Source organism: Silurus meridionalis, chromosome 5 (genome assembly GCF_014805685.1).
Source record: "Silurus meridionalis isolate SWU-2019-XX chromosome 5, ASM1480568v1, whole genome shotgun sequence".
Classification (NCBI taxonomy): Eukaryota; Metazoa; Chordata; class Actinopteri; order Siluriformes; family Siluridae; genus Silurus; species Silurus meridionalis.
The window spans coordinates 1,740,490-1,812,578 of NC_060888.1; the positions used below are offsets into that span (position 1 = coordinate 1,740,490).

The 72,089-nt window shown below is 39.9% G+C and overlaps 4 protein-coding genes and 1 long non-coding RNA gene across 7 annotated transcripts; 4 read left to right on the forward strand and 1 right to left on the reverse strand.

Annotated features, from left to right (window-relative positions):
• Positions 1-4,920: 4,920 nt before the first annotated feature.
• gar1 (GAR1 homolog, ribonucleoprotein) lies at positions 4,921-8,108 on the forward strand. The gene is made up of 7 exons (XM_046849449.1): positions 4,921-5,069; positions 5,412-5,643; positions 5,812-5,966; positions 6,053-6,112; positions 7,117-7,222; positions 7,366-7,503; positions 7,757-8,108. Exons 2-7 carry the CDS (start codon positions 5,427-5,429, stop codon positions 7,765-7,767), a joined length of 687 nt encoding a protein of 228 aa, XP_046705405.1. The 5' UTR covers positions 4,921-5,069; positions 5,412-5,426; the 3' UTR covers positions 7,768-8,108.
• Positions 8,109-10,617: 2,509 nt separating this feature from the next.
• adh5 (alcohol dehydrogenase 5) lies at positions 10,618-14,779 on the forward strand. 2 transcript variants are annotated; one of them, XM_046849445.1, is made up of 9 exons: positions 10,618-10,738; positions 11,108-11,209; positions 11,878-12,019; positions 12,283-12,370; positions 12,901-13,120; positions 13,207-13,467; positions 13,556-13,691; positions 14,356-14,494; positions 14,589-14,779. In XM_046849445.1, the coding sequence occupies exons 1-9, from the start codon at positions 10,721-10,723 to the stop codon at positions 14,611-14,613; spliced, it is 1,131 nt and encodes a 376-aa protein (XP_046705401.1). In that variant the 5' UTR covers positions 10,618-10,720; the 3' UTR covers positions 14,614-14,779. The 2 variants fall into 2 exon arrangements, with proteins under 2 accessions (XP_046705401.1, XP_046705400.1); XM_046849444.1 differs by lacking the exon at positions 10,618-10,738 and adding an exon at positions 10,951-10,986.
• Positions 14,780-16,256: 1,477 nt separating this feature from the next.
• Positions 16,257-24,307, forward strand: eif4ea (eukaryotic translation initiation factor 4ea). Of its 2 annotated transcripts, XM_046849447.1 has the most exons (9): positions 16,262-16,429; positions 18,391-18,523; positions 19,131-19,234; positions 21,937-22,032; positions 22,325-22,388; positions 22,552-22,665; positions 22,783-22,922; positions 23,058-23,172; positions 23,804-24,307. In XM_046849447.1, exons 2-8 carry the CDS (start codon positions 18,506-18,508, stop codon positions 23,170-23,172), a joined length of 651 nt encoding a protein of 216 aa, XP_046705403.1. In that variant the 5' UTR covers positions 16,262-16,429; positions 18,391-18,505; the 3' UTR covers positions 23,804-24,307. The 2 variants fall into 2 exon arrangements, with proteins under 2 accessions (XP_046705402.1, XP_046705403.1); XM_046849446.1 differs by having other exon boundaries at positions 16,257-16,429; positions 22,552-22,922.
• Positions 24,308-25,311: 1,004 nt separating this feature from the next.
• On the reverse strand, positions 25,312-36,473 carry adra1bb (adrenoceptor alpha 1Bb). The gene is made up of 3 exons (XM_046850422.1): positions 36,326-36,473; positions 34,077-35,228; positions 25,312-26,634 (listed from the first exon to the last, which is right to left on the reverse strand). Exons 2-3 carry the CDS (start codon positions 34,990-34,992, stop codon positions 26,102-26,104), a joined length of 1,449 nt encoding a protein of 482 aa, XP_046706378.1. The 5' UTR covers positions 34,993-35,228; positions 36,326-36,473; the 3' UTR covers positions 25,312-26,101.
• Positions 36,474-57,648: 21,175 nt separating this feature from the next.
• On the forward strand, positions 57,649-69,848 carry LOC124386314. Its single transcript, XR_006925900.1, has 3 exons — positions 57,649-57,732; positions 57,915-58,031; positions 69,756-69,848. It is a non-coding gene; the product is annotated as an uncharacterized LOC124386314 (long non-coding RNA).
• Positions 69,849-72,089: the final 2,241 nt, after the last annotated feature.

Here is a 72,089-nt window from a genome sequence, read left to right on the forward strand (position 1 = left end):
ACTTCACTGAGAATTACAGGTACAGAGGCCACGCCTCCTTCACTGAGTGGAAAATGTTTAGAAACCACACCTACTTTACTAAGACTAAAGCACATAGAGGCCACACCCACTTCACTGAGAATTACAGGTACAGAGGCCACGCCTCCTTCATTGAGAGGAAAATGTTTAAAAACCACACGTACTTTACTAAGACTAAAACATACAGAGGCCACACCCACTTCACTGAGAATTACAGGTACAGAGGCCACGCCTCCTTCACTGAGTGGAAAATGTTTAGAAACCACACCTACTTTACTAAGACTAAAGCACATAGAGGCCACACCCACTTCACTGAGAATTACAGGTACAGAGGCCACGCCTCCTTCATTGAGTGGAAAATGTTTAGAAACCACACCTACTTTACTAAGACTAAAGCACATAGAGGCCACACCAACTTCACTGAGAATGACAGGTACAGAGGCCACACCTCTTTCATTAAGAGGAAAAGGTTTAGAAACCACACCTACTTTACTAAAACTAAAGCACACAGAGGTCACGCCCACTTCGCTGAGAATGACAGGTACAGAGGCCACGCCTCCTTCATTGAGTGGAAAATGTTTAGAAACCACACCTACTTTACTAAGACTAAAGCACACAGAGGTCACGCCCACTTCGCTGACAATGACAGGTACAGAGGCCACACCTCTTTCATTAAGAGGAAAAGGTTTAGAAACCACACCTACTTTACTAAGACTAAAGCACACAGAGGTCACGCCCACTTCGCTGAGAATGACAGGTACAGAGGCCACACCTCTTTCATTAAGAGGAAAAGGTTTAGAAACCACACCTACTTTACTAAGACTAAAGCACACAGAGGTCACGCCCACTTCGCTGACAATGACAGGTACAGAGGCCACACCTCTTTCATTAAGAGGAAAAGGTTTAGAAACCACACCTACTTTACTAAGACTAAAGCACACAGAGCTCACGCCCACTTCGCCGTTAATGACAGGTACAGAGGCCACACCTACTTCAGTGAGAATTACAGGTGCAAAGGCCACACCTCCTTCACTTAAAATTACAGGTACAGAAGCCACACCTACTACAATGAGACTGACAGGTACAGAGGCCACACCTACTTTACACCTCCTGAAAATTATACATAGCAGCCGTGCACAATAAGATGAACATTTACAATATTATATATACACACATACATACACGTGTGCTTCAAAACCTTGAGCTGACTGCATATGTGTATACATGCGACTCTTCTCAGAGACTGAACAGACGTGAACTCACATTCAGGCTCTGTTTTCCAGACGCTGCAGTGATTTTGACTAAATTGCATCTGCACCATCAAAGGAAGGCAAACAAGAATCCGTCTCTTCCTCGCCCTTTTATTTCCCTCGTCATTTACCCAAACGTTTCAGACACCGATGACACGCAATGCGGCTCTAACTAACCATCAGAAGTCCTGCCGATGAGAATTCCCTCAACCTGTCAGGTAGTGTATTCAACACACACACACACACACACACACATCAATCTGCAGGCCTTGCTGCCTGCTGTGTGTGAATAGAAACACTGTTTTATGGTGTTGTTTTTAGTTTATAGATAATTTCAGACTGGTGCACGGCTGAAAAGATCAAATATTCAGAATAATGAGACGTCTGGACCACAACACGCTTCCTGTTTTTCCTGCAACCTGAGATAGAAAACACGCAAACAAAATAAACGCACAACGTCAGGCCTTTAAGGCTGAAGTGATAAAGCGTATTTTATACGTCATACACAGGACAGGCAGTTGAGCACCGGTTTCTACGTCAGAGAAGTTCAGAATCAGAATCAGGTTTATTGGCCAAGTGTGTTAAAGATACAGACAATATGAGACAGTATATTGTTAAGTTAGTATAAGTTACGTGTATTCAGAGTCGTGTTATGCACTGGGTTCAGTAGGGTTTCTGAGCTTCCTGTTTAAATCACCAGCAGGTAGCTCTCGACTCCCAGAGCGCCAGATTATTGTACTGATTCGTTCACTAGATCCAATATTAAAGCTTTTAGCTCCATATATAGTGACCTATGAATGTGATATGTAGACTTTAAGTTGACTATACAGTGCACTAGATACAAAAACGCCTCTTTGTGTCTATGCAGGCAAAAAAATGAGCACTTTTCTGGCTAATGAGCTACTTAGCGTGTATGTGTGTAATTACGTGACAGAGGAAATGTACATACACCAGCAGGGGAATTTTTAACGCTTTACGGATTTTTAACGCAGTACAAGTACAGAAGTGTGAGTGTTAGAACCCGATCGATATTTCATTTACTTTCAGCAGTCAGCAGCAATTAACAGGCCTTTTTCCCCACATTAGCATCCTCGGAGGCCACGGCACCTCTTTTAGCCCTAATCTGACTGACCGTCGTGACAATCACGGATTAGTGAACACAGAAATCGATGTGGCACCGTGTAGGAACGGCTTCTGAATCACACGGGCCGTGACTCCAACCAGAACACTGGTAAATAATTAGGGTTCATTACCTGCACCTGGAGTCAAACATGCGGGTGATACACACTGACCTGATGCTTTACAGCAAACACACTGATCAGTGTTATGTTCATAGAGAACGTGATCATTCTAGGAAAGTGTGATGTTTCCATACAATGTCAGATGGTCACAGCCACACACATATACAGTATCTGAAGGCAAGGCAAATCCTGTACACACACACTATACTATACAGTGCAGCTGAGAGGTTTTTACAGCACTTCACTTTTTCAACACTTTTACAGCCTCGTTCCTGAATGGATAAAATCATGGTATCACTGTATACCATGTAGTGTGTCCATCACTTAATATGTTCCTGAGGGAACTCAGGTTTTGTTCTGCAAGTAAAAAGGATTGCATTTGTTACGATTTTCGGTACAAATTTTTGGGAAATTTCGGTACGTATCCATGCACCGTTACACCCCTAATACATACATATATATATCTGCAAACCTCGGTTGAAACGAGTGGTTATTTAAGTTACTGTTGCCTTTCTATCAGCTCGAACCAGTCTGGCCATTCTCCTCTGACCTCTGGCATCAACAAGGCATTTGCGCCCACAGAACTGCCGCTCACTGGATATTTTCTCTTTTTCAGACCATTTTCTGTAAACCCTAGAGATGGTTGTGCATGAAAATCCCAGTAGATCAGCAGTTTCTAAAATACTCAGACTAGCCTGTCTGGCACCAACAACCATGCCACGTTCAAAGTCACTTAAATCACGTTTCTACCCCATTCTGACGCTCGGTCTTGACCATGTCTACATGCCTAAATGCATTGAGTTGCTGCCATGTGATTGGCTGATTAGAAATTTGCGTTAACGAGCAGTTGGACAGTTGTACCTAATAAAGTGGCTGATGAGTGTGTGTATATATATATATATATATATATATATATATATATATATATATTATATATATGAAATTTCTTGGTGGTAGTGTTTATGTGACACACACAAGCCTCCTTCCTTCTTACTTAATTATTTCCATGAACTTTGGTCCTCCACCGATGATGTTGTGAGAGAAAAGAGCACTTGGAGTCTTTTTCGGTTTATTTTAATCCACTTTTACTGGCTGCTTTTACTTTACTGTTTATATTTTATTCTGTAAACAGCAGTCCACCCACAGCCTACAACTTTCCTCCAAAGGGAGCGATAATTCGAGTCCAACGTTCACAGCTAGGATTTAGTGAACTCCATTTAGCATTAGTCATGGAGTGTGGATTTATTCTCTACAAGACTGAAGGGGAACATTGAAGGCATATGGAGGTATTTGTGGTGCAGGATCCACAACATGGGGTAATAACCTAGAGCAGGCTCTACTATTACACTGTGTTCAGGTCTCTATCTGACTCTCGGTGTGCGTGTGTGTGTGTGTGTGTGTGTGTGTGTGTGTGTGTGTGTGTGTGTGTATGCTCTGCAGACTCGTGTTCCCACGCACTATGCTGACAGTTGCCAGAGGCGTTAAGGGAAAGCTAGAGGATAAAAAATAGAGAAGAAGTAGTAGAAGAGGAAGATCAGAGGAAGAGGAAGGAACTCGGCTGCTATTTAAAGATATCGGCCTCCCCCATGTGTGGACCCTGCAGAGCTGAGCAGATCAGATCCCCTGATCAGAATCCAAATGCAGCTGGAGCAGCTGCTTCCTTCTCTAGGAGGAAACAAGTGAAATATACATGCCATGCTCAGCTTTACCAGGACATGGATTTGTACTGCCCCCTGGTGGTTCTTCTATGAAGCAGGCCTGAAGTACATTTACATTTGTCAATGTACACAAAGAGCTTAGAGACAGACAGCGTCCAAAGATATGTGGACACCAGCAGTGATCATCCAATTTCATTCCATGCTACCAACATTCTGCAGGGAGAAGAAGAAAGAAACAAATAAAGAAAAAGGGAAAGGTGGAGAGAAAGAGGTTACAGAGTGATAGAGAAAGAAAGAAGAGCCTTTATTTGTCACATATACATTACAGCACAGTGAAATTCGTTCGCATATCTCAAGTGGATCAGAAGCTTGGGTCAGAGCACAGAGTCGGCCATGATACAGCTCCCCTGGAGCACAGAGGGTTAAGGGCCTTGCTCAAGGGCCCAAGAGTGGCAGCTTGGTGATACTGGGACTTGAACCCCTGACCTTCTGATCAGTAACCCAGCACCTTAACCACTGAGCTCCCACTCCTCAAAAGAAGAAAGAAAGAAAGAAAGAAAGAAAGAAAGAAAGAAAGAAAGAAAGAAAGAAAGAAAAATACCACTCCTCAAAAGAAAGAAAGAAATAAAAGAAAGGTCTGAGAGAAGAGAAGAGAAGAGAAGAGAAGAGAAGAGAAGAGAAGAGAAGAGAAGAGAAGAGAAGAGAAGAGAAGAGAAGAAGAGAAGAGAAGAGAAGTCTGCTTTAACGACACCCACTCAGCTGACTGACTTACGGTAGCTGGCTCGTTTTTACGACAGCGCTCCTTTCCGGCACGTATGGCCGCGTGGGTTCTCCAGCAGCGTGTAAACTGAGTGCAGCGCCGTCAATACAGAAAGGACTTCTCCTTCTTCTTTATTTATTCGGTCTGTGTTCTGTCATTGTTTTGTTCTCTTAAAGTTTGTGGTTTATTTTGATTGGTGTTAAAGTTTGTAGATGTTGTTTAAATGTTGAAAGTATGAATGAAGATGTAGTAATGCTAGCATGCTAAGCGCTCTGTAGAGCAGCATGAGGCTGACTGGGAGGTTGTTATTGCAGCCTTTTCTTTTTTATTTCTATTTATTCAGCTGGTTTGGTCCGTATATGAGCTCGTGTTGTTTTATTTGATCTGTGTCGTTCCGGATGTTATGATTTCAGCTGGACCTGACAATCAGGAAAACATCTGGGCACCATGAAGACCCTAATTTTCTTTTCTTTTTTCATGTCAGATTTATTGCTTGAAGATGTCTTACCGTGGAGGAGGAAGAGGAGGAGGAGGAGGATTCAGTAGAGGAGGAGGAGGTGGTGGAGGAAGAGGAGGATATGGAGGAGGAGGAAGAGGAGGATATGGAGGAGGAAGAGGAGGATTTGGTGGAGGAAGAGGGGGATTTGGAGGAAGAGGAGGTGGAAGAGGAGGATTTAACAGACAGCAAGATTTCGGTCCTCCAGAATATGTTGTCGGTATGAAGGATGAGGTTTTATTTCACAGCTTTCCTCTCCAGACTGTTAGATCAGTGTTTGTGTTTGCTGAACGTCTGATGACCAGAGAATGGAACACATTATATTCCAGAAGAAGAAATCAGTAACACGCTCCTCACTCGTTCACGTACTGTGTGTTTGTTTGTGTAGCTCTGGGGGAGTTCATGCACCCGTGTGAAGATGAAATCGTGTGTAAGTGTGTAACGGAGGAAAACAAGGTGCCGTACTTCAACGCTCCCGTGTACCTGGAGAACAAAGAGCAGATCGGCAAAGTCGACGAGATCTTCGGCCAGCTCCGAGACTTCGTATCCTTCAATGTTTCACTCCATGGTTTGAAGGTCTTAAGGTTTTCTTGTGTCTTTCAGCGTGTAGTCCTTAATCACTCCTGCAGTATTTTTCGGTGAAACTGTCAGAAAACATGAAGGCGTCGTCGTTCAAGAAGTTACAGAAGGTACACGTTCATGGAGTGGATTTCTGACGTGTAGTGTTTCTGTAGTTCTTAAAGCCACTTCTAACCTGCTGAACCACAAACATGGTCTGTTTCAACAAATATTTGTATTTGGAAATCCATAGAAAAAAACAATTTATCACAATGCAACATACGTTTTTCTTTTCCATCTTCGTTTTATGTTGCTTTTTTTTACTTTAAATGAACACGAGCTCAGTGAAGATTTTCTTCAATGATTTTCTCGCTTCACATGAATGGAGGAACATGATGTTTTTATAAATTGTATGTATTTAGACACACACACACACACACACCGATCAGATTCTGATCATCAGACACTGATGGTCTCTTCATCATGGCACCTGTTAGTGGGTGGATTTATTTATTAGGCCGCAGGTGAACATTTTGTGCTCAAAGTTGACGTTAGAAGCAGAAAAAATAAGTATTTGAGCGAGTTTAATAAATTGTGATCAGTAGATGCGTTTACACGGAGCGCTGTAATGGGTTTAAAAGTCCAATCCGAATGATCACTAAATTCCAGCGATACAGCCCGCTCCCTCCAGTCCACAATACAGACCTTCATCCACACGCTTTTGCTTCTCGGAGGGACTGGGTGGGATTGAGATGCTCATTAGAGATGCACAACCACCAAAAAGCTCAGTTTTCCTGCTCCGTCTTTTCCTCACACCTTCCAGCAGTAGTGTGTCTACAAACTCACACTGTTGCTTGATTAGGAGCAACAGTTTAAATGAAAATAGCGCATAAGAAATAATGGAACTCCATGTTGATAAGACAGGAATATCAAACATATAACAAAAATGTTTTCCTTCTTCTTCTCTTTCTCTCATTGAGCTCCAGAATTATTGTGAAATTTTCAAATAATTCTGTCCCCCCATATGCTTTTACTATGTGGGGGGGGCGGCAATACTACTGGAGCCTATTGACTCCATGTATAAATATATATATCTTTTTATGGAACGTTTGATTTTCCTCTCCGTATTCTTTAGTTCTACATCGACCCGGCGAAGCTGCTGCCTCTCCAAAGGTTCCTTCCGAGACCACCGGGTGAGAAAGGACCCCCGAGAGGAGGAAGAGGAGGGGGCGGACGAGGAGGTATAAAAAAAAAAAAAAAAACACAGTCATCATCCATTCACACACTGCTGCATCATATCACTTTTGTCTATATTCATAATTTCCTGAATTTGTGTGTGTGTGTGTGTGTGTGTGTGTGTGTGTGTGTGTGTGTGTGTGTGTAGGTGGGTTCCGAGGAGGCCGAGGTGGTGGTGGTCGAGGCGGATTCGGAGGAGGTAGAGGAGGAGGAGGGTTTGGAGGAGGTAGAGGAGGAGGAGGGTTCAGAGGAGGAAGAGGAGGAGGAGGTGGACGTGGATTCAGAGGTTAGTGATGCTGATTGGTTGAAGCAAAGTCATGTGACCCAGTACTCTCAATACCCTGATTTTAGTGTAATTTGTATTTATTTTATTCTTTAAAAAATTTATTTTATTTTAAAACTTGTATTAAATTTAAATCTCTAGTACCAGTTTAGCCTAATCTGCTCTACAGTGTGGTCTTGGTGTCTAGACTAACCTTCACTGAGGTTTACATCAGTAAACACACACACAGTTTAGTTCCTTTGTTCTCATCCTCCAGGTGGGAGATGATGAAGAGCGTACAGTCTTTATTCCTGCCTCAGAGGAAAACGTTCACACACCGGGACGCTGCAGACGGACGATCAGATTCCTCGCTGCTTCTCTCCGGGCAAAACCTCAGTTTTTTTTATTTCTTTTTAACGTGTATATTTTCAGCGGTGGGATTGATGCTAAATATCCGTAAGCGGAGGTGAACTTTGTATATATTTCGCCTGTGTATGAATCAGAGACGAAATCTTTACTCCTTTTATATGTATTTTGAAAGCGTTTATCATTTATCCTGCTGCAGAGAAATGAATTGTACAATAACAGCACTGGACTGCTAGTGCTGAATAAAAACCATCTTGTTTGTACGTTTTGTCCGTTTTCAATAAATTAGCGACTTACATGTTGTATAGATGTAATATATAGATGATAATGGAACGTTAGGAATAACATTTTAAACCATGCTTTTGGTAAAATACTGAACACTGTTTATAAAGTGACATCATGTCTAGACGAATTCCCAAAGAAAACCAGAGGGGGTGTGTCCAAAATTTACAGATTTTCAGAAACCGTGGGATCTTAGAATGTAACCCCTACGAGTTCTGTGTGTGTGTGTGTGTGTGTGTGTGTGTGTGTGTGTGTGTGTGTGTGTGTGTGTGTGTGTAAAAATCCAGTTTCTTCTGTTTTTTTTGGCGTTGAGAAATTCTCTAATCTCAGTAAATTCAGATCAATTGTTTTGCAGACGTGAACATAATTAGTGTTGGTCAGAGATTCGAGTGATGAGAAGAAAAAGAGATGTGAGTCTGTAGATCTCACATCGTCACCTTTCACCCAGATCGGTGAGATCACCTGACCTCGTGGACTTTGTAAAAGCTCTCTGCTCTGAGAGACTTGACGTGTGTGTAGTTTTAATTATATGCTGTTTTCTTTGGTTGGTGTAACGATATAATCACTGATTCCTCTTATTACAATCATTATTGGTTCTATAGCAGCTTGTGGGTTATGCTTCTTAAAACTAGCAACAACAAAAAGCTTCTGTGAAGGAATAATTGGATGGATGGATAAATAAAACTTTATTTAGCATCTACAAGCAAAACACAAAGTTTAAAATAATCTGCATTAGTCAAAGCCATAAACAGAATCTAGAAGATGAGACCCATGTAAACAAAAGACCATCTGCAGGGTAATAAACGAGGGGATGAGCATAGAAGTAAAAAAAAAAAGGTCAAATATATTAAAAAAAATATCACCTTCAGATCAGTGCACCGGTTATTCTTCTATAAAAACACAATACAGAGTTTATTTCTTATTTAACATCTCTTTCAAAATCTGTTGATAACCAGTCAAACTGAGTTCCTCTATAGTAATAAAACTTCACCAAAGTAGAACCTTTGAAACCACAAACCAGAGTGAAACCATAAAGACTCGAAATTTTCTCCCAAAAGTCTACTGACTCAAACACAGTGACTCATCCCATCTTTCCAGTGTTCAGCAGTGACTCATCCCATCTTTCCAGTGTTCAGCGGTGACTCTTCCCATCTTTCCAGTGTTTACCAGTCACTCTTTCCATCTTCCCAGTGTTTACCAGTGACTCATCCCATCTTTCCAGTGTTCAGTGGTGACTCTTCCCATCTTTCCAGTGTTTACCAGTCACTCTTTCCATCTTCCCAGTGTTTACCAGTGACTCTTCCCATCTTTCCAGTGTTTAGCAGTGACACATCCCATCTTCCCAGTGTGTAGCAGTGACACATCCCATCTTTCCAGTGTTTACCAGTGACTCTTCCCATCTTTCCAGTGTTTAGCAGTGACACATCCCATCTTCCCAGTGTGTAGCAGTGACACATCCCATCTTTCCAGTGTTTAGCAGTGACTCTTTCCATCTTCCCAGTGTTTACCAGTGACTCATTCCATCTTCCCAGTATTTAGCAGTCACTCTTCCAATCTTTCCAGTGTTTAGCAGTGACTCTTTCCATCTTTCCAGTGTTTACCAGTGACTCATCCCATCTTCCCAGTATTTAGCAGTCACTCTTTTCATCTTTCCAGTGTTTAGCAGTGACTCTTTTCATCTTTCCAGTGTTTACCAGTGACTCATCCCATCTTTCCAGTATTTAGCAGTCACTCTTTCCATCTTTCCAGTGTTTAGCAGTCACTCTTCCCATCTTCCCAGTGTTTAGACAAGGCCAGAATTGTTCATTTCAACGTGAAATATATATTTTTTCATCCTTATATCATGAGAAATGCTCTGTCTCATCTAAACCAGCCCCGTTAGTTCACTGCACATCCATTGGAAAGAAAACTGAGTAAAAACTAGGCGTAAGATATAAATTGTAAGTATTTCAGGGGAAGAGCATCACGTCAATCACACGTGGGAAGAGCTACCCCACAGTGGGCGTGGCCTTAATTACATGAGCAGATTTGATTGACAACCTGTTTTGCTATTAAAGAAAACGTTTATGTTAAATGAAGAGAAAGAATGTTTTTGATTGTGCTATATTTTATAATTTGTGTACTTTTTAATTGATTTACTGCTTTTTTATTTATGCACATTTGTATTTTTCTACTTAATGGACAGTGTATTTTTTAAGGTTATTATTTTAATACAAACATTATACAGTTTTAATTTGAGCAATAAACCAAAAAAAAAAAATTATTGCTTGGATTGTTGACGTCATAAGTTAATAAATAATCGTAGGCTTTTTGAATAAATAAACGAAACGAAAATGCAAAATCGTAAATCATACCGCTATGTTTTTATTCATTCAAATTTCGTTTTTATCAGTCAATAAATAATAAATGAATAAAAATCAACCCCTACTTCCTGTTTGAAGACCAATCATAAATCACTGCGCAGCTTCAGCGATGAGAAAAGAAACTCGTCTGTGATTGGTGGAGACAAACTCAAGCTCGGTTGTGATTGGCTGGTCCGGGAGCAAGTCCAGTTTTCTTAAGACACGCCCTCTTTCTTGGTCAAAGCACCAACATGGAGACTGCTGGAAAAGTAAGTGAGCTTTTAAACACGAATTCACGACAGAAAATGTGGTTTCGTGCTGAATTTCACGCAGTAACGTGTTTCTAAATCTTCTAATATCTTCTCGGATTCTTTGGAAGGTTAAAAGTCGTGATGCTGTTTTTTTTTTAAAGATTTTTCGGATTTGCAGCTGCAAAGTTTCAAACACACCAGAGTCACGTGCTTCTGTACAACATCAATCATTAATGAGAGATTGAATGGTCACCTTTAGATCACGTGTAGGTAAAATGTAGCTTGTGCATATGGCGTGTATAAACGTGTCAGGGTTTGTTTTACACGTATGCATGCGTTCATTCTTTAAAAAAACAATTATATGCAATTATTATTTAATTATTTCAGGTGATCAAGTGCAAGGCTGCAGTGGCCTGGGAAGCTGGAAAGCCTTTATCAGTGGAGGAAGTGGAGGTGGCACCACCCAAAGCCCATGAAGTGAGAGTGAAGGTAACCTGCACTCCATTCACTCAGAGTGTGTGTGTGTGTGTGTGTGTGTATGCTCGCTCTTATCTGGAGCGGCTTACAAGTATATAATTTATACAACTGAGAAGTTCCTGGTTAGGGGCCTTACTCAAGGGCCCAGTAGTGGCAGCTTGGTGGTGCTGGGATTTAAACTCATGACCTTTCAATCAGAAAAGATTTTCCAACTATCTTGACTTTTTCCCCAGAGGTGTTGAGTGCTAGTTGGCTGCTTTTCCTTCACTCTCTGGTTCAACTCATCTGAACCGGTTTCAGATCTGGTGGTTGTGGAGGACAGGTCATCTGATGAGCACTTAATCATGCTGCTTCTTCGACAAAAATCTCTTTTATAACCTAGAAGTTTATTTATATTTGAGTTGCAAAAATGTACTGCAATTGTAAACGTATTGCAACCGAAAATTGAGACTATTTACTGGTCATGTTTCATAAATGAGCTGCGCAAAGTTCAAAATAAATAAATGAATAAATCCCTTAATTAAAAACATCGCCGTGGTAATTATTATTTAAATGTGTTTAGGAGACGTTACTATGGAAACGATTTTAGCGCATAATATTCAATCAGAATTGAGACCAAACATTTGCGCGTTTGAAAAAACGTGCATCAGTCATTAATGCGTCACGTGCCCCCGTTTCAGATCCACGCGACAGGCGTGTGTCACACCGACGCCTACACTCTGAGCGGCAGCGACCCCGAGGGCCTGTTTCCCGTCATCCTGGGCCACGAGGGAGGAGGAACCGTGGAGAGCGTCGGAGAGGGAGTGACCAAGTTCAAACCAGGTATTGATGTCATGTGAAGGGAATTATGGAAGGATGAATTGTTTCGGGTGTGAAAGTGCCGTGAGGAAGTTTGAGACTGAGATTGTCATGGAAATGGGAAAGACGTTTCGGAAACGTGAACACTAGACAGCAATGCTGCTGGGATGAATCTCTGGAGTAGGATTATCTAAAATCTGAATGATGTTGGATAGGAAAAGAAACAAGCAGATTTTTTTCCTGGATGCAGAAGTTCTGTTAGAGTTAACTTTTTTTTTATTGTTTAGGAGACACTGTGGTTCCACTGTACATCCCACAATGTGGAGAATGCAAGTTCTGCAAAAACCCGAAGACCAACCTGTGCCAGAAAATCAGGTTTGTGCTTTTGTGTTGTTTTTATGAAGTATGAATATCCTGTTAAAAAAAAAACTAACCTGAATTTCAATACATGAACACGATACCTAGTCATGTACACGCACGTGGAGGTCGCCCCCTAGTGGATTTAGCAAATACTGACACCTAGGTTGGATTGCACTTCCTGATAACCGAATAATAATTTTTTTATTTAATAACAGATAAAAAAAAACTGTCATAATGTGCTAAAAGATTTATGTAATGAATAAATATAACGCTCTGTCCAGCGCGTAGTCTCGCGTGTTAAAACAAACAGCACGTGGTGGCAGTGATTCGCCTCTAGAGGCCGCTCTCGTAATGACAGCGGACCAGAAGCCGGAAAAACTATGGATTTTTTTTTTTTTTCTGGTGTTCCAACAATCGATTAAGACATGTGGTCAAGCATAAATATGACCCTCTACATGTCAGAGTTAATTATATTTTGTAGGACTGGAAACCGATGTACTGGCCAAGGAGCTGATGGAGGTTTACTTGTTTGTTTTTTGTCTCAGGGTGACCCAGGGGCAGGGTCTGATGCCCGATAAGACCACCAGGTTCACCTGTAAAGGTAAATCCATCTTCCACTTTATGGGCACCAGCACATTCAGCGAGTACACGGTGGTGGCCGATATCTCTCTGACTAAAGTGGATGAACGCGCACCGCTCGATAAAGTGTGTCTGCTCGGGTGTGGGATCTCGACAGGGTACGGAGCTGCGCTGAACACTGCTAAGGTGTGCTGATTATCTCGGTGTATGCTAAACACACACACATGCAGTACACCGGCTGGAGGAACTGGATATGTTTCCTCTCTGCGCAGGTCGAGCCCGGATCCGTGTGCGCGGTGTTCGGTTTGGGAGCCGTCGGTCTCGCCGCCATCATGGGCTGTAAAGCCGCCGGAGCCTCCCGGATCATCGGCGTGGACATCAACCCGGAAAAGTTCGAAGTGGGCAAGAAATTCGGCACCACCGAGTGTGTGAACCCGAAAGACCACAGCAAACCCATTCAGGAAGTGCTGATGGAGATGACTGATGGAGGCGTGGACTACAGCTTCGAATGCATCGGCAACGTCGCCATCATGGTGCGCGTCGTAGCTACACTTTATAAATATATGTAACTTATAAATGATTATAAAACTTTGCATGAATTTAAATGTGTGTGTTTGACAGCGTGCCGCTCTGGAGGCGTGTCATAAGGGCTGGGGGACGAGCGTGATCATCGGCGTGGCCGGCGCGGGTCAGGAGATCTCCACTCGGCCGTTCCAGCTCATCGTAGGACGCACGTGGAAGGGCACTGCGTTCGGAGGTGGGGAGTCCGAGACCCTCACAGCACCCGAGTAAAACAAAGGGTTTCAGCTTTTGTCTAAAAATTAGTGAGGGGCGCCAAATGACCGATTTACTCTGTTGTGGAGGATTCAGGTGTTTTCAGGTCTTTCAGAATTATTACTCAAATATGACAACGGTCTTTTACAGTTTTTAGCTGAAATAGTATAACATACATGTGAATTTGGATTGACACTTTTATTTTTTTATTTTATGTGCATATATGTTAAGTAGCCGACTTCTTTCTTTGGGGTTATTGGGATTTTTGGTGTTATTGCGCTACTGGTGTCATTTACGTTAGAGGTGGCCTGAAATAAATATATTAATAAATAATTACGTAATTAATAAAAAATATGCAAATAGAACACCCCTCATGCAGCAAAAAAAACACCATGTGTTGTCAGTAATTCGCCTCTAGAGGCCGCTCTCGTAATAACAGTGGACTAGAAGCCGGAAAAACTATCGGTATGGATTTTTGCGGATGGCGATGGTTCCAACAATCAACTATCGGTGACAATCAGCAAAAAATAAATTAAAAAAATATTAATCAGTTAATCACTAATTTATTATTAGTGTCGTTTGTGCTATTGGTGTCATTAGGGTCAGTAAAGAAACCTACAGAAATGTCCATCTTGAAATCATTCCAGGTTGGAAGAGTGTCGAGAGCGTCCCTAAACTGGTGGAAGACTACATGAACAAGAAACTGATGGTGGACGAGTTCGTGACCCACACGCTGCCCTTCGATCAGATCAACGAAGCCTTCGACCTCATGCATGCTGGAAAGAGGTTTGACTTTCACTTGAGTTCTGAAGATTTTGTTCGTTGTTTTTGTTTTTTTGCATTTACGATCGGCATTTTTGTTCCTCTGTGTCTCCGCCAGCATCCGAGCCGTCCTGACCTTCTGAAGACCAGCTTGAGCTCCTCTATCAAACTTGGATCATTAATTAATGTCTGGCACTTAGAAATAACTCGAGCACTTACAGTTCAGATCCTGATCTCAGAGTTGGTGATTGTTGCACATTAAAGTGGATTTAAAAAAAAAGATCAATAAACTGATCATTACATGGTTTACACAGTGTGTACACACCTGGTTGATGATTGACTCAAATACACACACACACACCCCTGTTGATTTGTCTTTTGTTCAGCATTGCAGGCATTAAGTTTTCTATAATATCAAGTTTTACTTAGAAGTAGATGAAAATATTTTAAATAAATATATTATGAGGGCATCATGTTCTTCTGAATGTCAATCAATGAACCGCAGCTCCACAGTACCAGCAGCACTCACGCAGCCCCAGATCTTGATGCTACCACCACCATGCTTAACTGTAGGTAAGACAACATTTTCTTGGTTCTCCTCACCAGGATGTCACCACACCATCTGAGCCAAACAAGTTTATTTTAGGGTTCATGGTTCCTGAGGAACGTAGTTTCATTTCACTGTGTACTGCATCAGCTATATATGATTGAAATGACAAACACTTCTTGACTTGAGTCTCATCAGACCTCAGGACATGGTTTCAGTAATCCATGCTCTTGGGCAGGTCGTCTTCTGTTTGCATGCTTTCTTGTGAGACAGATTCTGAAGAGGACCTTTTGCTTTTGCAACCTCTAAAGCAACGCTGCAGCACTCATGAGTCTCATGATGTTTTATGATGTAAAAGAATTGAGAAAATCAGCTTCTGCACCTGACGCACAGCACGAGGACTCAACTTCTTTGATGGACCTTTGTGAAGTCTGTTCTGAGTGGAACCCGTCTTAGAAAACCTCTGGATGAACCTGAACACTCAACTGAAACTCAGTTTCAGGGTGATACTGATCTTATAATTGCCTCAGCATCTTTGTGGTAGTCTTTACCATGAGGTCCATGTTGAACATCCAGTGGTCAGTAAAATTTTAACTGCTCTAATACAAGATACACACATTTGTATGGTTCTGTCAAGCAGACAAGAACATGAACATGACGAATGATCATGTGGCTTTGCATGGTTAAGTGACATACAACTGTTATTACTTAGGGTGTACTTATTTTTGTTGCCAGCTATTTAGACTGGATAGATAGATAGATAGATAGATAGATAGATAGATAGATAGATAGATAGATAGATAGATAGATAGATATAATATAGAGCCTTTGACTTCTTTGGAAATATTGTTCCTCCCAAATAACATTACAGAAGTGGATTATAAAGTGGCAAGAAAAAACTCCCTGAGACTTCATAAGGAAGAAACTTCATGAACCCAAACTCATAAACACGATAATAATAATTTTAGTCTTTTAAAAATGTCATATTGCATTAAACCATATTAAGCGTTTTTTTCACGTTGACACGTTTCCGTATTTAAATTTGTAGTACATTATTTATAGACCTAAATTTCACTCCCTACAATTGAACAGAGTTCAGTTTAGCAACGCAATGTATTATTAGTATTGACATATCGACCTACCCGCCCATGCACGCGCACCAATAACCTCCCTGGTAACCATAGCAACGACCCAAACAAAGGAGGTATTTTAACGCGTGTGGCGTTCCAACCCTCGACAAACACAATCTGCTCGTCGTCCATGTCGGATGAGCAAAGCTTTCTGACTTTTCCAGACTTTTAAGGACGTGATTGTAGCCATTCAGAATCCAAATAAACCTTTAGTGATTCTCACGTGTACACACACTCGGTCTCATCCAGGTCATAATACACACCTGGATACGGGTATTGCAGGTAAGAGTTTAATGTTCGGAATGAAAGGTTTTCTCCTCAATGTCTAATATTGTGGTATTTTCACAGTATCATCTCTTATTTACTATTATTGGTATATTATATATATATATATATATATATATATATATATATATAGAGAGAGAGAGAGAGAGAGAGAGAGAGAGATATTTTATATTCTGTTGTTTTTAGCTGAACTGAAAAAGCACGTGTAAGGCTTTTGTTTTTGTTTTGACGGCTCCGTGCTTTAAAAATGGCGCCACCTAAACCGCTTTAGGATCAGACATGCGCAGAATCATCACGACGCCTTTATTATTGTTTACATCCGTGTAATAGTCTATAGATCACATGTACACATTATGGACTAAACATTGAGAATTAAAGATTATATGTGGAATGTGATGCTCAAAAAGCACATACTTATGATTAGGTGTCCACAAACATTTGACAACATAGTGTGTGTGTATATATATATATATATATATATATATATATATATATATATATATATATATATATATATATATATATATATAATAAAAAAAATAAAAATTAAAGTAATGACTACAGTGCATCCACAGCACTTCATTTTTCCCACATTTGTTATGTTACAGTTTTATTCCAAAATGGATTAAATTATATATATATAATATTTTCCTTATAATTCTACAAACAAAACCCCATAATGACAACGTGAAACAAGTTTGTTTTAAATTTTTGCTAATTTATTACAAATTAAAAAATAAAATCACATGGACAGAAGTTTTCACAATTTTGACATCCTGATTTTTTCACTGATGGATGATTGTGAAACTACTGCAGAAGTGATGAGGGAGACAGATAGAAAGGTTCTTGGTGTAACATCTGGAAATAGAAAGGAAGACAAAGAGACGTGGTGGTGGAATGAGGAAGTGCAGAAAAGCGTAAGGAGAAATTGGTTAGAGAAACAGATTTGGGATCGTCAGAGTGATGAGAAAAGTAGGCAGGAGCACAAGGGGATGCGACAAGTTAGAGCAATGAAGGATGGAGATGGAAATGTGTTGACTAGTGAGGAGATTGTGTTGAGAAGATGGAGGGAGTATTCAGAGCAGCTGATGAATGAGGAAAATGAGAGAGGGAGAAGGCTGGATGGTGTGGAGATGTGAAGCAGGAAGTGGATAGGATTAGTAAGGAGGAAGTGAGAGCATTGATTAAGAGGATGAAGAGTGGAAAGCTGGTTGGACCAGATGAAAAGGTTCAAAGTGGAGGTTAGACTGCATCATGGATCGGCTCTGAGCCCTTTCCTGTTTGCAGGGGTAATTGACAGATTGAAGGATAAGGTTAGACAGGAGTCTCCCTGGACTATGATGTTTGTGGATGATATTGTGATGTGTGGTGAGAGTAAGGAGCAGGTGGAGAAGAGCCTGGAGAGGTGAAGGTACATGCTGGAGAGAAGGGGAATGAAAGTCAGTAGGAGTAAGACAGAGTACATGTGTGTGAATGAGAGAGAGGGCAGTGGAGGGTGCGGTTGCTGGGAGAAGAGGTGGAGAAGGTGGAGGAGTCCAGGTACCTGGGGTCAACAGTGCAAAGTAATGGAGAATGTGTTAGAGAAGTGAAGAAAAGAGTGCAGGCAGGGTGGAGTGGGTGGAGAAGAGTGATAGCAGGAGTGATTTGTGATAGAAGAGTATCTGTGAGAGTGAAAGGGAAAGTTTATAGGACTGTGGTGAGACCTGAGATGTTGTATGGTTTAGAGACAGTGGTATTGAATAAAAGAAAGGAGGTGAAGCTGGAGGTAGCAGAGCTGAAGATGTTGAGCTGTTCAGTGGGATTAACGACAATGGACAGGATTAGAAATGAGTTTATTAGAGGGACAGCGCGTGTAGGACGTTTTGGAGACAAACATCCATCCACCACATCCATAAACAATCAAAATAAATAAATAAATAAATATTTTTAACATTTATCATTTTATTATTAAATCCCAGCTTTTAGGGAGGCGGTGTTTCATTTTCAAGTTACTCCCTACGAAGTGGAGTCTCTTTAGTGCACTCGGACACGTTGAATTGGGACACATCCCGGACTCCATCCCAGTGTCAGAAGATGGCGGCGGCTGAACCGGTGAGAGAAACGTGTGAATGTGGAGCGTGTTTACGCGCTCAGGAGACACCTGGTTTAAAGTCCTTGTGGTGGAGCAGAAGCTCGAATCCTTCGTAGTTTCGCTTTTTTATGTTTTTAATAATCCTCTTGGTTTTTATGAAGACGGAGTTAAACCAGCGTGAAACTGCGTTAGCTTTAGCTTAGTGGGCGGATATATGACTTAATTTAGGATTTATTTATTGAAATATAAATATATAGATTTATTGTTCGTTGATTTTACGGAAATTAAACTAATGTCGCAATCTTTTTAGTTGAACTCACCCCTATGTTCGCTTACTTGTCAGTTCAGAGTCATCATTACACCATTATTTATAGAGGAATTCCTGAGCTGAAGTTGGACTCGTGTTTGATCAGAACCCGGATGTTAGTTCTTTTCTGAACCCCGGAGCTGAATCCTGGGTTCTGATTGGCTGAGGGAGGGCGTGACGACAGAACCGCTACGTGTTGTGATGTTACAGGAAGTTAATCAGCGTGGTGATGGAGTGATGGAGTGGACTTACCTGTCCTCAGGTGGTTTACAGAGCGCGTTTCTTTAACTGGATCTTCTGTTGGTTTGTTTTTTCTGCAGGAAGTTTCCCCAGATGCTCCGAATTCAGAGGAAGATCAGTGCGACGGAACCAGCAGAGAAATCGTGAATACTGAAGATTACATCAAACATCCACTACAGAACCGGTACAGAACCAACACCAGTGCAGAACCTTCAGTACTGAAACTGAATCCTTTTTACTGAACCCAGAACACTCTGTACTGATCTCTGACCCGTAGTACTGAATACTCTGTACTGATCCCTGACCCGTAGTACTGAACACTCTGTACTGATCCCTGACCCGTAGTACTGTACTGATCCCTGACCCGTAGTACTGAACACTCTGTACTGATCCCTGACCCGTAGTACTGAACGCTCTGTACTGATCCCTGACCCGTAGTACTGAACGCTCTGTACTGATCCCTGACCCGTAGTACAGAACACACTGTACTGGTCCCTGACCCGTAGTACTGAACGCTCTGTACTGATCCCTGACCCGTAGTACAGAACACACTGTACTGGTCCCTGACCCGTAGTACTGAACACTCTGTACTGATCCCTGACCCGTAGTACTGTACTGATCCCGGACCTGTAGTACTGAATGCTCTGTACTGATCCTGACCCGTAGTACAGAACACACTGTACTGGTCCCTGACCCATATTACTGAACACTCTGTACTGATCCCTGACCCGTAGTACAGAACGCACTGTACTGATCCCTGACCCGTAGTACTGAACTCTGTACTGATCCCTGACCCGTAGTACAGAACACACTGTACTGGTCCTGACCCGTAGTACTGAACGCTCTGTACTGATCCCTCACCCGTAGTACAGAACACACTGTACTGCTCCCTGACCCGTAGTACTGAACACTCTGTACTGATCCCTGACCCGTAGTACTGTATTGATCCCTGACCCGTAGTACTGAACGCTCTGTACTGATCCCTGACCCGTAGTACAGAACACACTGTACTGGTCCCTGACCCATATTACTGAACACTCTGTACTGATCCCTGACCCGTAGTACAGAACGCACTGTACTGGTCCCTGACCCGTAGTACTGAACGCTCTGTACTGATCCCTGACCCGTAGTACTGAACGCTCTGTACTGATCCCTGACCCGTAGTACTGAACACTCTGTACTGATCCCTGACCCGTAGTACTGTACTGATCCCTGACCCGTAGTACTGAACACTCTGTACTGATCCCTGACCCGTAGTACTGAACACTCTGTACTGATCCCTGACCCGTAGTACTGTATTGATCCCTGACCCGTAGTACTGAACGCTCTGCAATGATCCCTGACCCATAGTACAGAACACACTGTACTGGTCCCTGACCCGTAGTACTGAACACTCTGTACTGATCCCTGACCCGTAGTACTGAACACTCTGTACTGATCCCTGACCCGTAGTACTGAACACTCTGTACTAATCCCTGACCCGTAGTACTGTATTGATCCCTGACCCGTAGTACTGAACGCTCTGTACTGATCCCTGACCCGTAGTACAGAACACACTGTACTGGTCCCTGACCCATATTACTGAACACTCTGTACTGATCCCTGACCCGTAGTACAGAACGCACTGTACTGGTCCCTGACCCGTAGTACTGAACACTCTGTACTGATCCCTGACCCGTAGTACTGAACGCTCTGCACTAATCCCTGACCCGTAGTACTGAACGCTCTGTACTGATCTCTGACCCGTAGTACTAGACGTTCTGTACTGATCCCTGACCCTTAGTACTGAACGCTCTGTACTGATCCCTGACCCTTAGTACTGAACGCTCTGTACTGATCCCTGACCCGTAGTACTGAACGCTGTACTGATCCCGGACCTGTAGTACTGAATGCTCTGTACTGATCCCTGACCCGTAGTACTAAACGCTCTGTACTGATCCCGGACCTGTAGTACTGAACGCTCTGTACTGATTCCTGACCCGTAGTACTGTACTGATCCCTGACCCGTAGTACTGAACACTCTGTACTGATCCCTGACCCGTAGTAATAACCACTCTGTACTGATCCCTGACCCGTAGTACTGAACGCTCTGTACTGATCCCTGACCCGTAGTAATAACCACTCTGTACTGATCCCTGACCCGTAGTACTGAACGCTCTGTACTGATCCCTGACCCGTAGTACTGAACGCTCTGTACTGATCCCTGACCCGTAGTACTGAACACTCTGTTCTGATCCCTGACCCGTAGTACTGTACTGATCCCTGACCCGTAGTACTGAACGCTCTGTACTGAATGCTGTACTGATCCCTCACCCGTAGTACTGAATGCTCTGTACTGATTCCTGACCCGTAGTACTGTACTGATCCCTGACCCGTAGTACTGAACGCTCTGTACTGAATGCTGTACTGATCCCTCACCCGTAGTACTGAATGCTCTGTACTGATCCCTGACCCGTAGTACTGAACACTCTGTACTGATCCTTGAACTCTGAAGGCTCAGTACTGAACCCTGAACTTTGAATGCTCTGTGTTGACCTGACCTGGAACACTCCATACTGATGTGTACTCAGTAGTTCTCCTTCTTCTCTTTTCTTCACCTCCTCCTACTTTCCCTTTTTATTTCCCCATTCTTTTTCTGCTTCTTTTTTTTTCCTTCTTCTTTTCCTGTTCTTCATCTCCATTTTTCTCTGCCTTTTCTTGTCTGATGTGGTTTGTTAGACATACCAAACATTCCACATCGTCACGTCACATCCGTGCTGTCTCTGGTTCCCCTTTAAGTCTTGTGTGTGTGTGTGTGTGTGTGTGTGTGTGTGTGTGTGTGTGTGTGTGTGTGTGTGTGTGTGTGTGTGATGAACATGTGTGTTTTGTCCTTTTTCTCTCACACAGATGGGCTCTCTGGTTCTTTAAGAATGACAAAAGCAAAACATGGCAAGCCAACCTGCGACTCATCTCAAAGTTCGACACGGTTGAAGACTTCTGGGCGTAAGTTACTGCACCATCACTTATGAAATGTCATAATGACTGTGCATTTTTTTTTTTGATGAAACACACACACACACACACACACACACACACACACACACACACACACACACACACACCCCGCTTACAAACTTATTAGATTGTTGTTAATAAGACGTCATCTTGGCGACCGTTATTAAATCGATTGCTTGCACAGAAAGACCTGTAGGGGGCAGTGCATTACAGATACATGCACTGAAAAATGCATTTTTATATTTTTATCTGATTTTTTTGTCCATTTTCTTTCTCTCAGACTTTACAATCACATCCAGCTCTCGAGTAACTTAATGTCCGGATGCGATTACTCACTGTTTAAGGTAAATATTATTATATATTTTATAAATTATTAAATAGTATATATTTGTAAAAATTATTACACACTTAAAAATTGCATTTTGCTTAAATAATAAGTTTTCAAATGTCTGTGTGTGTGTGTGTGTGTGTGTGTGTGTGTGTGTGTGTGTGTGTGTGTGTGTGCAGGATGGTATTGAGCCCATGTGGGAGGATGAGAGGAATAAACGTGGCGGACGCTGGCTTATCACTCTGAATAAACAACAGCGCAGAGCCGATTTGGATCGCTTCTGGCTCGAGACGGTCTGCATTCTCTCTCACACTCACACTCACACACACACACACACACACACACACACACACACACACACACACTTTTACATTGAGGTGTTTGTTCATGTAGAACATTGTACGTTTCAGCTCCTGTGTCTGGTGGGCGAAGCGTTCGACGATCACAGTGACGATGTGTGCGGCGCCGTCGTCAACGTTCGGACGAAAGGAGACAAAATTGCAATATGGACGACAGACTATGAGAACAAGGACGCAATCGTACACATAGGGTAAAGACTCATCAGTCAGAGAGACCCTGGTGTGCTTCTGGAACTGTTATGTGTTTAAAACAGATTTATACAGTGTGTGTGTGTGTGTGTGTGTGTGTGTGTGTGTGTGTGTGTGTGTGTGTGTGTCTCTGTCAGGCATGTGTATAAGGACAGATTAGGAGTTCCACCCAAAGTCATCATCGGCTATCAGTCTCACGCAGACACGGCCACGAAGAGCGGCTCCACCACCAAGAACAAATTTGTTGTCTGAGTAAGTTTTTCATTCCTTATCCATCCATCCACCACACCATCAATCTGTCCGTTCATCCATCCATCCAGCACCTCATTTATCTAATCATCCGCTCATCAATCCATCCATCCATCAGTCACCTCATCCATCTAATCATCCACCCATCACACCATTCGTTCGTCCATCCATCCATTTGTCCGTCTGTCCATCCATCCATTCATCCGTCCATCCACCACACCATCAATCTGTCCATCTGTCCGTCCGTTCATCCATCCATCCATCCATCCATCCATCCATCCATCCATCCATCTATCCCTCCATCCATCCATCTATCCCTTCATCCAGCCATCCATCCATCTATCAGTCCGTCCATCCATCCATCTATCAGTCTGTCCATCCATCTATCAGTCTATCCATCCATCCATCCATCCATCCATCCATCCATCCACCACACCATCAATCTGTCCATCCATCCATCCATCCATCCATCCATCCATCCATCCATCCATCCATCCATCCATCTCCCCCTCTCTCGTATTCAGTCCCTCTCTCTCCCATTTAGTTTCAATGTTTACATTTTATTTTATGTTTAAAAATAATAATTTCCTGTTTAAAGGAAACATTTTCTAATTAATATTTTCTTTTCTTTCAGAAAGTGTAGCAGAAATTCTTTATCTAACAAAAGTGAATACATTCTCGTTGCCAGATCTTTTACAGGAGAAATCCACGGGTGTTTATTTACAATATAAATGAACACGTCTTCTTATACTGCTGTACAGTGTATAAATGTGAAACCATATATTTGTTTGTTTGTTTTTTATTTCTTTATACATTTTTCCACTTTTTATATGCCTTTACTGCGTGTTAACTGAGAAATGAGGCTTCATGTCATGGAGTGTGTTACGTTTCGAGTGTAAAAAAACCACAGGACTCTTGCCGAATGCTAAACATTTATTAAGCTAATTTATTTCTTTTTTACTTTATTTTAGAGCGATGTTCATTTCAGGCTGTTTTGTGCTCTTATAACTCATGCGTTTGTTTTTTTTCCTCCACTGTTTAATAATAATCATTAAAAAGGGAGTTTGGAGGAACACGTGATTGTATGAGACTGTACAAGAGATGAGTGTAAATAAATTTGTACAGCGTGTTGTCTTAATCTGTGTGTGTGTGTGTGTGTGTGTGTGTGTGTGTGTGTAAGAGATTGTCGTACCATTGAAAAATGCACTAATGAGTGTACAGTATAAAGTCCTGAGGTTCTGAAGGATTTAAGTTCAGACAGTAATAAAAAATGTCTCTGCGTCTTCATCCACAATGATTTTAAAGCTGTGCGTGGATTCGCTCTCCAGCATCAGTCTGAACTCCTGAGATTACATCATCATCTTTCTTCTCACTCAGGTTCCTCAGACGCTCTTCTTTTGCTCCTATATTGTGGAATTCAGTTTCAGCTGACTGATGAATTTATGTGTTTAATTTTGTGTGTTTACTATAAAAATAAAATAAAAATCCCCCCAAAAAACGCTATATTTAAAACTAGATATTAAATAATTATTATAGATAATAATTGTTAAATAATGGATTGTTTATTTCATTATTCACTCAATTTATCATAATTAATCATTTTTATGGCACTGTATAAGAAAGGATTAAGTGATTAATTAATTGTTTAATATTCATGTAATAAAAATTTAACAATTAATTTATTATTGATTTAAATTTATAGTATAAAAATGATCAAATAAATTATTTCATTATCCATTAATTATTATTTATTAATTAAATATATTTTTAGTCATAATTTAAATAATTGTTTAATATATTTTTTTGTTATTTGTAAAATTGTTTAGTTTTTCAATTATAAGTTAATTAACTACGATTATTATTATTATTATTATTATTATTATTAAATGATGTCTGGAGACCTGACACAGTGAGCAGGTTATGAATTTGGTTCATCTTCGTCTTGTACAGTAAAAGAGGAGGAAGTTCAGGAGAAATCATCTTTACAGTGTCCTGATGAAGATTTTGGGGACCAGAGAAAACTCTTCTTCTTCTCTCCTGTCCTCCATAAAAGATCTCAGGTAAGAATGAATAATAATAATAATAATGTAGAGTATAAATAAAAGGTGAGATGTTGAAGGTTGTTGAAACGACGAGACTCAATTCTTACAAATGACACTTTTTATTAAATAAACGAGTGTCGCATCAAACACACAAACATCACAAATCGTTTAGTCCAGAATTTCTTCTCTGAGACTTTTAGGGTTTCAGGGTTTATCCTAAAGCTGTGGCTGGATGAAGATCATCAGCTTCACTTACAGTTTTCAGGTGTGATGATCAGGTGTTCTGTGTGAGAAACACTCCAGGTTCTGGAAAGGGGTGGAGGAGAAAAGCGAGCAAACGAGGAGAAAACGTCACGGGTCTTATTTTTATCGAAACGAATTACCAACAAATTTGTAAAAAGAAAAAAAAAAGCTAAAGTATTGGGACACGACTTCTCCAGCTACATGTGGTTCTTCTCTAAACTGAAAGTTGGAAGCACATCATTTTGTAGGACGTCTTTGCATGAAATTTTCTCTTCAGTTCAACTTGAAGACCACAAACCTGAGTCAGAATGACAATGCCCCCTGTGCACCAAACCAGTTCCATGAAGATCTGCTTTCCATGGGTGTGGAAGGTCTTGAGTGGCCTGCAGGTGAACAGCTCTTCACCTTCTCACCTGCATCAGTACCTGACTTTACAACACCAAAAATCTAGTGGAACAACATCTCAAAAAAAAGTGGAGCTTGTTTTAAGAGCAAATGAGGATTAAATGAGGATTTGGATGTTAAAATTAATACTATGGTGAGAAGGTGTCCACAAACCTTCGTGAGAAAACGATGACTTTGCAAAAAACACTAATTTTTTACATTTATTAATGACACGTAAACATGGAGTTTATTAGTCGCTCAGTTTAGGAGCAACGATCTTCACCACTTGATTTATCGTGCGTCTCCTTGCCGGAGAGAGTCTCTGCATTTTTCGGATTGATCTGTCCGTTGTCTTGCAGCGTATCTTCTCTGACAGGCTCCAGCGGCCGATCTGTAAAATTCTCCACCAACACCGAGTTGTTCCTGCTCCGTGAGGGTCCGTGTCCATGTCCGTGTCCATGCTCAGAGAACGGAAACTGACTCTTGATCCCAGGACTTGGACACGGACTGGAGAAAGACAGCGTTCTATGGCTGCCGTACATGTAGCTGCTGAAGTTCTCCATGGAGTCTCTGGAGTCTTTCCTGGCCTGGCAGAAGGGGGAGGCGACGCCAGGAGGTGGAAACGTTCTCCACGCCGAGCCACGCCTCCAGCAGCGCAGGATTCGGGCGAACGCCCGGCGGAACTCGCGGCTGTAACACGGGTAGATGACGGGGTTCACGCAGCTGTTGAAGTAGCCGAGCCAGAAGATGAATTTAGAGACGGCTTTTGGTGGACGCAGGTCAGTGTTGAAGGAGACTGGAAGAGAAGAACACGATCACAGTTTCAGTTACTCATGGGTTTTTAAGATGATTAACTTTGAGAAATGCAAACAAGAGATGAAGGTAAGCATCTTAAAGCTGAATATGGAGGGAAAATATCATGATGAACAACAATAAGTTCTTTAAAACAACATCTACAGGGTTGCCAGAAGGTTGCAATCAAGTAAGTAAGACATCTTTCATACAGCTCCAAATACTGGGATCAAAACCAGCTCCATGAAGATCTGCTTTCCATGGGTTGGAGTGCAAGATCTCCTGCTATAGAGCTCATGAATGAAACACTGATTGCACCCCAGGCCTCCTCATCCATCAGTATCTGATTTTACTAACACCTGTGTGGCTGAATCTTACACAAATCTCCAGAAAATTCAGTGGATCATCTTTCCAGAAGAGTGAAGAACATTCTATAAGCAAATAGCGAGTGAATGTGAAATGAGGGGAACGAAATGTGGGATAAATGTGAAGGAAGACTGCAGTTTCTACTCACCTGACCTTTATAAACGATTAATTTATACTATTTACGACGACTGTAATCCTGGTTTTTCTTCAGGGTTCACAAAATATTTTCTGAATGTTTTCTTGATTTGATGCGTTTCATGTTGTGACCAGTAGATGGCGGTATTACGCAATGTATAAATATAGAAGGAGCTCGTCCAGGCTGCAGACACTTCCGACCCCAAGTATAACTCATCACCATCACACACACACACACACACACACACACACACACACACACACACACACACACACACACACACACACACACACAGTAAGAATGTGTATATTCACAAAATATAACACGCTTTCTCTGTATTTATGACGTAAACAAAACTGAGGTTATAAAATTTGTAGATAGATAGATAGATAGATAGATAGATAGATAGATAGATAGATAGATAGATAGATAGCCAAATGAGGTTTGGTCATTATTTTATATAAAAATCTACCAGTACCAATGATTTATACTGTCAACATGATAATATTCTGTGTGTGTGTGTGTGTGTGTGTGTGTGTGTGAAAGAAATAGAAAGATTAAGGTTATTTCCTAGATTTATTAAGAATCCCAAGTTTCTTTATGAAATATATGATATATATGGTACAAACTTTTGCACTTGACTGCATGTAAACATCGAGTCACGCTAACACGTTTGCAGCACAGCATGGGCACGCTCGAGTCTTCCTGTGCAGATATTTTTATAGGAGGAGGTGCTCAAAAAACATGAAACAGAAAAGAGAGGTTTTCATTTGTCTCTGAGTACATCTTACACACACACACACACACACACACACACACACACACACACACACACACACACATTTATAATTACATAGTGTTTACAAATGTGGCTTTGTTAAACTTGAGCATACTTCCTTTTAATCACTACTGAAGCTCCTCACAAACATAAAGAAAACCCTGTCATGAAGTGACACTGGAGACTCCTTCCATGAGGCATTACCTAAACATCTCCTAACATCAAACATCATGGTAATACAATACATTGCGTCGTCATGCAGTTTCAAGAAACAAATCCACATCCAGAGAAGTCACCGTAAATGTAACAGCACAGACTGGAGCGCTTTATTCCTCTTATACCACAATGATTCTTCTTTCGGCTTCTCCCATTAGGGGGCGTCACAGAGGATCATCCGTCTCCATCCCCCCTGTCCTCTACATCTGCCTCTTTCAAATCAACTACCTGCATGTCTTCCTTCACCACATCCATAAACCTCCTCCTTGGTCTTCCTCTTTTCCTCCTACCTGGTGTCTCCATCCTCAGCATTCTCCTACTGATATACCCCATGTCCCTCCTCTGCACATGTCCAAACCATCTCAATCTCACCTCCCTCACCTTGTCTCCAAAACGTCCTACATGCACTGTCCCTCTAATAAACTCATTTCTAATCCTGTCCATCGTCGTCACTCCCAACGAACATCTCAACATCTTCAGCTCTGCTACCTCCAGCTTAAAGAAACAGCGTGGGATATGTGACTCAGAGATCATCTATCTATCTATCTATCTATCTATCTATCTATCTATCTATCTATCTATCTATCTATCTATCTATCTATCTATCTATCTATCTATCTATCTATCTATCTATCTATCTATCTATCTATCTATCTAACATTTGAACTTGGATAAAAGGTTCTACTCATCCTGAACAGCACTAATGGAGTTGATCACGTATAATCACCGATCCTGCAACTTGTAACTGAACTTCCTCCATGAACTGAATTGTTGATCAGCTCTGGAGCTCGTTCTCTCGGGTGTTAGTGAAGTGGTACTGATGTAGGTGAGAAGGTGAGGAGGTCTGGGGTGTATTCAGGATTCACATTCATCCCACAGGTGTTCAATAGGGTTCATATCTCTACAGCAGGAGATCTTTCACTCCAGCTTTCCCATATAAAGCATGTCTTCATGGATCCATGCACAGGTGCATCGTCATGCTGGAACAGGTTTGGGTTTTCTGAGTTTATATATTACACAAACAGATTGATTTCTTAGACTTTATTTTGTAATATTACTGTTTTTCCAGCTCCTAATTCGGAATGTGATGATGCTTAGCGATGTTTTGTGTAAGAATAATGAGCTTCAGATGCTTCAGAGCCTCGGCTATGAGTCAGAGTAATGCAGTAATAGACTTATGTTGTGCAATGCACACAGCATTGTGTGCCCATTAGTATTTTTTCCCATAAAATTTACAGACAAAGCACTAGTGTGAGACGGAGTAGAAGAGAAACTAGCATGCTAAGTGTGAAGGGATCATAAGAGAACCAACTTGAGTTCTACAAGTTTTTACTGTAGGTTTTTTCTGTCAGTTTTTACTATCTGAAGTGTTTGAAATATGACCCAATAACTCACTACACGCTGTCCAGAAAGACAATGGGTCTGAGCCACGCTGGCCCCCAACCAATAAAGAAAACAGGATGTTATGGTACAGACTGTATATCTTTCGCTCACTCGCTTCCTTCAAGGTTCTCCGTGAAATATTCAGCGATAAAACCTTTGTGTTTTTTCCCCAGGCATCATTGTGCATGTCAGAAATCTCAGAGTTAATAAATCGCTTCTTAGATACAAGACAGATCTTAAGAATACATTGAGTTACACAGGAGTCGGTCTTTTCGAATCGAAACCCGGGTTGTTTGTACAGGTGTGAACCCAGAAGACGAGGCTCAAACCATCAGAGGTCCAACTGTTAGAGCTGCAGCTATCAGTTATTTTATTATTCTTCTCACAATATTATAAACATTGTCCAAGGATAATAAATAAGTCATTTTATATTACAAGCTCGAATGTGATTGGTCAGTAGGTGTTCTTTTTTTCTACAGCATCAGCAATATGTTATGGTTTCCAGAGCAGAAGGAGAAGTTATTGAAGTATGGAGGGAGGTGTCAGCTCACGTAGTGGGAAAAACATCCTATTAGATGTTCCACAAGATTTAAATGAACTAGAAACAGAAATATCATATGACAAGTCAAACTCAGTGGTGGACAAAGTACACAAATCATATAGTTGAGTTACAGTAGAGACACTCAGTAAAATGTGACTTCAGTAAAAGTGTCACTTTAAACTTTCACTTGAGTAAAAGTGCAAACATTTTTACCTTAAAAATTACTTAAGTATCCAAAGTAGTGATTTATTACTACTCTAATGTTCCTATGATCATTTTAATCACAAGATTCTTTATTTAATCACCTCAGTTTATGTGTAAAGACTCGAATGTGACTCTCAGCACACTGATCTATTAATAGAATGATATTAATGACTCAAACACTGATTGATTTCTAATAAATGATCACGTGTGTTGTGTCGAGTTCGAGTCTGGAGTTTCTTCATCATTTATTCCTTTCTAAATGTTCTGCTTGATGTTAAACTGATGCTGAACTGTATGTTGGTGATCAGTAGATGCACCAAGCGTCGATCAGAACACGTGTAAAACAGAGCGTGCGCTCGATCCTGATTGGTGACTCGCTGCGTGTTTCACCAGTTACGTTTTTATCCTAGTCAATGATTACACTAAATGTAGTTGAGTAAAAAGTCAAATATTTGACTTTGAAATGTAAAGTTACAGTAAAAATCTCCCCAAATGGAAATAATCCAGTAAAGTACAGATACGTGAAAAAACTACTTAATTACAGTAACGAATTATATTTACTTTATTACTGTTCAACAATGATTATACTTTCAGATGTGCTGTTACTGAAAAATAACCAGCTTGGAACAGGAACTTAATTTTCTTACATCTTCGTTACACAACCACTGTTTTTGTATGAGATGAAGTGTTTTATTCCCAGATGTCACCAAGATTATCCAGATAATTTTCACTACCACACTGAGATCATTCATAGCCAAATTTACAATGACTGGTACAAAGACCTGACACTGGAGACTCCTTCAGTAATTTTTCCAAAAATGTGATGTAGAAAACAAGAATAGATAGATAGATGGATGGATGGATGGATGGATGGATGGATGGATGGATGGATGGATGGATGGATGGATGGATGGATGGATGGATAGATAGATAGATAGATAGATAGATAGATAGATAGATAGATAGATAGATAGATAGATAGATAGATAGATAGATAGGCAGGCAGGCAGGCAGGCAGGCAGGCAGGCAGGCAGACAGACAGACTGTATGGCCAAATGTTTGTGAAAACCAGACCAAAAGATTGGTATATGAATCTTCCTGAACATCCAATTCCACATTTAGTTCCCATTTTGCTCTTATAATACCCTCCACTCTTCTGGTAAGATGTTCCACTAGTGGAGATTTGTGGAGATTCATTGAGACACAAGAGTGTTAGTAAAGTCAGATACTGATGTAGGTGAGGTAAGGAGGCCTGGGGTTCAGTCAGCATTCACATTCATCCAGTTTAATAGGGTAAAGATAAGAACTCTATAGCAGGAGATCTTTCACTTCAGCATTCCTATGTCTCTTCTTTTATCTGGCTTTGTACACAGTGGGATTGTTATGCTGGAAAAGGTTTGGGTCTCTTAGTTCAAGTGAAGGGAAAAGGTATTAGCGGGTTTAAGCCTTACATTTCTGAGGTTATCTTTGTATCTAAAGTTCTAGTTTCTCTAAATAAAAACCCGAAGCTCTGCGTTGGCACACTCTCCATCTGATCCGGTTTAAAAATAGGAACTTGTGAGCAGATCTGTTGAGCGATTTGTCGCCGCCATGATTTTATCTCATCGTCCCACCCCTTAATCTACAGGAAGATAAAGCACCACGCTACAACTCAGGAAATCCCAGGACCCGGAGCAGAGGGCTGATCTTTACTCTGAGAAATCTTGTCTAATTAAGAGCCAATCCAGCTGCACTGTGGCCTCGGGGCCGTGACCTCGGCCAGCAGAGGAATGACTCTGATGTTAATGCGTTTATAATAACCACACAATCCTAAACATCTCCCATTCTCACACACTGTCCCCCCCCCGGAGCACAGCTGGATCAGCAGTAGCCCTGCAAGACGAAAAGAGGAAATGTAGAAGAAAATAAAACCCCTCTCCTTCTCCCTCTCATTCTCTCCGTCTTCCTCCACGGCCTTCCCCATGACCGCAACAGAAGGTCGATGATATGAATTGTCTAGAGCTCTCTGCGTGACCTGGAACTGGATTTCTGGCGTAGATTGAACACAGACTAAGCAGAATTGTTTTTTAAACAGAAACCACACTAACGAAGATACGACTGAAGTCCACACTCGGTGCTCAGTGTGTGTCCAGATACCTGAAAGCTCACACCAGATCTCCACTACATTTTCACTGGTTTTAACTCGAAGCTTCTACACCAAAACCAGCTGCAGAGGATTAAACCTGCACGGAGTTGTGGTTTATTAGTGACCGGCTCGAGTTTCAGAACACACATCGTGAAGTTAATGCTGGAGAGGGAAAGAGTGGATGTTCTTTACTCGCTAAAATGCAAACTCGCTCTGCTCAAAACAAAACACGCCTGAGAAACTTTGAACAAGTTCATATCGAAATGTTGGCCATGTGTTTATTATGGGAAATTATAGGAACAGTTGTGTGTGTGTGTGTGTGTGTGTGTGTGTGTGTATACACTGTGCAAAGTTCTATCTATCTATCTATCTATCTATCTATCTATCTATCTATCTATCTATCTATCTATCTATCTATCTATCTATCTATCTATCTATCTATCTATCTATCTATCTATCTATTTGTGTGGCTGTATTTTTCCTTATTCCTGGGAGATATTAGCATCTGTCTCTCATGCTACCCAGGAGGACATTGTTATTGCTAATAAAAAATCCAAACAATCTCAGACCTATAGAATAACAATCAGTGTGAGCTTCTAAAAATAAACAAACTTCTTTCCTGACTCGAATTTCTTTTTATATATCAGTGAGAAATCTGGCACTGAAACAGTGGAGATGCGTAGCTGCTGGAGTCCCAGAATGCAAGGCAACTCTATTGTATGCACATATATATATATATATATATATATATATATATATATATATATATATTAGAATGTGAGAGTGCTGGACAGATTGAAGCACTAAAGCTCCGCTGCATCACTCTGATTAAGTAGGTATGAACAGAAGGAAAAATTGCTATCAGCATGTAGTCAAAAGGGATTGTGGGAAAACTAAATAATAATATTGAAGCCAGTGGATTTGTCCAGGATTCTACCACCCTACACTTTCCCCACAACAGACAACCCGGATGAACCCTTAACGATTTAATCTCTTTACCATAAGAGTGCAATTACTGGGAACTCGGAGTACACACTCCAAATATGGAGTCATCATAAAACCCCTATCTTACACTAGATAAGACTATTCCTGCACGTTCCTGCACTAATGGAGCTTCAGGATTCCATTAATCACCTATTAACCTGCCCTGTTTTCTGGGTTGAATCGGGCGGAATAGCACAGGAAACACTAAAATGTGCAAGACAAGGTGTTCTTCTGCACCAGGGTTGGGATCCTGAGCCTTATCGGAAAGAGTTAAACTACTTTGGAAGATAAGAACCTGTAACAATATGTAGAAATTCCTGATGAAGGTTTTATTCACACACACACACACACACACACACACACACACACACACACACACACTATATGGAGGAAGTGCTAGCCTAATGGTTAAGATACTTCCATGTAGGCACATTTCTGTATCATAGGAACCCCTGATGAAGAACTGGAATGTAGTTTTAAACGACATAGAGACAATAATAATAATAATATTAATAAGTGCAATGGATTAGAACCAAAATGTGCCTTGAGTCCACTTGTGGGAACCAAAAGCATAGTGAGCAGACATTTAGATTTGCCTCAAGTCCCCTAAATTATGTAAATAAACTGTGATATGTAAATTATATGTAAATGATTATTATTATTATTATTATTATTATTATTATTATTATTATTATTATTATTATTATACATACCTATTGGTAGGGTGATGAAGAAGGGCAGCCAGCACGCAGTAAACGCTCCGACCAGAACTCCCACTGTTTTGGCTGCTTTTTTCTCCCGGGAGAATTTCAGCACCGTGACCATGAGCGCGCTCCTCTGCTGGTGCTGGTGATGTTGATGGTTATGGTGCTGTGCCGCTTCCTCGCGCGTCCTGGAGCCCTGGTGGATCCTCAGCGTGACATCGGTGGAGTTGATCCTCTCCTTCCGGACACCCAGCTCCAAACTCCGACTCGTACGTTTGGCCACGATGTAGACGCGGCAGTACATGGCGAGGATGACCGCCAGCGGGATGTAGAAGGACGTGAGCGACGAGAAGAGCGCGTAGTAGGGCTCTTCGGTGATGTCGCACGCGGTGTCGTCCGGCGAGCGCGCCTGCTTCCAGCCGAGCAGTGGGCCGACGGAGATGAGCACGGAGGCGAGCCACACCGAGAGCGCAGCGAGCGCGGCGCGGCGACGCGTCACGATGCGCGAGTAGGCCAGCGGGCGGCTCACGCCGACGTACCGGTCCACTGAGATGACGCACAGGCTCAGGATGGACGCCGTGCAACACAGCACGTCTAGCGCGGCCCACACGTCGCAGAACACGCTGCCGAACGCCCAGCGCCCCAGGATCTCGTGCGCCGCCGACACCGGCAGCACGGCGGCGCTGAGAAGCAGGTCCGCCGCCGCCAGGTTCGCGATCAGCCAGTGCGTGGGCGCCCGAAGTCGCCTGTCCCGCAGCACCGACGCCACCACCAGCGCGTTGCCTAACGCCGCGAACACGATAAACGCACCCAGGACCAGACCCAGAGGAAGCGCCCGGGAGAGGCGCAAGGCCGGGTGGTGCGCTCCGGTCCCGTTACACACGGTGTCGTTAAAGAGCGCGCACGAGTCATTTTCGGGAACCATGGCTGCGAGACATGATCATCTCTCCTCCAGGCGGTAAAAGTTGGAGCGGTGCAAACACTCCGGGTGTCTGAGCTTCACCGCGCGACTCCAGATCCCTGATGCGCACCGCGTCACACCCCCTTTTCCTTTTTCCTGTGGACTGGTTTCTTTAGGCGGTGGGGTTGATGGGGTGGTGAGGGTATTGTGAAGCACTTTCCGGCTCCTTGATCATCTCAGCAGTGTGTCAGAGGTGTGTGCTGGAGTAAGAACAGCAGACGAACTAATAAGTAAACACTTGAACAAATTTTCTCAAACTTTACCAAACATTATACATTTCCGCGCTTAATCTTTATTTAGTCCGATTTTTTTTTCACTGGAAAGGAAACTGAAAATCTTCTACCTATTCTGTCCTTCTTCCTTCCTTCCTCCCTTTATTTATACAAGTATGTATACAAAGGAAAGAATTCCCCCAAATATCTAAAGAAAAAGTCTAAAAGACTCCAAATTACTTCTACTTCTATTAATAGCAGTAATGCACACGTTCTGATTTATAGGTTTTGAACTTTTAAAACAAAAAAATATTAAATAAAAATATAAAAACACACTTTAATTATATAAATTTATATAAGAATAAAGGAAATGTATTTTGTGGAATCACCACATATGACACCGCTTATTTAATTTAATTGAATGAATTAGTTTTTTAATGTATTCAAACAATGCAAACATTTTAGAAGGTTGGTTATTTCAGTTAAGGTTACAATCATCATCATCATCATCATCATCATCATCATAAGTCAGAAAAGCTTTCCATATACAATAATTATTTATTACCCAAACATTATAGAGATTATAATTCCAGCACGATAATATTTAATTTATTAGTCTAAATATTTGAATAAATTGTACAAGCCATTATTACATCACAATGCTGTTATCTGATTGGTCAGAAGGTCTTGATTAAATTTCGTAGTTTAGTAGTAGTTCAGCAGCAAATTTCTAGTTTAGATAAATGTTAAGGTTTGGTTTGTTGTATCCACCGATATGATGACATTTCCAGTAAGGAGATGGTTAAACATTTAATTAAGGAGTCTCCAGTGTCAGCACTTTGTCTTATTAACTTTAGGAGAGTTCAGATTTTAAGGATAGATTATAATACATTATAATGCACGACATAACAGGAAGTACGTTCTTTCACACACATTCCACATCATCGAGTGAATCTTTAAAAGCATGACATGTTTCGGTCCAGAATATCGCCAGAACTTACATTTCCTGGAGCTATGAAGTTAATGTAATGATCTCTAATTTAGCATTGTGTAAATGGCATGCTGAAATGAACACACACACATACCTCAAAATACGTCATTTGGCTCCAGATTCTGCTTTTGCTTTTACCAGAGACCAAATCTTTTCGCTTGGTCTGATATTGCTGATGGAACCGTATGATTAGGATTCATGAAAGAGCCTAGGCCGTTATGCAGGGGCAGCTAGTCACCAGTAAACTAGAAGTTGGAGGATTTTTGTGCTGAATATTAAACATGAAAATGAAGCTAATGTCAAACTCCAGTCATGTCAGACAACCATCATTTTTGGTTGATTGCAATAATCGCTTAAATATGCAACATGGCGGGTTAGAAAAGTATTTTTAGTCGATGTGGCACAGCTGTGTTTTTGCAGCATGGCCGTATTATTCTGTGATAATGCAGTGATGCTCTGGGATTTGAAGTCCATGTAACTTCTTGAGTACGACTCGGAGTCATACAGTTCTTATGTCACATTTTGCATTGAAGTTTGGATCCTCCACAATTGAGGTTCTGGTTTCATGAATGTAAAAAATCAGACAGGGTAAACAATATACAAAAAAACCTTGGAAGGTTCAGGGGTGAGGTCGGTGTTTACACAAGTTCATGCACGAGATTGCAAGCAAATTGTTATTGACTCTGGAACATTTTATATTTTCTTTGGAAAAGTAATTACCAGTGGGACTCTAGGACGTCTCAGTAACTGGGTTTTGTGTTTACACATTAATGTTATGGAATTATTGCTCGTTTGCATGTGTGTGTGTGTGTGTGTGTGTGTGTGTGTGTGTGTGTGTGTGTGTGTGTGTGTGTGTGTGGGAGTGTGTGTGTGTTTGGACATGGACATCCTGTGAACATGCTGAAGTACACATCTAAACAATAGCTGTAAACTGTAAACATTTCAACATAAATGTATCTATCGATGTGACAGTCTCACAAAAGAGTCTCTTCACTGACACGCTTGAGGTTCCACACAGAACATGTGTCAGATATAAACATGAAACAATGGAACGGTACTGATGTACGTGTTTGGAGAAGTTGTACATGCTGTACTAATCCTAAATTACTCACCGTCACACCTATGTGAGAAAGAACCTTGTGTTCAGGTTCATTTCTGTATTATTGCGATTACAGTACGAGATTCAACTCACTGTTGCACAATTCTGACTTGCGATTGACTTGTTTCTATGACAACACACTTTACATCAAATAATACTTTAAATGTAACCTAAAATAGCACTTGTCCAAACAAAAACCATTTATCCGGGCTTGGGCCGTTATGCTTTTTACTCAAGAATATTATAAAATTAAAATAATTATTTGTTTTCCAAAAGACTTGAAAGTCACAATAAATCTCCATAAATCCAGTTCTTCAGATCTGATGTTTAATAAAATAGTATATTGATATTAATAAACAGGTTTTACTAAAAACAGTTATGATTGGCATGGATCTGGTGAAATCTTTCCATCCATCCATCCATCCATCCATCCATCCATCCATCCATCCATCCATCCATCCATCCAATCATTCATCCATCCATCCATCCATCCATCCATCCATCCATCCATCCATCCATCCATCTCTCTTCTTGTATATTCATCACACTTTCATGTTTTATTCTGTTATTTACATTTTCTTTCTCTGTGAACCTTTCTTTATTTGTTTGTTTCTCACTTTCCATCCATCCATCCATCCATCCATCCATCCATCCATCCATCCATCCATCCAATCATCCATCCATCCATCCATCCATCCATCCATCCATCCATCCATCCATCCATCCATCCATCCACTTTTATTACATTTGGCAGATTCCCTTATTCAGAGAGACTGCCATCCATCTTTTTCACTTTTCTCTTTATCTCTCTTTGTTGTATTGAATGAAAATCTTTATTTCTTTCTCTTTTCCCACTTCATGATTAAGTAATGAAATCTGACAGATCTGATAATGTTGCTGTTTGATCTCAGTCTCAGGCAGCACATCAAAATTCCTACAAATTTGACATCAATGCGGCTACACGTTTGTTCTGATTTCAGCTGAATTTCTGTCTTTGTGTATTAGCGTCTCACGAGACTTAAAGCGAGTATTGTATGTGAGTTTATTTGTCTAAGATCATGTTCAAATAAACCCAAAACATTCATCTCAAATGAGGGAACATGTCTTTCACCAAAATTAGCTACTAGCTAATAATTTCTGTCTGCACTCTGTGAGGGGGTAAAACATTTATGTGCGTAATCTGGAGTTATTACCATGGAACACGATCACTAGTTTTGAAGATGAAGACGAGTATGAACCTGCAGGTCAGTCATGTCATGTGCATGACTGCGGTGTTTATTGCAGTTTTCTGGTGTAAACATTCCTTAATGTTGTGTCATTATTAATGTTTGGTTATCCAAGCACCTTATTTTTACATCCATCAGATCTAATTGCAATAAAAAAACGAAAGATATAAGTTAATTAGTATTTCTTTCTATGGAACAGCTAGCTATCAAGCTAGCATGTTAGTGAACCAGGAATCAGAGACCATTTATGGTGTACTCATGTAATCATAGACACAAACGTAACTGCTTTAACTGCTAAACATTTAACAGATTTAACTTTGGCTTGACCCCACCAATGGAGAAGGAGCTGTTTGAGGTCGAAATTCACTCCTGGACCTTTGTTTTGACTCCACACAGGTAAATGAAATTCTTCAGACCCTGGACCCTGGTTATTTTATTTTATGAGTTGCTCAGTAGCTCCTGGTTTTATAGCCTCAAATGACTGTAGAAGACAGTAGAAAGAACATCACTCATAATCACACACTCCAGTGCTCATGTTAGTTCTCACTCTCCAGTGTTCTGTAGAGTTTAAAGACTATAATCACACTCTTGATGTCACCCAAATGAGGATGGGTTCCACTTTTGAGTCTGGTTCCTCTCAAGGTTTCCTCCTCATAACATCTAGTTTTCAACATTGAGTTTTTCCTTCACCACAGTAACCATGGCTGCTCATCAGGGATAAATACACATAGTTCTCCTTAACTCTTAAATTCTGTAAAGCTGCTTTGAGACAATGTGTGTGTGTGTGTGTGTGTGTGTGTGTGTGTGTGTGTGTGCAATAGAAATAAACTTGAACTTGACCTGAGTTCTGGTTCTGCAGTGAGGGGAGCTTGTGTGCAGATCTGGTGTTTTTCAAATAACCTCGTATTGACCCATGAACTGAAATTAAAAACCTGCCTGGTAACTTTACATTGGAGTCAACTATGGAGATAAAAAATCAACACCGTGAAACACATGGAACCCTTAATAACCTTGGGGCAATTCATTGTCACCAATCCACCACAGATTTTCGAAAGTAGGAGAAACATGGGAGAAACTCCAGACAGACAGTAACACGAGATCAAGATTGAACCTGTGACCTTGGAGCCATGACCTTGCTTGTACCCTGTACCAAATTTTTATATTAATCAATTAAAAAATATTTTATTGACAGAAATACGAAACACATGCTGAGGTTTTATAACTTATAACACATTCCATACTTTGTGTTTATCTAACATTCTGTCCAATATTACAGGAATGCAGGGCTTGAAAGTGGCCTTCACATTTTCAGAGGAAAGACTTTGTTCCATTTATGTGATTGATGGACGAGTTTAAAGCCTCCGGCAAACCGAATCTCTTATTGCTTGGTATTCGAGATGATATCAACTTTGTTAAATGTGTAACATTGAAATAACGGACTTTCCGAAGTCGGCATCAATGCAATGGCATTAAAAGCATTATGCTGGTCTGTTCATTGTTTATTGGCACAAAACCGAATTTTTTGCATCTGTGGATGCACAAGGATGTTTGTGGGACAGGTTTTGAATTTACAGAAAAATACAATCGTAAAGTTTTACTTTAATTTTTAAGGAAAATAATGAACAAAAGGTCATCATGGGCTTTACAAAGTCAAGACAAATCAATCTCCATACATACTTAGAAATACAGTATCACACTTATCCTCAATTGCATGTGTATACAATTCATTTATCCCAAACCTTAAAACAGTAAATCTTAGTTTATTTTACTGTTTTAAGGTTTGGGATAAATGAATTGTATACACATGCAATTGAGGATAAGTGTGATACTGTATTTCTAAGTATGTATGGAGATTGATTTGTCTTGACTTTGTAAAGCCCATGATGACCTTTTGTTCATTATTTTCCTTAAAAATTAAAGTAAAACTTTTTTAAGAGAAAACACTTAAGTCCCTGTAATGCGCATGTGCAAATTCATTTTTGCTCATGAATTGTATTTATTTTAAAATGTATTCACTTTGGAGAGGGTTTTCAGAAAGCTTGAATGAAAACGCCGTGTAAGTGTGAACGTTAGGCCAAAACAGAGAGAAAAATATATGTTTCCAAACAAAATCATATTTGTGTGGACATGGCTCGAGGGAGCCAGAGAAGTACTGCTTGTATTTTTTCTTGGCTTTTACAGCAGAGGAAGTAAGCCTTAGACTTCTTAGGCTGGATTTAGGCTTGAAGAATGACTGGGCGGCTTTGTTCACACACTCGCCTGGGTATCTTAGGTACATTTGCTGGATTAAAAGCACCCGGTAGATGTTTGGCTCTTCTCAGCTTCCTGGTTTCCTAGTTGAATTGCAATATTTGGTAGTTTCACGCACAGTGATGTTAAACACACCTGGCTCTGTTTCTCTTTAAAACTTTCTGCTGTTGTTGTGATTGTTGTCATGAGCCACGTCTCAAAATCTAAAAGCAGTTTTAAAAAACAGAAGAGTGGCATTCAAAACAGACCTTTCAGCCTGATCAGATGGTTCCTCCTTCTTCCAGGAGTAACTCTGGTATACCATCATGCAGATTTTGGAGGATGTAGTCCACTGGCACTCCAGATGACCATATGGTGTGTGTTTTTGTGTATTTGGCAGCCATTTTTTGTAGCGAATCAAATCCAGACATCAGATGTGTTTAGAGGATAAACCCAAAGTGCATAAATGAAAAGGTCATTTCATGCACAATCAGGGTCAGAGTAGGAAGGTAGGAAAATCCTCCCCACCTTTTGTACCACACCATCTCTAAAGTTCCTGCCTGTTGGTTTCCTGTTCTATGGTGCGCAATCTCACGATGTATACATCACCATCGAGTCGCATTTAGGAGTCTGCTTTACATACCATACAGGTTTACGATTCTCTGTCCGGTTTGAGACGTCCTGCGGTTCAGTTCTGAGGAAAAAAAGACGTTTATGTCTGTTATTTCTGGCAACCTATTCTATTATGTCTGGCAAACTTTCATAAAAAAAAAAAAAAAAAAAAAAACACAAAGCAACATTGTAGGTATAAATACAAACGTGAATGAGGAGAAACTAGAAGCAGGTGAGGAGAATGAGGAGAAAAAAAAATTATATTAAATAATCAAAGACACAAATACAGATCCAAAACAAAAACAAAGGCACATGATGTTTTTCGAGATTGAAACGACTCCACACACCAATGGAGTGCAGATACGTGACAGCTGAGCTACTTAAGAACATGTCTTGCAAACGTGAGCCATGTTCTCTTTAGCTGAGAGAACCCCCACACACACACACACACACACACACACACACACACACACACACACACACACACACACACACACACTGTATCAAATATTTCCCATATGCGTATATGGGACGACGTATCATATTATTCCACAGTTTATAAACCATGCTGTGAGCCATCTCTGATGATGACCCCAGAGTATTTCTGTGGCTTTTTTTATCTTCATGATCTGTGTGTTACGTGTTTCATGGAGTGTGTGACATCCTCTCGGGTTGACCCTCGAACACTGTGGGAGAAGATCAGCGAGCGAGAAAAGCATTTATGGAAAATTTTGAAACATCCAAAAAATAAAGAGATGTAGAGATGGCTCTCCTGATATCACTCTGTTCCAAGATGCTAGTCTGAAGGAGGAGTGTGTGTGTGTGTGTGTGTGTGTGTGTGTGTGTGTGTGTGTGTGTGTGTGTGATATTTCCATACTGAAAAATGCTGAAATGTTATTCTGAGATCTCTCATGCACATCAGGACAGGACAAGCTTTTCTTCTCTTTCTCTAAACAACCAACACACACACACACACACACACACACACACACACACACACACACACACACACACACACACTTGGATGCTTTATGATGTCATGGTGTGTCAGTTTATAAACAGATTTTTTACTAAGCTTCATATTGTACTGGTGATTTTATTGGGAAAAAGGCATATTTTTGAATCAGTGGTTCATTTTCAATTCACTCGTTTAATTCGATTTGATTCGATTTAATTTCCTGCATTTGTCTTTGATTGCGTGATGTTTTTACCACAAGGTTAAAAAAGTTATAAAAAGCTGATAATGCTGCTTAATTTTCCAAATAATTTTCTGTACCTTTTTAGATTTGAGGTGTTATTTTAAGAATCAAACTACTGAATTGTCCAAGTCACATGATCAAAGTGTGTTTTAAAACCTGGCTCATTGACGGCTCACGCACAAGAACTTGGACAGCAGATGAGAGACAAAATGGATGAAGAACACACATAAATGTACATATGGTGACATTTTCTGAAAAGAGGCAAGAAAACAGAAGCATGAGAAAGAAACCTTGAGGGAAACGAGAAAGGGAATCCCTCTTCATCTGGGTGGCACCAAATCTCCATTTATTACAGTTCCATTATTGTTGAGGAACCATCATTGTTGCTGTTGCACTTTATGCACCTTTAAGCTGTTAATTTCGACTTTCATGTGTCTTTAAGCTGTTCATGTGGAACTACATGAGCCTTTAGGCTGTTCATGTGAAACTTCATGAGCCTTTAAGCTGTTCATGTGGAACTACATGAGCCTTTAAGCTGTTCATGTGGACTTTCATGTGTCTTTAGGCTGTTCATGTGGAACTACATGTGTCTTTAGGCTGTTCATGTGGAACTTCATGAGCCTTTGAACTGTTCATGTGAAACTTCATGAGCCTTTAAGCTGTTCATGTGGAACTTCATAAGTTTTTAGGCTGTTCATGTGGAACTTCATGTGTCATGTAGATTTTGTGTTTTATTGCTGATCATATTGGGATTATTTGGTCCTATTTAAGAGAAAAGTGAAGCTGGTTCCTTACATGTTCTCCACATTTTGATGTATTACAAGAAAATTCCACAGAAAGTCCCGTCTCCAGAAATGGTCAACTCACAAATTACTATTCAGATGATAACATTTATTAACCCCACCTTTTATTATAGATCAGTCAATTATTGTTTTTTTTTTCTCTATTTAAACTTGTTTTTTGAAGTACACCAGCTTTTATTGTCTCTCTTTTTTACTTCATTGTGTTTTATAAGCTTTTGATCTCAATATCAGTACAGAAAGTTGGAAGATAAGCACAATACGCCATCTGGTGGCCATCTGACATTTCTGGAAACGATTCAAGATTTAAAATATACACTATATAGACAAAAGTATTGGGACACCTGAATTTTTCCAGCCACATGAGCCTCTTCCCCAATACTGTTAGCAGGAGTTTGGATGCAGTTGCAGGAAATTTTCCCTTCACTTCAGACCCAAACCTGTTCCAGCATGACAACGTTCCTGTGCACAAAGCCAGCTCCATGAAGATCCGCTTTTCATCAGTTGGGGTGGAAGATCTACTGCTATAGAGCTTCAACCCTAATGGACTTAATGGATGTGAACTCTGACTGCACCCCAAGCCTCCTGACCTTCTCACCTACATCAGTACCTGACTTCAGTAACACCCTCAGGGTTGAATGAGCACAAATCTCCACAAAGTCTAGTGGAACATCTTCTCAGAAGAGTGAGGCTTATTATAAGAGCAAACAACACACACACACACACACACACACACACACACACACACACACACACACACACACACACACCGAGGGCATCTAGTTTTGACTCTATGCCATCTTCCCTTGTGGATTTTCACTCAGAGTTATTACGCAGAAGTGCTCCAGCTTCAGCTCCCAGCCAAGTTTCCCAGCCAAGTCTCCAGGAGGCTGCTCCAGGAATTTATCAGCATTAAAAAGATGAGTAATTACAGAACAGCACTCTTAATTGCATAAAGTGTTCTGCAATTAATTGATTAATTAATCTAATAATCAAAGTGAACTTTGAGTCAATATATTGCCTGGCAATTAACAAGCAAAGTCTGGGTGAGATGGAGTGCTGAGGGAGAGTCTTCATTAGTCTGGAGTTAATTTAAAGTTAAGTGGTTAATTACCAGCGCCTAACGAAGTCATTACTTGCACTGGGGTAAGGCATCAAAACAGAACGCAGGATTAAACACACACACACACACACACACACACACAAAAGCAAGTCTCAGGTTTTATTGAGGCCAGCTGTAATTAGTGGAGCTTAGTGTAACTGAACCATTTGAGATTTGCATCATGGTGAAACACATTGGCATCAAAAAGCTTGAAACCTGAATCACACTGTGTCTGAAATCTGAAAACTTCTCCATATATGGGACTGTATCATGTGGCGGCCATTTTTGTAGTGTCCCAATTCTGAGTAAACATCTTCACTCTCTACATTCGTTCACCCACTCGAGTTCATATTCGATATACACTCACACCAATAGACTCCTCCCCATAAAGAAAATCTCCTTATTTATGAAAAAGATTTTGCAATAGGAGCAAAACTGGAATTAGCATGTAGACATTTCATGCTAATTTTATACTAAATTTTCTAGCATTTTAGGGCGTGTCCCTCTGGAGTCAACTCGAGGACGTGGACAGAAAACTCAGCAACTTGTTTATCCTTCTGGGTCTTTATTCAATATTTTTAAGTATATAAATAAAATCCATCCGACAGACAGTTGTGAGGATTTGGATGTTCTGTCTGTGTTAGACATCGGATCAGGAGGTCATGGGTTCAAATCCCAACAGCACCAGATTTTCACTGGGGCAGGGATTTACAAACCCACAGAGTTCCACATTATTCAAATTTAGACTTTATGATGTATTATTCTTTATTTGTTCACTTTCAGGCTATAATTTGTGTAATTTGGGTATAATTTGTAGTAACTTTTAGACCAGTCTGTAACACATTACACAATATTACTAACTGCTTTTTTTCTCCAGTAAAACCAGGAACATTTTTAGAAACAGTTCAACTTTTTTCACGAATTTAGGAACCTCAAGTGCTTTTAAGTAACACAGGATTTTCTGGGTTCAGGGACCTTTTTAATAACCAACAAACTTCTTTTCAGGAACATAGTTTTAGATTTTTGGTTGTTCTGGAAACTTGTTTAAGGAGCACAAGTTCAATTCAGGAACTTTTTCAGGAAACATTGGCCAGTTTTCCTTTCCGGTCTCCTTTGTAGAGTTCCAGTGTACATTGATACACAAGATTTTCAGTTTCATTTGGGAACCGAGAAACTTTATCAGGAGCCCATAAACCTTTTGAAAATTTTCCAGAACTCAGAAACCTCCATCAACATAACAAAGAAAAGAAAATATCCAAAAAAGCCTGTTCAGGACACCAGAAACTTTTTTTTTCCTGCGGAAACTTACAAAACTTCATTAACTCAATAACCAGAGCATTGTTTATTTTCATAACCTTTACAAGGCACCTTCAGGAACCCATTATTCTTTTAGGAACATAAGATTTCATTTGTGGGCTTAGGGACTTTTTTTTGATGAAACACAAACTTTTTTCAAGACTTCAGGAACCTTTTTTTGTCCTCAAACGTCCATTGCCAGAAACCAAAAATATTTTGTAAGCATTTTATTTAACCGAGGAACCATTTTTTTGGAAGCCTGGAAGTCTTTTCCCAAACATTTTCACAGAGCAGTAAACTGTTTTCAGAAAACCAGACTTTTTTCGTACGAACCTTTCTAAAGCCCAGGAACTTCAGGAACTCAGATACTCATCTACTGCACTCAAACCTCTACACTGTCATGAACAAGTTTCAGTAACCTACACTTTACATCAATATTTGCAAATGTAATGGCACCCCAATCATGGCCACGCCCTTTCACACATTCTGCACTATTATGCATTACCTCTGATGATGTTCTGGAGGAAATATATTTGATTCCTCTTTAGACGTCACACCGGTGTCAATCATGTCTAACTCTCTGGTGCAGTGTGAAACTGTTGCATTGTGGGAAAAAATTAGGCACACCTCAGTAACCTTTAATATTGTTTCATGCGATGTAATTAAAAAGGCTTTATCACAAGGTTCACGACAGGAGCAGTAATGAACTGTTTCTGCTGAAGTGGAAAACCATTAACACACACACACACACACACACACACACACACACACACACACACACACACACATTCCAACCAGACTAACACATGGCAATGTGAAATAAATTTGCATGTCTTTCTTGCATATTCTCTCATTTTCTGTCTTTCCATAACATCAATCCATTCTTATGTTTTCATTTTCTCTGCTCTCGGACTCGATTATGTCCCGGCGACGGATGAGTGTAGAGTGAAGAAACCAGAAAGTGTGGCTAATACACTAATGCGACCGCCCTGCGATATACATCATCGGTGCAATGACATACCCCAAGCATCCCTCCATTACTCACAGGCGAGCATGGAGCAACACACTTCATCCCATTCCATCTCTTTTTCCCATCGCTCTTCATCTCGAGATGGACCGTAAGCTGCTCTGATGTTCTCATGTCCTACCTACTTCATTTTTTTGCCCTAAATGTACAGGCTGAGATGGTGAAATGACTTCTTATAATTCACTGGAAGTCCCACTTGCTTGTGTGTGTGTGTGTGTGTGTGTGTGTGTGTGTGTGTGTGTGTGTGTAGGTGCTCAGACTTGCGTGTTATGAGAAATAGACAATTACTTTGCTGCTTTTATTGTAATTACAGTCAATTAAACATCATCATCATCATCATCATCATTTTCAGATACAGAAAAAAGTTCTGCTCTTCTCTCATCTGCAGATAAATCTTTGTCATCTAAAATAGAATTTTATGGTTTGGGAACTTCCTACATAAGCAACCAGGCACCGGTAATGTAAAGACCTTCATGAACATGGAGTCTGTTTTCTTACAACAATTAAAGTTGTAGCAATGCAAGAATAAATACGTCATATTTTGAGAAAACGGTCAAAATTAACGAGAAATCATTCAGAAATATAAAATCGAACTGATACGAGAATAAAGTCGAAATATTTTTGAGAATAAAGTCAAAATTATGTGCATCATTAATGGTGTAAAATTCTTGAGGTCAATATTTCAGACTGCACAAAAAAGGCTATTATCTTAACGACTGTCCTACAGAACTGCTGCAGTGTCTGTTTACTGATTATAACTCCGTGCTGATGCACCAAAAGAATTTCATTATTGTTCAATCTGAACCTGAAGTAGAATTTAACCAATTTATCCACATCCATTTTACAGTTTTTCTCAGTTACTTGCAGCATTTCTCGAATCATCCTTAATATTTGCAAATCAGTAAATGCGTTTCACAAAACAATTTGTACGAACAGCACAAAACATTGGATTTCTTGTAAAAGCCTGAACTGTGTTTTGTTCTGTCTGTATTCACTCTCCAACTGAAGTTTCACAAGATTCAGTTTTGACCTGTTTTAGAGAACCAGATGATTATTGGTTGATCTGATCCCGTTTACTCGCCTTCATTAGTGACGTTCAAGATTCATCTGCACAATTCATTAATTCAACACATTTACCACAATAAGTTTAATAGAAATTTTAGATGACAGATGATGATAAATGTCCTTATGATGAGCACAAATGACTAAAGAACGTGGAGGTTGAACATGTAGTTATAAGAATTTTATTTCTGATCTGAGAAATGCTCCAAAGCAACTGAGATTATTTCTATTGTGCTTTTCACAACGGACATTGTTTCAGAACTTAAGGAAAACAAAGAGACGTGGTGGTGGAATGAGGTAGTTCAGGAAAGAGGAGAGAGGTTGGCAAAACTGAATTGGGATCGACAAAGTGATGAGAAAAGTAGGCAGGAGAACAAGCAGATGCAGCAGCAGGTAAAGAGGGATGTGGTGAAAGCCAAGGAAAAGGCATATGAGGAGCTGTAGGAGAAGTTGGACACTAAGGAAGGAGAAAAGGATTTGTAGCAAATGTCCAGGCAGAGGAACCAAGCTGAGAAGGATGTGCTGCAAGTTAGAGCAATAAAGGATGGAGATGGAAATGTGTTGACTAGTGAGGAGAGTGTGTTGAGAAGATGGAGGGAGTATTTTGAGCAGCTGATGAATGAGGAAAATGAGAGAGAGAGAAGGTTGGATGATGTGGAGATGTGAAGCAGGATGTAGATAGGATTAGTAAGGAGGAAGTGAGAGCAGCGATTAAGAGGATGAAGAGTCGAAAGTCGGTTGGACCAGATGACATACCGGTAGAAGCACGGAGATGTTTAGGAGCGATGCAGTGGAGATTTTAAGCAGATTGTATAACAGGATTTTGGAAGGTGAGAAGATGCCTGAGGAATGGAGAAGGAGTGTGCTGGTAACGATCTTTAAGAATAAGGGAGATGTGCAGACCTGCAGTAACTACAAAGGAATAAAGTTGATCGGTCAAACCATGAAGTTATGGGAAAGAGTAGTGGAAGCCAGGCTGAGAGAAGACATGACCATCTGTGAGCAGCAGTATGGTTTCATGTTGAGGAAGAGCAACACAGATGCATTATTTGCTTTGAGAATGCTAATGGAGAAGTACAGAGAAGGTCAGAAGAAGTTGCAGTGTGTGTTTGTGGATTTAGAGAAAGCGTACGACAGGGTGGAGAGAGATGTTGTGGTACTGTATGAGGAAGTCAGGTGTGTCAGAGAAGTATGTGAGGGTGGTGCAGGACATGCATGAGGACAGTGTGACAGCAGCGAAGTGTGCAGTAGGAACGACAGACTGGTTCAAGGTGAAGGTTGGACTGCATCAAGTATCGACTCTAAGCCCTTTCCTGTTTGCAGTGGTGATGGACAGGTTGACGGATGAGGACAGGAGTCTCCATGGACTATGATGTTTGCGGATAATATTTTGATTTGTGGTGAGAGTAGGGAGCAGGTGGAAAAGAGCCTGGAGAGGTAAAGAAGTACATGCTGGAGAGAAGGGGAATGGAAGTCAGTAGGATTAAAAACTAGGGCAGTGGACTAAAAACAAAATTTTTTTTTATTAAATTACAGGAATCCTAAAAAATCCTTTCAGTGACCATTTTTAGAGCCCATAAAAAACAAAAAACTAAAAAAAAAACTTTTCCTGAGAAAGAAAATTGTTAAAACCAAAAAACAACCAGGAACCTTTTCCATTACTTAGTAACCACAGTGCATAATTCAGGAATACATACACTTTAGTGCAAAGTCATACAGATGTTTTTCAGGAACAAAACTTTGAGGAAATTCTCCAGAAACTCATGTAACCTCTTCAGAAAACCACAGATCACTCAGAACACAGCCGTGCCTGCATCGTAGTCCTAAAAACATGAGGTTGAAGTGGTGCCAATACTTCTTGCAAGACCAAAAAAGGGCTATGAATGTGTCCCTTTTTATACAGTGACCTGTCTGATGGGCAGATCTGATAAACTGGAACTTGTACATTTGAAAATTCTGGTGAGTAAAAGTTCATCAGTGGCCCAATAGCTCTTTTTATGTGGCTTTTGTAGTTATGTTTGACTTTTTCTAATACATTTCAGTTTGTGTTTGTGAGTGTGTGTGTGTGTGTGTGTGTGTGTGTGTGTGTGTGTGTGTGTGTGTATCATGCTCCTTCTATTCATCTTAATACTATACGCTTGTCATGTAATACATAAAGCCGCACTCCATTTGTTTGATCTCTCCATTACTTTATTCCCATTAGCACCAAATCTCGCCTGGAGTCCTGTGTGTGTGTGTGTGAGTGTGTGATTGTGTAAGCGTGTAAATACACACACCTGCGAGGTGCGTATCGTTCCAAATGGAAGAAATATTTTCTGTAATTACCAAAAAAAGGGGAAAAAAAAACAACCCTGGAGAACAAAAACAACTCATTATGACATTTTCACAATAAAGGCAAAGCACAAACTCAATACAAACATTTACATTTAATATGAAAGAGACGACGTTAGTATTCACCGGCACACACACACACACACACACACACACACACACACACACACACATAAATATTTCAAAGTCGAAATGTTCTGCGCTACAAAGCCTTCAATTATAACTTTGTTGTTTTTTTCGGAGCGAGTACGGAAGCGAAGGAACCCCGGGGCGAACGTTTTCTTTCTCGTCCAGCAGAAGAACAACTCTTAATTATTTGCTTTATTCCGAATCGCCACCTTTTTCACGGAATACCTTCAGCCAGACATGAAAAACGCAGCAGCGCTTGGTTCTCGGTGCCTCGAGGGTTCCACTTTCACGGCCTGAATTTCACGGTTTTCAAGGTGAACATCTGGAGCTCGTAATAGTTGGTTAGGGGTCATTTTTTGCCAAGTGTCAGAGAAAACATAAAAGGGAACTTGTTGATGACATGAGCATTAGGAGGTCATCTTCTCCCCAGGCTTCATGTATAGCTTAGTGCTGATTTAGTTCTATTTAGCCTGATATGGGTCTGGTGTGTAAATACTGTATTAACGAAGAGTAACTACTATTCCACTGGACCTCTTTGAGCATGGAGAAGCTGGTTTTGGATCTGTGATGATCGCAAATGTTGAGCTATTTTATGAGTTGCTCAGTAGCTCCTAGTTTTATAACCATAAAGACTGTAAAAGACTGTAGAAAGAAGATCACTTATAATCACACACTCCAGTACTCATGTTAGTTCTCACTCTCCAGTGTTCTGTATTGTTGAAAGATTTATGATCACACTCTTGATGTCACCCAAATGAGGATGAGGTTCTGCTTTTGAGTCTGGTTCCTCTCAAGGTTTCTTCCTCATAACATCTAAGGGAGTTTTTCCTTGCCACAGTCACCACGGCTGCTCATCAGGGATAAACACACACCATTCACCTTATTAACAGTTAAGACTTCTGTAAAGCTGCTTTGAGACAATGTCTGTTGTGAAAAGCGCAATAGAAATAAACTTGACTTGACTCTTATTGCACCGTTTTCAGCACATGAACCTGTTTCCTGTCATTGGGTGCATTTTTTTTTTTATCTCCCACTGGTGTATCATTTCCTGTCTCTCACACACCACAGATGTACACTAGTTTATGAAGCTCACAATGAGCAGGCAGAAGGAAACAAGAAGTCTGAATGAGACAGAGGGAGTCAGTGATGGAAACATGACTGAGAACAGAGACATTCCTGATCACCTGATCATCATCATCATCTTTTCTTTGCTTGTGTTCTATATGGTGGATCTTCAGCCTGGATACATTTATTAGAGAACAACATTTAAGTCAAGTCAAGTTTATTTCTGTAGCGCTTTTCACAACAGACATTGTCTCAAAGCAGCTTTACAGAAATCAACAGTCAAGATGAATGTGTGTATTTAAATGATTTACTATTCATATATTAATATGACGTGAGGTTCGTTTCCAGCGTGACACTAAAACAGGTAGTAATAATCACTACTTTTTACTGAAGTACAAGTCAGAGCACAAACTTCTTTACTTTCACTTGTGAAAAAGTGCAGTTAGAACTTACCAGAGTCTTTTAAACCATAAGTATCTACACTTCTACTGAGTGAAGGATGTTTGGACTGTCGCCACCTCTTTTTGTGTTCTCATTGCTGTCCATGAGCAGTCTAGTTGGAAATCACTTTGGCTTTGATTCTCCTCTCTTCAGCCTACAGAGGGCGCTGTGTCTCCACACAACGACACAGAACCCAGTTTTTCTCTCTGTCCAGGCCCTGATATCAACCAGGAAAAGACAAGCCCAGGCTGTGCTTATGGAACAGGGAGAAGACTGTAGAGTTTCATCTACAAACCCATCATCTAGGAAATCTAATAATCATAAAAATGGGACGGATTTCATCCTCCTTCCTCCTCATCAGCCAATCAGATCGGTTCGTAAAAGAGGAGCAGCTAGAAACCGAGCTGTGGAAGTGAAGATGGTGGATATATATATATATATATATATATATATATATATATATATATATATATATATATATATATAAACATTTCTATAAAATTATATTCGATCGAAAGTCGTGGTCAAGTGACAAGTTAGGTGCTTTTGTATTTATTTTAGGGTAAATGTGTGTGTGTGTGTGTGTGTGTGTGTGTGTGTGTGTGTGTGTGTGTAACCTCTTGCAGCAGTAAATGTTAGATATATTGATTTTGCAGCAAACAGACAGACTGAAACATTTAGACAAATGGACTACAATAGACTGTGTGTGTGTGTGTGTGTGTGTGTGGGACTCATGCCTCAGCTCTAACACACAGTGTATAGACGAGACCTCTGTTCTCCATCCTTCTGTCTGTCCAATCAATCCCGCCATCGTTCATCTCTCCTTTCAGAACACATCACTCCTTCTCTCCTTTCTGTTTTCTTTTTTTTCCTCTCTGGCCTTTTTTTTCGTTCTTCCTCCACCGCCTTCACTTTTCCTCTGAAGTGATTAAGGCTTCAGTCTGCTGTGTGACATGGCTCGGGCATTTTAGCAGGGACGGGTGACCTGAAGGTCAACAACATGCATGTGCGATTGAGTGTGAGTGTGAGTGTGTGTGTGTGTGTGTGTGTGTGTGTGTGTGTGTGAAGAGAAAGAGAAAAATGTCAGTGTGTAACGGTGTGGATGAAGCTTCTGGCTCTGATTAAGTTTTTGTACAGACTGCAGAAAGAGAGGAGCACTGAGTGTTAGCCACCAATTAACCCCTCACACACACGGACAATAAAGAGCCGAACTGAGAGATGAATACGGAATGACGCTGGGACAGAAACACACACACTTTGGTACATGACTTCATTACTCATGATTGTAGAAATTACATTATATACACAAAAGTTTATGAACACCTGAGCAACAAAATGGTGTGAACATTTTCTTTTTTTTGAACATCTAATTCCACATTCAGTCTTAATTTTGCTCTTATAATGAGCTCCACTCTTCTGGGAAGATGTTCCACTAGATTTTGTGGAGATTCATTTAGCCACAGGGGTGTAAGCAAAGTGATGTAGAAGAGAAAGTGAGGGGGTTCCTGAGGTGCAGTCAACATTACTTCAGTTCAGTATGATTAGAAATCAATAGCTGGAGAATTTCCACTCCAACTTTCCAATGTAAAGCAGATCTTCATGGATTCTTCATGCACAGGAACATTGTCATGCTGGAATTGTAATTGTTTGCATCCAAGTGTGTGTTAACAGTTTGAAGAGGAACCACATATGGATGGAAAGTCGAGTGTCACAATACTTTTGTCACCACAGTCGATCATTTTTCTATAACCACAAATCAAGAAGTATTTATTTCTCTTATACCACAGCTGCATGGTCAATTTTTGAATGTATTAATTACCGATAGTACTTTTTATCCGTTTATAGTTACGTCTAAGGACAGCTTAAACAATCCTCAACCTCTCACTTCTTTCTCCCTCTGCAGCTTGTTATGTGAAAAAAAATTTAAAGATAAAGTGACACATTATGCTTTTACTCTCCATTTACGGTTAATTAAAACAATACAAGTCAGCCTGTTCTCTCCTGAAACAGGCGAGTTCTCATTTCTCTTTCTAGGTTATTCTACCTACCTAGGACAAGGTGTTTGTTGCTATGGTAACAACAACAACAACAATAATAATTATTATTAACACACAAATATTGCATTTCAGAAACATCCAGAACATATTTACACCCTGAGACACACACAGAGAAATGAGACAGACATGTTTGTCAATTAATGTCTCCAACTCACACATATACAGATTATAACGTGTGTGTGTGTGTGTGTGTGTGTGTGTGTGTGTGTGTGTGTGTGTGTGTGTGTGTGGTCTAAACCTGCCTGTCAATTCCTGTCTGATCCAAATTCATAACCAGGAGATTTTTATGTTCTTCAATAATCCATTCCATTTGATGTGTTGCCCATATATTATCAGTAACAAGCCTGAACCTGTCAGAATCCTGGAAAATACGAGGAAGAGGATGAAGAAAACAATGCATGACTTATTAGTGTGTGTGTGTGTGTGTGTGTGTGTGTGTGTGTGTGTGGATAGTACATTAGATAGGAGTCTCTATGCTTAACTGCTTTAATGCTCAGACAAGCACACACACACACACACACACATACACACACACACACACACACACACACACACACACACACACACACAAGAGCAGGGCAGTAAGAACATAATATTATTGTATAAAATTACATCAGAATATGTTTCTGGATTCTCTTTAATGCTAAACCCAATGCTTAGTGAGTTTAGCATCGAACTGCTGGTGTTCTTTTAATTGCTAGCTCACGATACGTTCGATATTTTCCCCACGAGATTCGTTTGATTTCAGTAAGTAACAAGTTAAATTCCCTCACCAAGCTGCAATCACTTGCTAATTTAGCTAAACTTCTTATTGTGTTCACTCGCTAGGTTAGATTTGGCTCGCTAGTTTGCATTCACTTGCTAGCGCAGCGCATGGATTGCTTTTCTTTGCTAACTTTTCACTTGCTTGCTAGTTTGCTTTCACTCATTTGTTTTAGCTAAATTTCCTACTTTGCTTTTAATTACTATACTGATTTACCTTTCGTACTTTGCGTTCACTCACTAGCTAGCTTTCACTAGCTTGCTTTTACTTGCTAGGTTAGCTTTGGCTTGCTAGCTTATCTTTCAATTGCTAAATTTGTTACTTCGCTTTCACTTGCTATTTTGTGTTCTCTTTTCTACTTTGCGATTACTTTGCTAGCTAGCATTCGGCTAGTCAGCTAACCCACACTAGTTTGCTTTGAGAAACTAGCCTGCTTTCACTCGCTAGGTTAGCTTTGGATTGCTAGGTTGCTTTCTTTCCCTAGCTCAACAATCACTTTCTCACAAATGGCTTTTCCTCAGTAGTTTATCTTTCACTTTTTCTCATTCGAATACTTTATGCTGCTAAATCGATTTCTCTTATTTGTCTGCATTTCTTCACAATCTTGCTTTCCTTTGATAGTTAGCTTTAAATGCTCGCTTGTTTTCTCTTTCTCTCTAATTTGCGTTTACCCACTAGCTAGATCCTCTTCACTCCCTTGCTTTCAGTAATCATCCTGCTTTTACATGCTAGCTTAGATTTGCCCTTGCTAGTTTGCTTTCATTCCCTAGATTAGCTTTCCCTCGCTAACTGCACCCAATTAGAAAAATACCAAAAAGAACTACATGAAGAAACATAGACAAAGGTCCACGTGTTAATCATTAGGATCATTATTTTCTAGTCAAGTCTCTTTTTAGTCTAATTAGCCGTTTTGTTGTACCAGACTAGCATTATGAACTAGCTTTATGCTCAAAAACTTTTTTGACCCCCACAAGACCCGAAATTCCAACAATAGATTGTATTTGGATAAAAAAAGCATATAATTAGGTGTACTGTACTGCACAAGCGGCGGAGTGAACGTTCTTTTTGTCTTGTTGTACAGAGAGAAAGTAACAAGAGAAAAAGAGAGAGAGAGAGAGAGAGAGCGAGAGAGAAGGATAAAGGGAAGGAGCAAGAGAGCATCTTTGAACAAGTGTGCACAAGCTCCATTTCAGGACCCTTCAGTAGAAGACACCTGAAGGTAGCTCACTTCAGAGAGAAGCAAACATCAAAGACTGTCTTCCCTTACTATATCTTTTCTCTCTCTCCCTATCTCTCTCTCTCTTTCTCTCTCTTTTTTTTCCAGACCCACACATTCACAGGCAAATATTTTTTGTGCTTTTGTGACATTTTTTTTCTTCGATTGCGCCGCAGCAGGAAGATAAAAAAAATAACAGAAAACTCAAGAGAAGTTTAAAAAAGTGAGCTATAGGGAACAGAAAGAGAGAAAAAGAGAGATAAAAGAGAAAAAGATAATGAGGAACCATGCCAAGAAGCTTATATGACTATCACTAAGAGCACGCGAGCGTGGTGGAGCAGCACGTTTGGCCTGAAGCTCCGTGTTTGGCAGTTCCAGAGTCAGAGGTTCCTGAGGAACCATGCTGAGCTGAAGGTCACCTGCTTGAACACACTCTCACATCTGTACAACACACACACACACACACTGAACACTAGGCCATGTCAGGACTTGGCCAGCAAGAGCAGATGTGTGTTAATGCACGACATTCAACCGAGGTCTGGTCCAAGTCCAAGTTCTTACAACGTCTGGCATCTCGAGTGTCGACTGAAGTGTCTCGTGCAGTGAGGATTTAATACCAAAATTGTGCACATTTACATTCAGAACACAGGTTTCATATTCATTTCAGTGTTTTTCAAGTCTAAATTATCTCTTGGTTTTATGTTACATCTCATTATATAATAAAAAAAACAAGCACTTTTTTTTTGGTGTAAAAGCAGATGCTTGGTTTTAAAGATGTTAATGAAGATCCTGACTCGGATGCTGCTGCTTTAGAAGAACTTTGTAGGTGTGAACTAAACACAGCTGATTATGTTTCATATATTATATCTTAAACATACTGGCTGGTGCGCAACCCGAGTCTGAATACGAGGAAATTTCCTCATGTAAATGTAAAAAAAATATATGATACTGCAAATTTGTCTTAAAAAACTAAAATATATTCAAAAAAGATTGAATACAAAAAGACAAACAAACACGCCAGTATAACCTACAGATCAAACTTATATGAAAATTATACCAGGGGGTGTGGCTAATTATTCTAATGAGAATGTTTGATTGACAGCCATCCGTTCCATCTGAGGTCACACAGGACGTGTCCACACTTATAACCTTTCATTTAAAAACGTGTTTTTTTCTCTCTGATTTGTCCTTCCGTCCGCACTGAGACGACGTTGTCAGTCAACAAAAACGTAGCTTTTTGAAAACGCCCTCCAAAGTAAATACCTTTGAAAATGCAGTTTTTCGCGTTGCAGTGTGGACTGTGAAAACAGAGGTTTGTGAAAACATTGGTCAGTGATCACCATGGTAACCATTGTCTGCCATTAAATGATTGATGGGTACAATGGTCACATGACTAAACAATATACACTAACACAATTATTATACGTATATGGAATGGTATACAGGGACATAGCATACTGGTACTGTCTAACATCTAGGGTACGCATATGTTTAACTAAATGTCCTGTATGTTAATATTTGACCTTAGATGACCTTCAGAGCCTGCCAAGCATCGAGTCAATAGTGATGTAACAAAAAAGATCATTAAATGGGCTGATTATAAAAGTACTTTTTTGTCTTGCAAATGCTTTTCCTTTGGTTTTTGTGTGTTTATACAAACTTCCTGGTTTGTTCTAAAGGGGGCGCTGTAACTCTATAGTCAAGTCCAATCTCGGGCTCCATGATGAACAGTCGCATGCTGATGAAATCAAACGATAACCCAGAAAGAAATGGCTGCCGTGACAGCGGAAAGAGACTCGATCGCTCGTCGGGAGTAGAACTGAAGCGAGAGCGTGAATGAATCGAGGGTGATAAACGCCATTTCAGCCGTGTGTGTGTGTGTGTGTGTGTGTGTGTGTCAGAGGAAGAGAGAGAAAAAGATAGAAAGAGAGAGAGGGGGAAGGAGGCCATAATTTCAGGTCATTTTCTTTCTTACATATAGACCAGTCCAGGTAATGGAGCTGTTTGGGATTTTTTTCTTCCTTTCCAGTTTTTCACCAATTCTGGAGTCCTGTAAGTGTGTGGAACAGAGATATGGAGAAGGTCCAGTCTGCAGCCCTGCTGTCCACTTACCGAGGAATGGAGATGATGTGGTGTGTGTGTGAGGGTGTGTGTATGTGTGATTTTATTTCTCTCGACATTTCAGAAGCAGGCTGGATTAAATTGCTGTTCGGTTTTGCCCCCCGTTTTTCGTGTCCTCATGTAAAACCTTGTTGTCTACGGAAATGAAATTGATCTGCGTTACAGGCAGCTGCATGAAGAACCTTAAATTGAGGGTTTGTAAGATTTTTTCATACACGTACCTGCTTCTGAATTTGGTAAGATCAAGCCTTAGCAGGCATTTCTTACTTCTTCAACCTGACCCGGCTGTAGGTCACATGTAAACAGATCAGAGTTTTCATGCTAATGCTATAGTGAAGGGTTAAGTTTATAGAGCTGCATGACATCATCGTAAATCCTTCATGACTGATGATATAAACCTCTATAAATATTTATGGAGGCTTATTCCAACACGTGTAAGCTGTCGTAAAGTCTGCTTTCCTCAGTTTTCATGTCACTTTCCCGGAAATAAATATCAAGTTCCTAGATAGCGAAAATATCTGACCTGTTCAAGATATTAAGAGGAAAATAATGACCAATAAATTCAGACCGTACCATTTTATCACACACTTACTTGTATTTAGTATGGATTTAATACTCACACTCATAGAACAAAAGGTTCTTTATGGGTTCATTGGTTAAATAAGGGCTTTAAACTTTTAGGGTTCTACACCAGGAACTAGAAATTATATTATATATCCCGTGTTCATATACCCTCTTTATACAATCCTTAGAAAAACTGGTTCTTCAAGGGCTCTTTAAGGGTTCTTCAAAGATAAATTGGATAATTGAAGCTTCCTAATTTTGAACCCTTTTTGATAGGAATACTTTTGGTTGCAGATCTTTGGAGGAGCTTTCAAAGTTTCCTCAGAGATACAATCAAAGGACCCTTAAGCTGTCTACATTTTTAAGAGTATATACATACCCAGAATAACCCAATCTCCAGGATGAAATGACTGTGTGCTCTGTAGTGTAGACAGAGATTCATAAATGTCACTTGAATTATTAATATTTGCATCATTAATGGTGTAATGATTGAACTTCAGCTGTAATATGGAGCTTCCTTGTGACCTCACGAAATCCCTGTTTTAACCTGAGCTCAGGTCAGCGTCTATGTTCTTCCTGAACCTCTGTTGGTTCCTGAGCTTTTTAATGCCATTTTAACATTTTCCTGCCTAAAAAAAACACACATAAACAAAACATATTGCCGTCGACGCAAGTCAGTCAACGCTGCTAGTTCTTCAGCGTCCCAAGCATATAAACGTTAACATTAGTGTCATGCTCCTCTAGTACTTCCTAGTACAGAGATTAGAACACTGGTATCTATCTAGCGGTCGGGATAAAGGTAGCCCCCGAATTACGATGGAGATGCGTTACAAAGAGACCATTGGAACATGAAAAGATCGTAAATCGAGACATGATCTAGCCTACTTGAGAGTCTGAAAGAATGGAGATCGGTAAGGGGTAGTATACTGTAATTTGTTAATAATTAAAAATAAATATATTACATAATTTAGTAAAACAGAGCAATTTACAGCCCCATAATGTATAAACTTTATAGTATATATGTATTCGGCAATTGGCACGTGCAAAAGCGCGTGATTGGAGGGTGGAGCCGGACATGCTCTGTTTCAGTATCGGGTAAAAAGGAAAGAGAGACAGGAGCTGAAATTCGGCTTCGAAACTCCAAAAACACAGTAAAAAATATGCGTCATGCGAAAATTAAAATGCACACAAATCTAAATAGGTTTATTGAATTTTGTATCGATAGTCATCGTAAGATCGAAAAATGTATATGTCGAACCATCGTAACTCAAACACTACCTGTATAACTCAAAACAAAATAACTGCAATGAACCCTGAATGATTATTATATTTTTTATATTGATACTGCGTTTTTGAGAATTGATACAATATCATCGAACAAATGTATTGATATTTTCTTACACCCCCAGTTAGGAATCGACTTTAAATTCACAATTCAGAAAAATCGCCATATGATCCTACAGATTTGCATCACCGTTGCCATGGTAACAGGCACCTTGCAGTTATAGTCTTGTTACTTTACTGTGTTTATCTGTTTCGTGTTAGTTCTTAATTAGTTTGCTAAATCTAACCTAGAGTTTCTTTGCTATGCATTTGTCACTCTTTTGTTTTGGTTTGTTGAATGATTGAATGATCCCTGAATCTACTCAGCTCTCATAACAATTATTTATTAACTACAGTAAACTACAATGAACCAGGGAAGTATTGATAACGATACCATTGGATATAAGCCTAAAGATACAGCGCTTTAATTACTAGCACATTCGTAAGAAAGCTCAGATACACACAATAAAACACAATTTTTTGTAGGTCTATTGTACTTCGTTTCACAGGCGATGTGATATAAAAACTATCTGGAATTTATTTCATGTTCAGTGATCAGTTTACGAACTTTAGCATTCCTATGATACCAATAACCTACTAAAAACTTTGACGGAGTTTCTGGACATGCTGATGATTATCAGCTAGCGAGGATGTTATTAGTGAAACTGTTGTGATGGAAAGAGCTTGTGCTCTGCAAGCACTGAGACACTGAGGCACTGATCACTGAGACTCTGAGCAGATATTCAGATGAGCGTACTTTGACGCTTTGCACCCACTAGTTAAAATGCAATTCACATCCACTTTGAAGGATCTTGCTTGTTTATACCTCTTTCTGTTAATCATAGGGTTTCGACTTCATGACATCTTAAACCTAAAATCAGTGCTAGTAGTTACACTGAGCCAAATACAATGTTCTCTATTTCAGGTTTAGATGCTCCACATGAACATCTTAAATATACACTTTACCATGACATGGGTAACCTCCACTCTTCTGGGAAGATGTTCCACTAGGTGAAGATTTGTGTGAGATTCATTCATCCACAAGGCTGTTATTAAGGTTTTTCATCAGGTTCTCACAATACATCTGCGTTGATTCATAAAAGGTTTCTCCCTCATATGGTTTTAAGCAGTTTCCTCTTTTACTCTGTTGCCACTGGTGCAATCATTAGGGATATAATTGTAGGGATAAATGTATAATCGTTTTGTTAAATGTATTTATTGAATTGGAAATAAGTGAAGGTTTTCCATATAAGGAAGGTTCATGTTGACTGATACAAATTAGAAAAAACTGAGCATCACCTTTCCAGTGAAAACAGTAATTGTGCAGCCCCACAGTTGGAAGAACCTAGCAGGCAATTTCGCATGGGCCAAGTGCAGATTGGAAACTCTGAGTGTGTGTGTGTGTGTGTGTGTGTACATAAGAGAGGGATGCAGGTTCTGATGGGTCTGCCTATTCTTTTGTTCTGATCCTGGCTTCACTAAGCTCTCCTCCTGCCAGTATCTGTTCACTGGTTCACATTAGCCAGCAATACGAGCCAGAACATCGCTCCACACCTGACACACCAATCGCAAACTACTCATTCACAATTACACACAACATAAACCAGGCAACAATTAACACACACACACACACACACACACACACACACACACACACACACACACACACACACTGTAAGGTAAAAGTTTGTCTTCCACCCGGGTACCTGATTTGCACCAAGCATTATTATTCACCTTTGTACCTGAAATGATCTTGGATTTCTGTTCCTGGTCATTTCTCTGCACATTTACTAACACAGACACACACAAACACACACACACACACACACACACACACACACACACACACACACACACACACACACACACTATCACAGTAGGGTTCGATTTTGTCATCAACATGGTTACTTGATTTGCACGAAGCATTCCCATCCACATTTGTACCTGATTTGATCTTGAATATCTTGTTTTTGGCCATTTCTCTGCACCTGTACATTCTCTAACACACACACACACACACACACACACACACACACACACACACACACACACACACACATTTTTATCATGTCAGTGAATTCTTCAGTTTTTTTTGTTGGGGGGGGGGGGGTTTGAAATAATTATAAGATTATAAAACTACACATTTGTGCTAATAAAATGAGCGCCATTGTTGATTTCTGGATTCTGATTCGAAATTCTATTATTGTTTCTATGGTAACGGCTTGTATTCCAGATGCTCCACATGGAGAGAATAAAACCAGGGGAGCAGTTGTTGATATGGTGATGCTGCTGGAGTTTTCCATCGGGCCCTCACGATACACAGGCATGGTTTCATGCTAACATGACAAACAAGGTCTTTTTTTTATAGATATATATTTACTTCAAGAAGGAGAAATAAAGAAAGACTAGGAAAAATATTGTGTATAGCTTCTAAAATGTTACCTGTATCTATAACTGGAAACAAAAAAGTACAATTATCTTGACCTCTGACACTCAAGACATCTCTTTACAGAAGACTCTCCACACACGTGAACCAGCCGTTACTATGGAAACCATTACGAATAAGTAAAAATATTCAGCACCAGTTTGGACTGATCAGAATCCAGAAAGCGAGAGCACTAGGGTGTAATATACAGTGTTACATATCGTATATTAAATGTGTTGTCTGTGTGGAAGTTCACGTCAGTGTGGACTCAGAATCACTGTAATTACTACCTTCGTGTTTAAACCTTCATTAGACTCACTTTACAATTTAATTACATACACATCTGTGTACGGATCTCTCACTCTTTCGCTCTTTCACTCTATCTATCTATCTTAATGATCCTCATATCCTCAGAACATTTGCTATTTTCTAATAATAAATATATAATAAAACCATAATTAAGCTAATTAATAACTTAATAAATTAATTAAAATTAATAATAATTCACATAATTAAATAATAACTACTTTGTTCTAGCTTGTCTTGTTGAGTGTGGCCTGTCTACATATTTTAAACTTTGAATAGCAAAAAAGTTATGATGCCAATGACTACTGTTGTTGTTGGTTGTGGGCGTGGCTTGTTCAAATTTTTATATAGAATACAATGTTTCCAAGGATAACTAGTTCAAATTTTTTATTTATGTGCTTTTACGTGCTCACAAACGCACTAGGGCCGAAGACTTGTTAAAAAAAAAACGAGGTAACTATTTATGAGCCATGTACATTCTTTATTAGCTTCAGAATTTAAGATTATTAATGATTTCTAAAATACATAATACTGGAGAACTGAAGAAACATCGGATCACGGGCTCCATTGGTTTGGTCCATCAGTCTTAATTAGCATAGAATCCATATAATATAAATTTGAATAACGTGAACATAAAAATTTCACGTGAGCAGACCTAAGACTCCTTAAAAAATCACATTACGATGAGCATCAGTGCTATTTTTTGTCATCATGAAGCAACGTAAAAAAACCTGACTCGGAACACAACAACAAAAATAAATAAAGAAACACTATGCAGATGAGCTGAGTTGATTTACACCTCACACACTCCATCCAGACTTCACTTATCCGGCGTCCTTCTTTCAGATGATCCGTAGCGTTGTTGTGGCTCGCAGAGAGATGAAAGAAAAACGTGATAGTGCAAAGTGACAAAGCGGCTGGCCGCGGCTCCGGCGTGACATCCTATTAGAGCGGTTTTATTAGCTGTCTCGCTGCCTGTGGAACACACACACACACACACACACACACACACACACTCGGGTTCTCCGAGCCTGATGAATGGCTAACCTAAGAGAATAGTTCAGCTATTTATTACCTGAAATAAATCTGCTTTCAGGGCGTGTCAGCGTGTTTATTGCTCCTGCTTTACCAGCGTGGACGAGCGAAGCGTCACACAAAACAACAAATATCACACATTTAACGACTGCTCTGAATCCCAGTGTGCAGCGTCACCTGGAACCGCTTCGGGTCACACATTTCAAAAAGTTCTAGAATGCATAGACATGTTCTGATGAGGGTTCGGTACTCAATCGTTTTTATATCGCAGTGTTTGTGTGTAAAGTGTCCACTGTACGAGAACAAGGGTCATGAAGGGTCTGTGTTCTCAGAGTTCTATGCTTTTAGGGTTCTATGTTCAAGTCTCAGGGTTGTAGATTCACAGGAACTTGTTTTAGCATTGGCTTATGTTTTCAGGGTTATAAATGTCAGGTATTACGGTTCTAGATTCAAACGGATCTTTATTTTTTATAGACCTGCATAGACCTGTCAGGGTGCTAAAGATTTATGTTTTAGGTTTCTATGTTCAAGTATCAGGGTTCTAGGTTCACAGAAATCTGTTCTTTCAGGGACCTGTGTTTTCAGGGAATCCTGTTTTCAGGGAACAGGCATCAGGGTTCTAGATTCACAGGAATCTGTTTTTTATAGTCCCATGTTTTTAGCATTTTAGGGATTTCTGTTTTCAGGGTTCTATTTTCACAGGGAACCGTGTTTTCAGTGACCTAGTTTTAGGTATCAGGGTTCACAGGAATATGTTTTCAGGGCTCCATGTTAAAGTTTTAGATACACACATATCTGACTTTTATAAACCTATGACTTTAGGGTTCTAGGTTCAAGTATCAGAGTTCTAGAATCACATCATTCAGATTTTTCAAGGACGTTTGTTTTAAATGCGTTATGGATTTATGTTTTCAGGATTCTACGTTCATGTATCATGGTTCTAGATTCACAGGAATTAGTTAATTTATGGACCTGTTTTTTTGTATTCTACAGATTTCTGTTTTCAAGGTTCTATGTTCAGGTATCAAATGAGTGAAATATAGGAACCTATGATTTTAGGGTTCTAGTTTCAAGTATCAGGGTTCTAGATTCACAGGAATGTGTGTTTTTTGTTTCTATTGTTTTTTTGTTCTATTATAAAAATTACCACAGTTCTAGATACACACAAATCTAAAATTTAGGAACTTATGATTTTAGGGTTCTAGGTTCAGGTATCAGGGTTTTAAATTGACAGAGATCTGTTTATTTATAAGGCTATGTTTTGATGGTGTTATGGACATGTTTTTGGGGGTTCTATGTATCAAGGTTCTAGAGTTACAGGAATCCTAGACCTATGTTTAGAGTGTCCTACAGATTTATATACTTTTTTCAGGATTGTTCACAGGGAACCCTGTTTTCAGGAACTAAAGTTTTAATGGTTCTTTGTTAGGTAATTAGAGTCTAGATAGACACAGATCTAACATTGAGAAACTTCAGATTTTAGGGTTCTGTTGTCTCAGAGTTTTGGATTCATAAGGATTCAGGATACAGACACAGACATCTTTTTCATTCTAACAAACGGACACGTTTCCTCCTTTTTTTAATCTGTGATCATGTGATTAATACATCACTTGTCAGTTTATAACCCGTTCGGAAGCTGATAACGTGTTATTCCATTAATTAGGAGAAAATCATAAACATTCTGTTGAGTGCGAACGGCAGCTTGAATTGACAAATTAGCATTTAACGCTCAGTCTAACCTCAGGATGTCATCAGGCACTGATCCGCTGTGACGTTCCTGTAAAAACCTCCTGATAATTGACTGAAAACAGATTCACCAGTTTCCCAGTCGTCTCCGTTCTGTGGAAACTTTTGAGGCTGCACATTTGGAACTGAGGATCAAATTGCAAACGTGTCATCAACATCATTTTCAAGTGGGTTGATAATTGAGTGGTGAACGAGGCCGTGAACTAAAATAATAGCAGCAGCAGCACAGAAAAAGTGTCACGTTCAATTTAGACTGATTTCGGTTTCACATGAGCATTACATCATCACTGAAAAAAATTCTCTACTTATTATTTTACAATTCTATTAAATATACACAAGATATTATGAAATTAAATGATATTTTCTGGTAATATACAAATATTGTAAAATTGTTATAGTTTAATATGCGAACAATTTACTAAAATCTTATATAAATGTTAAATAAAAAAAAAAAAAAATCCTTAGTTTTTTTTAATGTAAATTCATTTATTTTATTTTAAACCTATTTAGACATGTTTAACATTAATCTACTATCAAGGTTTAAAATATATATTTTTATAGTTAAAATTATTTATATAATTTTTTTTCGTCCTAAAAAAATACAAATATTTTTTTACTGTCCATGAAATTTAATTAGCTAATATTAATTAAAATGACCTGAAATAATTTTTTTTTCTGGTAATATAAATATAAATGTTAATATTATAGAAATGCAAACATTTTAATAACACTTAATATAAACATTTGTTCATTAAATAAATATATATTTTAACTGCCAAAAAATAAAGAAAAAGAGAAAAAGAAAAATGCCACAGCGCAAAAATATAAAGATAAATAATTTACAATATGAATTAAATATATTGTTTAAAAAAGTGGTATAACAATAGATGTGTATGTACAGAAAAAAAAATCCATGCAAGGTGTCCTGCTTTCGGAAAAGAATCAACTGCAGGTTGGTGGGATGAAGTTCAAATGAGAAACAGCATGAGAAACAGCACAAGGAGTTCAATCCAACAGCTTCATTATAACGAGAGCATCACGAGTCCAGGGTTTATTCAGCTGTGAAATATCTCAGATTCATAGCACATTATGAACTGTTTCATTTCTCACCACAGCAAATATTTATTAATTGAAGAGTTACAACATATGTTTTTTTTAGTTGTTTATAGTTTCATGCAATAAAAACGTCCCTGTTATCTCAATTTTATTGCCAATTTCTGTTTCATTTTTTATCTCCGTGAAGCACTTGGAGTCGTGTTTTAAATGCATAAAAGGTGCGATCTCTCTGTAATGATTTTTTTATAGAAAGAGATGAACTGGAAGGACAGATTCACAGAGGGAGAGAGAAAGAAAAAAAATCAAATTGGATCTTTTTTAAAATCATCCTCGCTAATTTGGTCAAGCATTAATTTGCGCTATTTAAACCGTGTTAGTGTGCCAATTAGTTGACCTAATCTGGGCTGGCTGAGAGTCAGAGCAATGAGAGCGCGGTTATTTGTGTCTATGTGAGTAACTCTAATTCAATCTGACTCCCTTTGGCTATCACACACACACACACACACACACACACACACACACACACACACACTCACACACTCGTATCAGGTTAGCGCCCCCCGGTTATCACGATCGGCTAAGTTCATTACACGGGCCGCGTTTAAGCCCCTCCTACATCGCCGTCGCGTCTGATTGGTTCGTTTTCTTCATTAACATGACACCAGGTGCTTTTTTTAACGAGGATGACGTTCTCGATTCGGAGCTCGATTTCAATTAAGGGTTTCGCGTTGCGCTCGCAGGCGTGCGGTGTGGGCAAAAACCTGAAAGCTAATTTGTTCTTCTGACTAAATGAACAGGATATTTGAACTGTAAGCTGAGTGTTTGATCATCAGTCAGGTTCTGCAGTGTGTGTGTGTGTGTGTGTGTGTGTGTGTGTGTATTAATGTGTGTGTGTTAGGTTTCTGCTAATTAAGCTTCCATGGCTCAAACGAAGCCCTGCCTTTGCTCTGTGCTGCGAACAAACATGATTAAAAGAGAGAGAGAGAAAGAGAGAGAAGGATGATGCAGGCAGCAGTTCGGTTCAGACGAAAGTGCCGTGATTTTTTCCCGCTTTTATTGGAGAATTTGGTGGTGATTTCCGAGAGCCGTGTCGACCGCTTCACCTGAAAAACCAATAACGAGTAAATTCGCCGTCTGAAATTCCTCAGCGGAAGTGATGGTGAAATAAACCAGACAAAAGGTTACAGGAACTATTACTGTCTGTGTTTTGGCGTTTCAATTGTAAAATAACTAAGAAAGATTCAAATGTAGCTATGATGCGGTATCAAAAAGAGTCTAATGGTGTAACTGGTGCTGTTCTGACCCACGTGTGTTCCCACAGCTGTGATTTCATCACGGCAGCAAGTTAGAACAAAGAGCAAATGTGAAATTCTGCATGAAACTGGGCAGATATTCCACAGAGATGATGTGTGACGTGACGTACGTTTGATATACTGCGATGCTGCAAAGAGTCGTTTTTTAAGCGGCGGAAGACAATGAGAGATCAGGAAGACCTTCAAGATGAAGGTCCAGCTCAAGGTTGCCGTTTTGACTCCAATGCGGAGCTCAGGCGTGAATCGCAGAAGATGCTGGACACACTTTGAAAAGGACACGTTCTCAGAAGAACACTGGGGGCGCTGTATTGCTGTGCAATGGGAATATTTTGAAAGTAATAGTTTGAAAACATAGATAAATAAAGTACTTTCTTGTGAGTCTCCAAACTTTTTGATTTCAACTTGTATATTAGTGGGGCGGGGCATATTTAAGAAAATACCATGTAGGGGGGCAATTTGTCCATATCTGATTATATGAAGGGGGATTATCACCCTCGCTGTCTGACACTAGACTCAGTGACACTGGAGACTCCTTCCATGCTTCTTGTAAAAACATCCCCATGTATGTAAACGTAAGAAACCATTCAATATTTTACAACCAATCAGAATCCAGAATTTAAAAAGCTCTGGGCGTGGCCTTGCCAGAGCTGGAACAGGAAGTGATGCATCAAACAGGAAGTTTTAGTGTTAATATTGAACATGATTATTTTTTTTTTTGGTCCCAGACCTGCTTTTGCAGTGTACTTCACTTACTTTGTGCCCTTTGAGAGGCTTTTCAAAACCAGACTCTCCTCCTCCTTGTCCTCCTTCTTTACGCTTCTACTGTTATTTTGTGCCTTCCTCTGGGTCACCTCTCCCTCTTTTCACTGATAACCTTTCACTCTCCTCTACATTTCTACTCTCCCTGCGTTATCTTCCTCTCCGCCCCTCTCCTGAGAACTCACTCGTCTGTCTCAGGGTTACTGGACACTCTCTGGAGGAGATGCCAATAATAGCAGGTGCTTTTTTATGTGTGTGAGTGCAGGAGTGTGTGTGTGTGTGTGTGTGTGTGTGTGTGTGTGTGTGTGAGTGTGTGAGTGTGTGTGTGGTTGGCTTGAACATTTTTACTTAAGTGTTAATAAAAGTTGCGCCATCTCTGAGACACGTCAAAGCAAAACAACTGCATCAAGTGCTGTCTGCCCTCTTCTACATACTCCATGACTTCTCCAGTTTGTGGTTCTTCTCTAAACTGCTACTCAAACTTGGAGGCACACAATTCTATCAGACATCTTTAGTTGCGGGAGCAGGAAATTTTGCCTGCACTTGAATTATGAGACAAACGTGTCTATATATCTTTAAGAGGTTGGATTTCTTGCAGAGCCAAGATGTCATTGTTGGGCCCTTAAGCGAGGCCCCTAACCCTTAAAATGTTATCGTCAGCTACAAATCGTCTGGATCTGAACTTGTGATCTGGTTTTATTATGTTTTTATTGTACTTAAAAACACTTATTTATTCATTTTTAGAATCTGGGCTTCTCGCTGTGGTTAATGGTGGATGTGGATTTTTTTTTTACTCGCTTGACGTTAAACAACATCTACAACATCCTTGAACATCTACTTGGTGCTAACACTTAAAAAACCTGCCTTTTAAAATGTCACTCCTGCGCAGCCGATTCGCAACAGTGCTCTCTCTCTTTTACACATACCCACACACACACACACACACACACACACACACACACACACACACACACACAGAATGTAGCACCCAACTGGGAGACAGTCTTTAATTACGCCTTTGTTTTGAATGCAGCCACAGACATGTCGCAGGATCGTCCTTGGACGAGAGCTTTTAATGACCACTAATTAGTCATTGAGAATAATTTGGCATTGTAATTCAGTACTGATATCTCTTTCCTTTTCCCTCTCTCCATTCTTCTCTTTTTTTCCCTCTCTCTATCTTTGTCTTTCTATCTCTCTGTCTTTTCTCTTCCAATTCCAGGGTTATAAAAGCACGCCTGAGGAGCGACAGATGACAAAGAACCAAGTCTCTTCTTTTGTACTCCAGCTGAAATAAAGTACATGTCGCTAATCACATAGCCAGTGCTCCTCTCCTCCTTTCTCCACTCCTCCACTCCTCCTCTCCTTTATTTCTACTCTCCTCCTCTCCTTTACTTCTTCACTTCTCAATGCTGTTTTCCTCCTTTCCTTCACTCCTCTTCTCTTCCTCCCCTCTGTAATCCTCTGGTCTTCTTCTTCACTTTTAATGCTGTTCTCCTCCTCTCCTTCACTACTCTTCTCCTCCTCTCCTCTTTGCTCTGCTCCTCCTCTCTTCCATTTCTTATCTCCTCTATACTACACTTTTCGTCTTCTCTATATTTTCCTCTTCTTCTTCTCCATGCTCATTTCCTCTATATCTCTTCACACTCCTCTCCAAGCTCCTTCCACCTCTCCTTCATGCTGCTCTTCTCCACACTGCTCTTATCTATGCTCCTCCTCTCTATACTCCTCCATGCTCCTCTTTGATTTATCCTCTACACCTGTCTCCTCCACGTCTCTTCTCCTCTATGCACAGTTCCTCTTATCCACTTCTCTTCCATGTTTTGTCCTCCTCTCCTTCATTCCTGCTCTCCTTTTCTCCTCCACAATCCTTGTTTCCTCTCCTCTAGGCTCCTGTCTTCCTTGCCTCTAGCCTCTTCTCCACTCTTCCTCTATTTTATGCTGCTCTCCTCCATGAACCTCTCTCCTCTCCTCTTTTATGCTCCTCTGCTTCTCTCTTCCTCTCCTTTACACTCTTCTCCTCGTGAGCTCGCTCAGTGACGGAGAACAGTGTGCTAGTTTACAGAATTAAATGAGCGGAGTTCATGCTAATGGCTCTCTCCGTCTCACGCTATAATACACATTAGATCACACACTTGGGGGCGACTGACATCGAAACTAATAACGTTATTGCGTTATACACGACCAGAGGGAAACGCGAGGAACTCAGGAAGCTTTTACTGCATCCCGGGTTTGTCTTTATAGGAACCAAACATTTTATCAGGAAACTGAATGTTTTTGTTTGTTGTTGAAAAGCTTAAGATCTTCTTTAATTCCATAACCAAGAGTTTACAAAACGTTTTCATTAAGACGAGGTATATTCTTCTGAAAAACATAGGAATTTAACAGAACCTTTCCTATGAAACATTTACAAGAAACTCAAAGGTTTTAGGGACAAACCACAGTCTTTTTCAGAACCCAAAAATCTGGAAACTTTTAAGGAACCTTTGAAACACTTGAATCCTTCAAGAACATGGGGAAACCTTTCAAGAACCAAGGAACAGGTTTCAGGAAGCAAAGGGCATTTTTTAGAAATGCAAAGACAGGAATCATTGTCTGGAATGTTTTATTCAGCTTTTTCTGGAATGATTACATTGGTCAGTAACTAAGGAGCTTGTTCAGGACTTTTTTTAATGAATTTAATGAATGAATGAATGAAATAAATAAATATGTTAATAAATAAATTCATATATTAATTAATTAATTTATATTCGGGACCATGCAACAATTCTAGGAACCATGGACTACTTCCAGTAATTCTATTATAATAATAATAATCTTTTAAATAATAATAATAATAATAATAATAATAATAATAATAATAATAATAATAATAATAATAATATCATCATCAGGTGCTCTGGAAGCTTCACAGAACCATATACATTTTTTCACATAACACAAATTCTACATGAATTTCATTCCTAAAAAACTTTCAGTAAATCAGGAACATTCTTACACATCCGGGGAATTTTAAATAGTTTTCAAGGAATCAGGGGCATTTTTACAAACTCATATTTCAGAAATGTTTTTAGGACTTATTCAGGAACTGAGGAATTTTCACAATCAAGTCATTTCACATCGTCTTTTGGTTTATTTGCTCATCACTAGAGATAAGCAGAAGGTTTAAGTGTCACATTGAAGCTTACTCAACCTCACCTGATAGACACGGGCATTAAACAGTGCTAAAAGGATGTTTTCTTTTCTTTCTTTTTTCTCATCTTAACAGTAGATGTCTCTGTGCATCGTAGAGCTCATCCAAGACATTTTTACATGATTCTCCAGATGGGCTTTCTCCGCATCACAACCTCACACAGATCCATACACTCTTAATTATTTATTTTTAATAAGGAGAGAATTATGGGCCTCATAAGAGCTCTGATCAAAACTTATCACACTTAATGGAAAATTAAACAGAAATTGTTATTTACACTGCAATATTCTGCAGATTGAAAGAAAATTATTTGAATGATGTCACATAATAAGCAGATAAACTATGTAAGTGAAGATTATTTTA

What these genes read in the sequence shown, in the direction of transcription:
- gar1 (XM_046849449.1), top strand. Translation starts at nt 5,427, where the DNA reads ATGTCTTACCGTGGAGGAGGAAGAGGAGGAGGAGGAGGATTCAGTAGA. An exon ending in TCGGCCAGCTCCGAGACTTC is followed by an intron (nt 5,967 to 6,052) that starts GTATCCTTCAAT and finishes TCACTCCTGCAG; the next exon opens with TATTTTTCGGTGAAACTGTC. An exon ending in AGGAGGGGGCGGACGAGGAG is followed by an intron (nt 7,223 to 7,365) that starts GTATAAAAAAAA and finishes GTGTGTGTGTAG; the next exon opens with GTGGGTTCCGAGGAGGCCGA.
- adh5 (XM_046849444.1), top strand. Translation starts at nt 10,966, where the DNA reads ATGGTCACCTTTAGATCACGT. An exon ending in CCCATGAAGTGAGAGTGAAG is followed by an intron (nt 11,210 to 11,877) that starts GTAACCTGCACT and finishes CCCCCGTTTCAG; the next exon opens with ATCCACGCGACAGGCGTGTG. An exon ending in AACCTGTGCCAGAAAATCAG is followed by an intron (nt 12,371 to 12,900) that starts GTTTGTGCTTTT and finishes TTTTTGTCTCAG; the next exon opens with GGTGACCCAGGGGCAGGGTC.
- eif4ea (XM_046849446.1), top strand. An exon ending in ACGGTTGAAGACTTCTGGGC is followed by an intron (nt 22,033 to 22,324) that starts GTAAGTTACTGC and finishes TCTTTCTCTCAG; the next exon opens with ACTTTACAATCACATCCAGC. An exon ending in GCGATTACTCACTGTTTAAG is followed by an intron (nt 22,389 to 22,551) that starts GTAAATATTATT and finishes GTGTGTGTGCAG; the next exon opens with GATGGTATTGAGCCCATGTG.
- adra1bb (XM_046850422.1), bottom strand. Translation starts at nt 34,992, where the DNA reads ATGGTTCCCGAAAATGACTCGTGCGCGCTCTTTAACGACACCGTGTGT. An exon ending in CTTCATCACCCTACCAATAG is followed by an intron (nt 26,635 to 34,076) that starts GTATGTATAATA and finishes CTTCTCTTCCAG; the next exon opens with TCTCCTTCAACACTGACCTG.